At 45.7% G+C, this 72,089-nt stretch overlaps 2 protein-coding genes across 2 annotated transcripts in view; one reads left to right on the top strand and one right to left on the bottom strand.

Moving 5' to 3' along the window:
• The window catches only part of LOC119169670 (cell adhesion molecule Dscam1), a 233,612-nt gene extending 226,199 nt beyond the window's left edge, over positions 1-7,413 (bottom strand). The window contains exons 1-2 of the mRNA XM_075885653.1: positions 6,718-7,413; positions 554-788 (exon numbers count right to left, since the gene is read on the bottom strand). Coding sequence (XP_075741768.1) covers positions 554-695 — 142 coding nt within the window. The 5' untranslated portion in view covers positions 696-788; positions 6,718-7,413. The remainder of the gene's footprint in view (positions 1-553; positions 789-6,717) is intronic.
• A 34,775-nt stretch (positions 7,414-42,188) lies between these two features.
• On the top strand, positions 42,189-44,468 carry LOC119169671 (uncharacterized). Its single transcript, XM_037420702.2, has 2 exons — positions 42,189-42,249; positions 43,933-44,468. The coding sequence occupies exons 1-2, from the start codon at positions 42,189-42,191 to the stop codon at positions 44,466-44,468; spliced, it is 597 nt and encodes a 198-aa protein (XP_037276599.2).
• The last annotated feature ends 27,621 nt before the right edge of the window (positions 44,469-72,089 follow it).

The raw sequence follows: 72,089 nt of genomic DNA, 5'->3' as shown, positions 1-72,089 counted from the left end.
TTTCATGCCATTGTACGGGACAAATTTCACAACCGGCTCAGGTTACAATAGAGAACTTGCCGCATATCTTTCCATCTTCTTAATTCACCATAACATCACAAGGTAGCAAACCAAACATGCGCATCACATTACTTTCTCGGCCATCACTCTCTCTTTCACTCCTATAAATACACACAATAAACGGATGTGTTGTTGAGCTAGAGAACTTTAATGAAAACATTCTGCGCCAACAACAGAAACAACCATTGAGGAGAATATTTCGAACTAGTACCATACGCTAATATTGTTTCTAGTTAAATTGAGCTCACTCAAAACGTTAACACAGACGAATTGTCCATTACAAATGCACAGACGTAGACATCCGATTTAGTTATTAAGAATACGCTTAGTTTTTGGTCGTATGAAAACAACAATGGCGAGGCAATAGCACGGGGGTAATAAGGAAGAGTTTAAAAGACCGACATCAATCGTTTGTTCTTTTCACATATAACGGGCACGGATAAGTTGCGACAGATCGCACAAATGTTCGCAAAGGCAACGTTCTTCAGCCTACCTGAAGGAAAAGCAAGGGCAGTGCATGCTGCAAAGAGGACGGAGAGCGGGAGCCCCAGTCGTCGCGGGCTTGGCCTTTGGCGTCGGCGGTCACTGCACTTAGCCGTGCGACTGGCATCAAGGTACACTCGGTATTCATTCATTGTGAACGGTTGATTCCTTTTCGGATACTCGGCGTGCCAGCGGCCCTTGTTCACACAACTGCGATGGTACACGGGCTCGATGCGTGAAGACACCTGTGAAAACGCAGTAGAGAGAACAAAGAAAATCGCTGCTGTAGTTCTATAAGAGCTGTTCGTACCCTTTCTGCACACTATTTCCAGATGAATTTGTCCCCTGTCGGTCAGCATGGTTGAGTTACGGTACATCATTGACAATCGCGTGGTGATTGGCACATGGCTATTTGTTTTATGTCTATTTAGGAGCACCTTGAATCAATGAAAGAAGAAATTTTTGAGGGCTTATTTCTCTGTTTAACTCAACGTTAACAAAAGCGAGCAGATAATACGTCCAAAGCAGGTATACGGAACGTTAGACCTTATTTGACCTGTTTGAAGTGTATCGTAATAATTGTGTTAAAGATATGAAAATGTAAAGTGGACAGAAAGAGAACTCGCCGCCGGCAGTTAACCTGCAACTTTCGGATAGCAAATTTCAGACCTCGAATTAGATTCCCAACTTCTGCTTTGACACCATTTATCTAGAGAAAGTTCTGTTCCGTGTCCCTAAACAGTTAGTGGATCGAGAGTTCTATACTATTTATGCTCAGAAAACTAAGCGTTCGGACTTCTACGTATTTGACAGTTAATAGGTCGTAGTCAATTATATTCAATTCATTTTTTTCCTTTCAAACATACAAACGCAATTCAGAATGTGAAATATGTCCACGTGGGAAGGCCATACCACGAGGTTAGCTTACGCGGTACTAGCTTACCTCATGGTATGGCCTTGAGTTGGCCGTTAATATACAACACCACTCTACGTGTCATTTGTCTTCCCTAGGACATGCCATTATGCAAGAAAGTTATCCCCTTTATTGAATGTACCAATTTTTTCGAAAACCCGCGCAAAGCTGGGGATCAACTATGAATAGGTGTTGTAATGTAAATGAGCCCCAACTTGTCCGATTAACAATTACATTTTCAATTACGAAGCCTTACGCCATCATGTGAATGATTTCACCCCGATTTCACCGGGGTCCATAACAAAAATACTTGTGCGATAAAGGAAGAGAATAACCGCTTGTCACGCAACAAAAATAATAATAAGGGCAGCGTCGCACCAACGGTGTCAACACAAAGTGTGCGCCTGCACAACCCTCTTTTTCTTTCTCCTGACTTTTCTCTTTATTCCTTTGTGTCTTTTTCCCTTTCCCTCTCTCTGGTGTTTTCTGCCTTTTTGTCTCTGTTTACATCTTCATTTTTTTTTCTTTCTCTTTCCCCGCAATCCTTTCTCTCTCTTCTCTTTTTTTCTTATTTTATTGTTTTATTCTCTCTCTCTCAATTTCTTGCTCCATCTTTCTTCTTTCTTCCCTTTCTTTTCCTATGTCTCTATCTCTCGCTTTCTTTACATGCCATGCTTTACTCTCTCCCCACCTCGTTTTCCTCTTTCTCCTCCCACTCGCACCTTTTCTCTTTATAGCCGCTTGGTTATGACGCTCGCCTTGGAATGGGGGGCACGCGTGCGCGGGCCTTGCCTCACCAAGAATTTCTTTTTATCTTTTTTTTCTATCTCTTTATTCCTTCCTTTCTGTTTCTCCCTTCTTTCTTTCAAGGCTCGTTCTCTCACTCATCAGAGCTGCTGCGTCTCGCACCACACAAATCTTGCCGTGCGTGTTGTGGGAGCAAATCAGAAAATGAAGAAGAGTGCGAAGAAGAGGAATCGCTTGAAACTTTAATCATCCGCTCGTGTAGATGATAATAATTCGAAACTGTTAAAAAATACTAAAGCAATCATTGCAGTGTACTTCTCCTAGCTCTTCTCACTGTGACACGACTCATAATCATAATGTGATTTGGGGTCGTTAACCCCAACATATCAATCAGTTAATCTGTTCAAGTAGGCCCTAATGTTCATGAAACGTCATTGTCGTTGCAGTGCCGATTGTTAAACATTGCATATGTACTCTTGTGACACAGCTGTCACGTCGGGTTATTATTGTCAATTGTTGTGAGGTGCATTGCGCTGAAGTTGATCTGTGTAGCTCAGTCCAGGGCTTAGCAACCTTGCGAACACCAGCGCTTCATATCAGCTTATCACTTCTGGTGTTGCTAATGCTTATGTTCCTGTTGACATTGTTGCGCAAGTGCAACTGGTTATATAAATATCTGCATCTGTTAAACACAAGTTTGTGCGTAACACATTTGTACATATATGTTGTCTCATTTCATAACATGTCGCTCAATTGTAAATTACAACATGGTCACCTTCCCTCCGCATACTTCGCATAACGTCGACTTCTATGGTACGTGGGATCCGTCATTTTTTTTCTTTTTTGTGAGCGCTGCGTTTCTGTTCTTCCTGCTACGCACTGCTGCAGTGTGATTGCATTAATTCTTTTTTTCATGCACGCCGGTCTTTGATACGAACAAGAGAGAGAGAAAGAGACGGACCTAAATTCTATACTCTTTGTGATGAGCTAATATAACCCCGACTAAATATTGCATACTTTTCTCATTCAGTTCTCCATGAAATGAACGTAGGACAGTTGATACATTCATTCAGGAGAGCGACGTAGCTGACAGTGTTTCAGCGCGATTGTTCTTATTGCAACAACAGTATAAAAAAGAAGCATTTTAGCCTCTGGCTTTCCTCAATTCGCTGTCTGCACGACACTGATGCAACAAAACTTCAGTTGCTTGATCAGCCAAAAGTTTGTTTGCTTTTTCGAGTGAATTATAACCGCTCCTTCCATCAGAATATTATAGTGCCTCAAAATTCCTCAACACAATCTAAAAAAAAGGCGTTCTGCGTGAAATTACAGGATCTAAATGTAACGTAAAACGTGTAGATTAATTTTATCCGTGTAATATTCTTTAAGGTGAACCAAAATTTAGGCTTGCAGGTGCGTGTGTGTATAAATTTTGCTCAATGTTAAAATTGCGCACGGTGACCCAAGTTTAGTCACATTCGTGACCATTCCATTTTCTGTTACTTTTAAGGGAACAATTTAGGTACTGAAAGGTCAAAGTTCATTATATTGAAATATTTCGCTGTAGTATAGTACCAGAACCGTACGATGAAAGGTTGTTTCGAGCACAATTAAAGCTCAACGCTACCAATAAGCAACTGCATTGCTTTTGAACACTTAACAACAAAGCTAAACTTCGTTCATTACTGAGTTGCTACAGCCATGCATTTACAGAATATTTATTATTCCTCGAATTTGTGGCTATACCATGCATGTACACTGCACGATGTCCTTCAACTTAAAAGTCGCACCAGCACTGAAATGACCCTGGCCAATGCAGGGTATACGACGACAATCCACAGTACTCTGAGCAAGTGCCCGAACTGATCTTATGTCAGTGAATATACAACCGAGCAAGGTCAAATATATTTACATAAAAAAATCAACGATGATGATTATGATGATATGTGGGGTTTAACTACCCAAAATTATAATAATATTATGAGAGACGCCATAGTCGAGGGCTCCGACCACCTATAGGGTTCTTTAACTTGCACCCAAATCTGAGCCCACAGGCCTAAAGCATTTTCGCCTGTATTGAAAATGCAGCCACCGTAGCCCGGGTTTGAATTCGTGACCTGTGGGTAAGCGGCCGAGTACCTTAGCCAATAGACCACCGCGGTGGGGCATAAAAAATCAACGATGTCACTGTATAAATAACGTCGCTTCACCATATATGGCAGCACCATAACTTCTTGTAACAAGGTGAGGGCCTAGTAGTTCTGCGTGAGTTCGAAGCGTTTTACCCGCTTTTGCTCTCACTTGGAGAAACACTGCTGTGGTCTCTATAGTACAGGCGTTGCTTTCACGATTGCATACGCACTCCAGAAATAGTCGGTTGCCACAAACATGACATAAGAGAAAGGCTAAAAACAGCTTCTGTTCGATGGGGCTTCAGCAAGCATTAGGGAAGTAACGTGCATCAGGAGTTTTTGCGCAAAGATCTTAGATGGCTTCCCGGCCCCGCGCGTCTGGCGATGAGTCTGACAAGTGTGCAGCGGCTATCTTGACGAGCGCGAAAGATACGGTGCTACCGCAGACGCTGCACGACTTTGCCACGCTTTTTGAATGCAACCTAATATATGAAGAACCTTAACAGAGGACGGCATCTTTGCAGAGACTCTGCTTGCCATATCCTATAACATATCCCACATAATTGTCGTGAAATCGCAGCTCCAACGCACACATGCCAGGTATATAACGCAGTTGGCACAGTTTGGCACATTTCTGAAGTTTTTCTCTGTGCCGTATTTCTTAAAGCGTGATTCCTAAAACCTGGTCAGCACATGTAGGCGGAGAATTCTGTGTATCAGGGCGTACAGTGTTCGAGATAAAGCGCAGGTTTTCACCGAGTTAACTGTATAACTAAATCAGATCCCGTGTAAATACACTGTTTTGCTGAAAGATATGAACATTAACGGTATACAAAGATATAGCAATACACTGAACATGAAACCCGTCAAGCCGATTCAGGTTCTCCCTGTTAGGTTTCAGGGTCCACATAACACGCATCGCGCAAATGCCAATGCTAATTAACTCCGCGCTTCATTATGAAGGAAGTACTAATGATATGTTTAATGGTGACCAGCCTGATGTGAGTCATTTCTTACGTATATATAAAGCATGAGAGGCTATGTCTTAAAGTTCCTCGCATTTTTTTTTTCGTGTATGTCCGGACTGTTTAAATATGATTCAAAACGTGGCATTTGATGATTCGTTGTGATTCTCTTTCCCTGACGGTCTCCTACTCGTTCAAAACCATTCCACTCACTTCGATCTACCTGACGCTAAAAGCAAGGCACCCTAATGGCGCTGCTGACCTCCTTTTGCATCTATTAAAATCTCCCAAACGTGTCTCGCTTACTTCCTTCTCTCCGCGAAAGGTTTCTTTTCGTCCATCGTGATATCGTTCGTGTTTTACAACTCCTCCGAGCCCGCGTTATAAGACAGATCAGGGTTGTCTGGATAACTTGGTCAAGCCATGCTATCGGTGCTAAACGTAAACCTAAGAAGATTCCCCCGAAACGCCATCATTTATTCTCGGAGGTTTATGCTGCATGCCGCGATCTCCCGCGGGTAAACGTCAGTCTGACTACCATAACCACTTGGGCAGAATTTTATTCGTTCCCCCGCCTCACACACTGGCCTGAAGAGGAATCACTCGCTCTGCAAGCGCTATGCCGCTTAAATTATTCATTCTATCGGGACGCCGTGGTCGCAGGCTTCGTGTTAGTCTTGATCGTGAGTGGTGCTTTAACATGCCCCTCAAACTATAAAACAAAGCGTTATTTATTGTTACTTACATTATATATGTACCTTATTGTGGACGTTGAGCGTGGGACTCGAACCTGCAACCTCTCCTTCTCAAGTAGAATGCTATTGACCATAAGGAATTCAATTGAGTTTGCCAGCTGAGAAACAGATTGGTATTTGGGATATGGAGACAATTTTCATGAAGTGTCAACGTCCAAAAAAGGTACCCTTCAATAACAAAAGATTATGTGAAGTTCTGCATGCCGAAAACCTAAACATGAGAGAGAGAGAGAGAGAGAGAGAGAGAGAAGTAATCTAGGAAAGGTAGGGAGGTTAACAAGACCACGTCTGATTTGCTACCCAAACACGACATGATTATGAGACATGCCTTCTCGGAAGGGCTCCGGAAATTTCGAGTGTTCTTTAATGGGCGCTTGCATGGTTCGTACGCAGGCCTCTGGAATTTCGCCTCAAGCCTAACGAGACCACCGCGGCGTAGTCCAACTCGCGACGTTTGGGTCAGCATGCTGAGTGCCGGAAGAACTGTCCCACCGTATTGAACAATTACATTATCTCACTATTTGAATAGACACATAAATGCAAATAACAGTGTTTCTTTTCTTCGCGAAAAATTGTAAAAACATTGCTAATAGAAGATGCAATAAAAATATCATTACATGTCGCGCACGTGATAAACAAGAAATGCGAGATACAGAACTTACCAATGTGTATGTAGGGGGGACAACACGACTTGGTCTGCGCCCCCCGGGCACTTGCCTTGTGCAGTCGAAAATACAACTTTCGTAAGTGTTCACAGTTTTCTCGCGCGAAAATGTCAGCGAACTCCGAGGTGACACTGCCTTTTCTTTTCTTTTTTTTCTTTCAGACGCGACCGTTTGTGCTGACGTTCGTAGCACCTCCTTTTGCAGACACGGACACCACGACTGTATTTGCGTTCTTCTAGCTCGGAATGACAGGAACTGAGTGAAGAAGCAGAATAAGAAGCACGATGTCCTCTGAAGAAATGTTGGCGTAGTTAGTTTAGGCAGGCAAAACCCCCAAAAAAAACTTTCAACAAAGTTAGACACTGCGGTCGTCTAAAGAGCAGTGAAAACTATACAATCACTCGTCACACGCCGAGGTGATGTCACTTCTGTCGCCAACGCACATTGCTTGGCTCGCTGACAGGTCTCTCAGCGTTGCGCTAGCAGACGACGTTTGTAGAACCAGACATCGTTGTTGACTTCGCTAAAGCTTCCTGACACGTGTCTTCAGCGTTGGCTGTTGGCTCTCTAAAGCTTTATAAAGCTTAGTTTGTAGGAGTGACGGCACTACACTATCACCAGTCCTCTCGTGTGCGGTAAGCGCGGCGCGAGTTCAGGTGCTGCTGACGGCTCTCGTCTGCGCGTCTGCTTCGTAGCGCGGTTGCCGAATGAACGCTGGCAGTCCGGAGAATCGAAGAACCTCCGCTCGAGCGCCCCGCGTTCTATCGCCGAAGCTGGCACCCAGGGGGCGCCCGAGGTGCAAGCGCGAATACACGCGCGCGCATTTGGCCTTCGCATTTGCTCGCTTGCGCTGTATCAGCACGGGCCGCGGCTCGTGTGCTTGACACGTTGGTCGGTGACACCGCCGCTTCTCTTTCTGCCGAGCTCCTAACGCGCGTGGCTCGCTCCTTTCTCCTCGATGTCATTGCTTCTCTCTCTATACGCGATGGCTTAACACTCCTTCTCGCTGACACGCTTACGCGTCTGGGGCAGTGCTCTACCGGCTTACTGCATTTGCTGGCATGCTAGAAGCACTGGTTAGCGCTAGCTGATTACCAGCTCGGGCTTAACAACGACGGTAAGCGATGACTAGTATCGTCAGCAGCCGTTATAGTTGTCACGTCTTCTTCATTTACGATGAGTTCAGCGATGCAGTTTTTGCCGGTAGTATACGTTTGTTTGTTGGATGAAACATTAATTCAGAGCCATACCGCATCTCTGTGGAAGCCTCATCCCGAGGCTTTCTTTCTAAACGCATAGGAACAAAGAAATACATGAATAAACTGTTTTATTTTACATCCAGGTAATTAAAGGAGCCCTGAAACACTTTTTCAAGTAACCATGGAATGGATTCCCTAAACGAGCTTATTGCCTCACAAATTCAATGCCGCGAAAGTTTTAAGAATCCATCCAGTACGAGCAAAGTTACAAAGATTTGTCGCACGCTTCAATAGCAGTCTTCCTTGTCTCGCCCCGGCAAAAGCGCTGGAAGCTAAGCGGAGGAGGGGGGGGGGGGGAGGAGGTGGCATGGGCGAAATGAATGCGTCACGTGCGCGTCGTGACGTTGAGCCCTTTTTTTCTTTGTGTTTTCTTCGAATACGTGACTCTTTCAGTGTGGACAAGTCCGGGGAATCCCATGGTGATCTCTGTAACAACCAAGTGCGCCATGTTCAAATCAGCCAATAGCTGACAAATGACCTTCTACGAGTGATTTCTCAGCTTCCTCCATCACTTGTCGGGAGAAGAGAAAGCAAGCTTAGCTGACTTTGATAACTTATTGTGAATTGCAGGCCACGTTCTACGCTATAATAATTGGTTCGCGTGTTTTCGGGAGCGTCAACTACAGATTGGTAGCGTTTGCTGATCCTGCTAATTAAGTGTTGCAGGGCCCTTTAATGTTGGTGAATTTCACTATAATTTGAGGGAATAAACGTTATTTTACTTTTGAAGCTATAGAGTTCATTTCGTTACTCGGTTTGTTTCGATGGACTGCTTTTCACTTTTGAGCAATTTCTCCCCACAAAACTAAACGCGAGTATGAGTTCTACAACTTCGGAAGTCAGCAACATAAAAAAAATTATTTGAAGAAAACGGTTACCTACGTTTACATTGTTCAGATGTGCACAGAGTTGAAACTTCCTTTTTTGTTTATAATCATATACCATAAATTAAATTTTACATACACACCCGTGCATATAGCAATGTTTCATTTTGGCCGTAACTCAAATTTGCTAGTTTCACATTACGGGATTAATTTTTCAGAACTCCGGTATCTGTTTTAGAACGGAGGTATACAGCTAACAACTACAAGCTGCGGGTTTTTATCCTCGGCGTTTTTTTTTTCGAAACTAGGAGAACTTCAGAATTTATCAGGTACAGGCAAAATTTTAAATGTAGCTTTTACAGTCCAAGTTCTTTAAAACCAAGTTAGTTGTCCTGAGGTACAATAGTTTCGTACAAATTTACGAAGTGGGTGCTCATCAGGGGCCTATAATATTTCCTGGTGGTCATCAAGAAAAAAGTCTCAGTCGGGCCCTAAGTCAATGTCACTCTTTAACGCAGTGTGAAACGAAAAGTTTAAATGAGAACGCCCCCTAAATTTTAGCTGAAACTGAAACCATTTTACTGAAAGGACGTGGGGGACATAACGGACATAACGAAAACGATGCGAAACAAGGCATAGGGCAAGAAGTTAGTTTAAAGCTAACTGAGTCGTGTGTTTAATTTGTGAATACGTTGCACTATTACTGAGCTAATGCACGTTATGCATGTGCGCTGCATCCCAAGCTAATTCACATACATCACCGGACCATTAGGTTGACTCAGTCCCTCACTTTGTTCAATCAGTTACTGGACTATTTTACTTGTAAGCTTTTTCTTCCTCTCCCTCTTTCTCTTTCGATCATTCGTACCTTCCAGTATGGCTGCCTAATCACAGCCAATATATGCATTCTCCAATTTGCAGAATGATATCATCCATAATGCGCTGGCAGGCTCAACAATCGAATGCGCTTTACAGTGAAATGTACTTACTTTAACAGAACTGTATTGCCTCCGTTCATGTCAGCCTACTATTTTATTCATTTTATTCTCGCGTTCCTGCCTAATTTATTCTCACGTTTATTCTCGCATTCCTGCCTAATAGCTGGGGATACCCATCATCTTTTTCTCAGCAAGATAGCTTCCTCGTAGTACTAGCCTACCCTACAGGCAAAGCACGCTTTACAGTAAAACAAAGACATTCTTTTATTAGGGGCTTTTAGCTTGTATGTATACTTCTTAACGTTACTGTGTTACCGGATATCGGAAGAAATCTACGCAAGAGCGAGCCTTTACGTAACGTACACTTTTTACGCAACGTAAACGACTATCTGAATAGGTATTACGTTTGCGACTCTACCTCGCAATTCCACCTTCGTTTGTGGCTACGCGTGATATTTGCTATATGAGGACTCCTGTCCCAGAGTCGAAATAAATCGATTGTAGATTACGCTCACTTTATTTCAGCCTTCCTATCGAAGTTAAAGGGACCTGGAATATCAAAGCCGTAAACGTAAGAAGCCTAGAGTCCCCAACAGGCTGCGCAGGTGACTTCATTTAGCTGGGTCAACGTTAAACAGGCAAGCACAAAGCGTTACTGCAGAAACATTGTGCATTGTACTTGTTGCGTAGAATGTCCTGCAATAAAGTATTTATGAATTAGCTGATTTTTTATTGTTTTCTCTCTCAAACAGTAGGCAGATTACAAATGTGCTCATGACTTGGGTTCAACGAATCGTCACAAGACGTCGACACCATCGCCTATTAGCCCGATGCCTTTGCACCTCTTTTCGTATACTGAAGTACCTCCTACGCTAAAAATCGCTCCTATTATTTTGGCGCAGTGATGATGACCTTATCTGAATTTATTATAGCTTAAATGCGGTAATCATCACCGTCTGGTCGTTCACGCAAACACAAAAGTGTACGTTTACGTACGTGCGTAAACGTTTACGTACGGGGAGCTAAAACTTTTCTAAAGCATGCGTTCCGGTAACGCGTTAAACGCAATTTGGTGTTCAGGTAACGTGGTAACGTAAAAATGTATGTAGAAGCTAAATGTCCCTATTGAACGGCACCTCACCATGTCGTAGGGTGTTGGGCTGACGAGTGCAATGCAAACACTGGACGTTCTCGATTACGTGTGCCAATAATTATAACGTTGTGTGCCGCGAAAATCGATCCGATTTCAAGCTTAACGACGCTTGCCTTTGATCTTACGGGCACACGACCCAAGAGGAAAGGGATGACCTACCATATGCAATGCCTGGCGTAGTTATGAGCGCTTTGATTTGCCTCCCCTACACAAATAATTGCGCTCTGACGTCACCCACTGCAGCACATGACCCTTCAAAAATTATTGGAGATGACATGTGTACTTTGGGGGATCTTTTACTCGCACCGAATTATGAAACTTTAAAGAAATCATAAAACACACAAGTGGTATTTGTTGGTGTTTGCATCGGTATATTTTTTTTTACTTTCAAACACCGTGAAGACTAATCTGCGTCTGTTTCACGTGCGTTCTTCTTCTCGCCGTTCCCGCGTGATGCACCCTGGCAACGCTTGACACATTTTCGGTACATGGTCTCTAACAGCAGTTTCAGTCATGCATGCAACGTGCTGTGTCACGGTAATTACCCGTAATCTATGTCACCTCTCTTAACACGCACACACCCAGGGAGTGATCTTGAAGGAAAAGGAAATCAACCACAAAGAACACCGACAGAACACCGCACCATTCGCCTGCTCATGGGCTTGGGTCAGTTCGGGCAAGGCCTTGCGCACGTCTGGCGTGTCTATACACTTGCATTGTGTGATCCTCCGGCCCCGATGCCTCAGTGGACAGGGAAGAAATTTAGCTTGCGAATGTTACACGGGGCAAAAGACAAGGTTTTCAAGCTCACCTCCTCGCATGATGGTTTCGCACCGCTTCTAAATATTGGTTTTATCAGCTCCTAACGAAAGGACTGAAAAAACTTCAGTGGCGTAACGTTATTCATTGGGCACACAGCATCTAGCGTCTGGCTAAGGAGGAAGAAATATGAAGTGAAAGGACAGGGAGGCTAGCCAGTCTTTATTTAGAAGCGTCAGACTAAAACATCTTAATGGTGAAGGGGCTCTTTCAAAGGACCCTGCGACGCTTTTACGAGTAATCATCGAATAGCTTCATTAAAGGAGACTATTGTCTAACAAGTCGAATGCCACAAAACCTTTTGGAATATGTCACGTACGAGTGAAATTACAGGGATTTGACGGTACGCATTAAGCACTTTCTTCAGCAAATGCACTGAACTTTATGTGGGGGGGGGGGGGTATGCTTGACTTTCGCGGCTTGACGTCGCATCGGCGCACAAAATAATTTCGGCTCGGATCAACGCTCCCCTAAGTGCACCTGAAGCGGGACGAGGCGGACGTCATACGAAGAACCCTTGGAAGCTGTCACTGCACCTCTTCAAAACCTTTTATATATATATATATATATATATATATATATATATATATATATATATATATATATATATATATATATATATATATATATATATATATATATATATATATATATATATATATATATCAGCTCAGTGGTAGAGTATCAAAAACGTTATGCGGAGGTCGCAGGTTCGGTTCCTGCCCACGGCATGTTATCTTTTCACCCAATTTTTTTCTTCACATTTGCATTACAATTCGGTCTAAAAACTTCCCTTATACTTTCCTTGGCATCATTGTCTGCTAGATCTTTGTGATATTGTGTCACACACGGAAAAAACAAGCCCTTGAATATGCGGTGTGTGTGTGTGTGTGTGTGTGTGTGTGTGTGTGTGTGTGTGTGTGTGTGTGTGTGTGTGTGTGTGTGTGTGTGTGTGTGTGTGTGTGTGTGTGTGTGTGTGTGTGTGTGTGTGTGTGTGTGTGTGTGTGTGTGTGTGTGTGTGTGTGTGTGTGTGTGTGTGTGTGTGTGTGTGTGTGTGTGTGTGTGTGTGTGTGTGTGTGTGTGTGTGTAATTGTTTACTTGGGCCGCCTTAGTCAATTTTCGAAGGAACGAATGTGGATTAAAAATTCAAATCATAACGTAGTAGATCGGTTTTCTAAATGCCCAATTAGACATTTTCGAACTTTGTATCTGTTAATATTATTGTTTTCCTGCTAACTACAAATGCCCGCGCAATAGGAAAGAATACCACGGGAAAAACCCACTGGTATGCCAACGCGTGCCGTAATTGTGGTGCTCCCTAACTTTCGTCGTCCAAACCATACGCTTCCGCTCGTCTCTGGGGAATGTGCACACTGTGATCATTTGGTTGCGGATACTTTCCACATGGTGTGGGCATGCCCATTTAATCTGGCGGTCTCTTTAATCACTTTCCCTTCACCCCCTACCCGATAGAGCTAGGAGGATTCCCTGCTCGGCTTTGGAGGCTGTAAGAGACCTCGTGGCCAAAGCGCGTGCTGCGGCGGAAGCCACAGAGGTCCCAGTCGGGATTCGATGCCGCTACCTGTGGGTCCGCAGGTTGCGGTATCACTTATATATTGTTGTATAGTATAGCTTATATATCGTTGCATAGCATATTTTGCCAGTAAGATATGCAGGAAGTTCCAAAAGAGTACTGTTGTTTCATTGTAGAAAAAAATTTTCTCATCTGAACTAGCCCGAGGTAGGACGAAGCTTACCTTTGCCTTGTCTTCACTGCATAGCCTGTCAGCGGGGGGTCCCAGCGCGGGCTTTTCCGGCACCGAATAATGAATTTAACACAACTGCTTGTCACTTGTTTTAGTAATACTGTTGTACATAATGCCGAAAAGGGACAATACTTCTTATTCTATGGAATGGTGAGTTCATTCTTGAAGCATCAAGGGCAGGTTATATAGAACCGCTTCTTAGTCCCAAGGGGCAGAATTTTTATGCAGTTCATGGCCTGCAAGAAAGTATTAGGGCAGTGTGTTTGGGTACGGATAATTAATGCGCATGGTCTTAGGAAAAAAAAAAGAATAGACGTAATTTAAGTGTAGTTTACTTAAGGCCTATTTACGATGTTTCAGGTACAGATCGATGCGCGATTGTTTACCACTGGTGTATGATGTATCCTATACACGTGAGAAATTATTCTATTTTGTGCCTATAAATGACACTTGCTCCACGCTGACGTGGTATGCCTTGCGCTTACGTGCAATGCAAGGAAGGTGAGGCAAAGGCAAGCTTCAAAGGCAAGCCTCAGTGTCTCAAATAGAACTTTTTTTCTCAGTTAAAACAAAAACTACTCTTTTCACACTTCCCAAATTCATTACTGACAAAGCATACTATAAAACGCTTTGAAAGCCATATTTTTACTTGGACTGCTACATTGAAATATTAAGCCACAATAGGAGTCAAAACGCTGCTTTTCGCTACTTTGTAACATTATTTCGGCAATGTTTTTGCTTCAATCGCTCCCGGAGTACATTATTCATTTAATACAGAACCATGGCAAACATAAAGTTTAAATGTATTATTAGCGAAAAATGTTTTGCTTTTTCATTTAAAAAACTGTGCTAAACTTGAAGCGCATTAAAAGTTTCTGCCAAATCGAAAAAGAAAGAACAAAATGAACCAACTATCATATCCATGAAAGGTAATCACAATACTTCATGGCTTTTAGCTTCCTAAAACCGCCATATGATTCTGAGAGACGCCGTAGTGGAGTCAATTACGTGGGGTTCTCTAACGTCCACGTCAACCTAAGCACGCGGGCTTCAAGCATTTTCGCCTAATTATTCATAAAAGAGTAGCGCATGGAGATTAAGGGAAAATTGTTTTCTAGTAATCGCTCAAACTAGGAATAATATGTAAACTTTATTGCGCAACCAAGTATCACTTAGGTGCCAAACATTCGAAGTACTGTCTAGGCAATCCCCTCTTTTTTCTGCGAAAAATAACGTAACGCATCAATAACTACAGTTCCCATTCACATACACCTGTATTATTTTTTCGGCATGATAGAAATAAAAGGTGGCCGAAAATTGACCGGGTACACTTGATATGGGATACCTCATACAGGTAAATTATGTATATATATATATATATATATATATATATATATATATATATATATATATATATATATATATATATATATATATATATATATATATATATATATATATATATATATATATATATATATATATATATATATATATAAAGGATGACACACATCAAGTAAACAGTCTCTTGAAAACAGTAATCGAATGCATAGTTCATTTGTTCTTGTTTTTTCAGAGATTTTACTTGACTTAAGGCAGTCTTGCCACTCCGTGAAAGTGGGGACAACCGAAGACAGCGTGTGCCTCCAGTGTTACCGCTACTGATGGCGCTCAGGTTTCACGGCGCTGGCAAAATCCAAACAGTCACCGGGAATCTCGTACGCATTCATGGTAAATAGTGTGCCGTGCAGACGGAAAAGTTACGCTACTTATCGCAAAGCACCTATACACGATGCTGATGCGCTTTCCGCAGCCGGTGGCTCTTCCTAAAGTTATGCGGGACCTTTAATAAGTGGCTGAGTTCTCTTGCGTTAAAGGATGTGTCGACTGCACAAACGTGCGTATTAATAGCCCTGGTGGTGACGACGCGGAAGTGCTGTGTAACTGCATGGGCTATTTATGTTTTTAGGGGCGAACATCCTTATAGCGGCACCCGTTTGTTCCTCGTAGCCATTGTAGTGTGTAACAAGTATAACATTTTGACCTCTAAGATGGTGCCGGTGAGATATTTCTTCTGTGCGTTGTTGAACAATAAAAAATAGTGCTCAATGTACATGCCAATGGCTGCTAATGGGGAATGAGAGACAGGAGCATTCGGCATTTAGTTAACGCGCACGCTGCGATCCCCATTAGCTGCCATTGGCATGTACATTGAGCACTATCTGACAAAAAAGGGTTGCTACGTTATATTCGCTTGATGTAACCTCCTTATTTTTAGAAAGGTTTAGCGAGCGTTGGGCCGCAATGCCATGAATACAGTGAACTAGTATATACCATGAACTCGAGGTGGTTAAAGGTGGGAAGTAGACCCGAAGCGCAAGCCTTTAGAAAGTAAAAGCCAAATTCTCCTGTCTCTCATTCCCTATTAGCAGCCATTGGCATGTACATTGAGCACTATGTGACAGGAAAAGGTTGCTACGTTATACTCGATGGGCATAACCTCCTTGGTTTCAGAAAGGTTTAGCGAGCGTTGGGCCGCAGTGTCATGAATACAGTGAACTATATTATATACCTTGGTATATACCATGAACTCGAGGTGGTTAAAGGTTAAAAGTAGACCCGAAGCGCAAGCCGTAAGAAATTGTGCGTGTGCCACCTCTCGTTTAGTCCTTGGAATGCCCGCTGGATGGCGGTGCTTCTATATGGGGAATAGGGAGCCTTCATTTGCGCGCGTCTCCGTGTTTTAGGGTGGTGTCAGCCTTTTACCCACCACTTGCCGCTACCCGCTAAAACATAATGTTGCCAGTCCCGGTTTTCGTGGCAAAAGGGCCATGTTGGTTCTTGCGGCCAGGCGTTCCTGCTCCGTCGCACTGCACCAGCTGCATGTTGGCACGAGTGTGCAAGCTGCGGTATGAGCTGCGTTCGATCACCCCATAGACGTAGCTTCCGCTACGATACCATCCTCGTGCTAACCACACATAAAAGAACTTCGAAGTCTATATGCCAGGGTGCTGCGTGCCACAATGCAAAACAATCTGGAGACCTTCCCGCTTCCCGACTTGCTCTAGCCAACGGAAACGCTGGGCTACACAAGTGAAGGGAGACTGCTTGGAGGCGACTACTTCTCGCCGTGTTTGTGAGGTGAGTACCCGTTGTATTGCGAGTGTGTTGAGTATATCACTGCACATTTCGTGAAATGGCTGACTTAGCCATGCAACGAAAAGCAGTTTGAGCAAAGTAAGCACGACAACGTGCACAGTATAACAATGAATTAGGCTTCGTTCGGCTACGCTGTGCGAGCGGAAGATGGTTGAGTATGCTTGTTTATCCTTGTAGTCGAAGCGCAGTTCCTCAATGGAATGATATGACTAGTCGAATGTGTGGTCCTGCATGCATTCACTATCTGCACTTTGTCCGTTTCCGAAGCCATCGCTGCATTCGTCGCGGAAAACGCCTGGCCAGTAAACCACCTACAGACGCTCCCGTCTGCTTCTTCCTTTTTTGCCAGATGTTCGCATTCCTGCAATTTTACCTCGGTTGCTGAGGAAGGGCATTTGGAGAGGTAGACAGACGAGCCGATGAACGCGTTCCCTGTAGGCGCTTGTCTTGCACAGTTGCAACGCAACTAACTTTTTGTGTGGCTTGCCATGGGGTATTCGTTCTTCGATTCAAAAAAACGCGCAACCACACCGAAACTCACTCAATCATTGCAAACAGGACTTCTCTTTAATGACATAGAACACGACAGATTTACTGTTCGTGGCCATTCATCCATCTGTATATCTGTCGGTCCTGAACGGAGCAGTATATGTGCACTAAGCAAGCCGGTTGTCAGCCCATAACTCAAATATACCTGCCCTATGTGCTGCATCGTTATTTGTGTCGCCCTTTTGTTTCATAACCAGACACACAGATGATTTCATATCGTAAACTCCGCTTTTATTTAGTGCTTGTAGAGAAAATGTGTATGGACTCCGTATATGTGGTCGGAGCCGTGTATGATTTTTTGTCTTATTGCTTTACTCTAGGCCCACTGCGAGGACACAAGCTTACAGCAAAGGAGGCCGGATGGTTTGAAGACACAAGGCCAGATGCCGTTTGAATGCTGTTTGCAATAAAATCTGACCTGGAAAAACTTGATTTGTTCCTCGTTGCTCCCCTTTGCTTTTCTTCTAGCCTAATATACAGGCTTGTGGGCATAGGGGGAGGGCGGTGTGATGTGATTGAATGCCCTACTTTTTCGGGCAATGCTTACAGCTTGTAAGGTTTTCAAGCAGTCATTGTACAGATTTGTTCGCAAGAACTAAACTTGCCGTAGGAAATTATATTACGGAGAAACGCAATGTTTAGGGTATGAGAAACACGCTAGCTGAGCTATTCAGTTTACAGAGAACATCGCGAGCTACCCGGTTGTTTGTTGTGCCTTCCCTGTCGTTACGAGTTCCATCATATAAACAGCATGGTTTCGAGCCTGGCACTAAGAGACCTTTGAGGTATTTGCAGTGCTAATGTGAATATTCTCCATGAATGACGCGCAGACATTGAAGTCCATTCATAGTGACATTGAGGTTCTCCCCCTCGCAAATATAGGCTCCCTAAATAACCTCACTCCGCCAACGCGGTGGGTCTACCAAGTGGGAGAAACGAACTGTTTTAACAATATTCTATACAAACTCGAGTCACGAACATGTCTTTCCTGTTCTACCAAACCACGGCTAACTTCAGAAAAAAACCCTTCAGCCTTCAGCACTTGCTATACAACAAAAAAAACCCCTGTTCTCGTTGAAACCCACGCTGCTGTCAATGTAAATGAGTGACCACTCAGAACCAACATGGCGGCCCGTCATGTATGGGGGCCGTTTTAGCCAGTTGTAAGCAACCATGAACGGAGTTGTCACCACTCTAAAACACGGAGACGCGCACACATGAAGGCTCCCTACTGGGGAATATATGATGAAAGGTGCGAGATGGTGGTACTTGGAGTGTTGAATAGATGGACGAACGGACACACAGACAGATGCATGGATGAACGCATGAACGGACGCAGGGGCGGATGCATGGACGAACGCAGGGATGAACGCACGAACAGACGCACGCACGGACGGCCGGATGGACGCATGGATGGTCACACAGACGGACGCCTAGACGGACGAAAGCAAGAACGACTGGACGGACTAATGCTTCGCCACACTCTCCATCATTCACTACATGTATATGCTGCCAATTGTTTTTTTTTTAGAAAATACGGGGACATTTTTCGTCGTTTCCGTTTCTTTCAGTACGACGTTAACGCAGCGCTGTGTCTGTGTGTCTGGTCTATTTTTTAGTCCCATTTAGAAAGCTGTTTCTCGCTCAAACAGGCATCGTTTGCAGTTTGAAACACGACGCTACAAAAAATTCCACAAAATTCCCCTATCACTGGTTTCCGAATTATGCGTCTCCCCCGTCAGTATCATGCAGCGAGACATTGCTGCACTCCGCGAGACAAAATTCCGCCGAGGACATTGTCCTGAGCTCAGCTTTTTCTCTTTTTTACCAAGCTCAACAAAAGCATACGAATCACTTCTGTTCCCAGAATTTGTTTTTTTTTTCATTATTATTTTTTTTTCATTTTCAGCCTGCTACAAACATGTTCACCAGCGAATAGAAAGTAGAATACTTTGAAAATTGCGTTACCTCGTGAGCCAGGCCAGCACAAGTACATGCCACGGCGTTCGATTAAAAAAAAAACGACGAAAGAACCCAATGCGATGCTTGCTTCGCCTCCCAACAAGCAAGCGTGGAGAAACCCGCTGCATTTGGTTGGCCACTAAAACCAGCGGTCAACGGACGCTTTACAGAAGCAATCTGCGCATCGCTGCGGCGACGGGCACCACGTGCCACTCGTTAGCCGTAAAATAGAAAAAAATATGCTTGTGGAACTTTGTTTCTATAGTTATTATGAAATGTACGATCTTTTTTTTTTTTGCTGCAACACGTGCCTCATGCTAACAACTTCATTATTGAACTCGTTACCAGGCGATCAACGTGTTTCTGCTTTGAAGCACGTTCTTGCTTGACCACGCAAGACAGCCTGAGCATATATATGAAACGCGAAGGCCGAATTTGGCGTTTTGACCTCCGCTGCTTGCTTCACGCCGACTTACTCAAGTCAAGTCGAAGACGCTTGCCAAGTGACATTTCTGCATTCGGGGGTTAGAGAACTGCCAATGAGATTCCTTGTGGACTTTCTATTTTATTTTCCCGCTACCAACCAGCCTTCGTGAACAGCCACAATGCTTTATTTTCATGGTTCGCTTTTCTTTCTTTTTTTTTTTTGCCTCTGCCATTTTTCCAACATTTATTATTTTGCCACCCAATCGCGGGGCAGCAAATTCGATTCGTATATATGCCTCATCTCACAGATTAACATTTCATTTTCTATCTTGGTCCTCCATTTTTTCAAACACCATCTGGTTAGCGCGTAACATGGTGGTTCAGCGAATTCTCGCGAGAACGTGAATTTTACGAGAAACCGTCACGAGATCATTCAAAATTGTTACTTTCTTTTTCATCTGCTCAAAATTTGAATAAATGTCACGCGCAAGTAACGAAGCGTCCTCAGATTCCGGAATTCCTTTTTTTTTTTTTGGTGATCAGTAGCTGTATGAAGTGTATTCCGTGGTCAATATTATTGAAAAACCTGGCGAAGAATCTGCATCACAAGACAAGTCATGGATGTAACTTAAAGCAAGAGTTGACGCTAAATGTTTGAAGGTCCTGGAGCCAGGCATACAGGAAAGACGGTTTTATGCTCTCCCATAGTGGAGTTCCAAGTACTCTAAGTCGTTGAACATTCTAAATTCGAAGTATTTCTGAGCGAACTTCAGAGACTTTCAGCGTATCTAGCCGCCTACGACTTTCAGCTCTTCTCGCCGTTTCGTCAATGTTCTTGCTACCACAATTGGTATGGCATACCATGACTGCATCACGGGCATAAGTGTCTAGTCATAACATGAAAATAATGACATGTATGTCATGAATGTCATGATTTACATTTCATGGTCTTGCTGCTCTTGGGTGGTTTCGTTCACATGACATGTTGCAAAACCGGTATGGTATGGCATGACTACATGGCGAAGACAAGTGATAGACCATAACACGAAAATCATGACACGCATGTCATGTAAGCCATAACTCGTGGCTACACGCCACGCTCATGATGCGCTCGTCGCCATTTCGCTAGCTTCGCATATACCGAATTTGGTGTTACTGGGCTTGAATTACATCGGCGACATCGAACATTTCACTTGGTGGTACCCGTAGTTTGACAGAGAAAGAACAGAGATGGTATACGCAGCTTGCAGAAAGATTGTCACGAGCACGGGACATAGGAAGATGTTTTTTTTTTTTCTGACAAACCCACAGCGACGAGGAGGAGCGTACTATGGATCCTGATGGCTTTCGTGCAAGACACTGGGCTGAGTGACATTTGGTAATTGACCCCTACAATTCAAGAGATGCTCAGACAGAACAATTGCCAGCAGTTTAGGTCAGGCCAACCCTACCTTTGCAACATCATTTCTTTCCTTAGTCATAACTTAAATTGCTTACGCATATTTCCTGGACCAACAAGGAGTTTTTCGCCCGCAGTGTGATATATGAGGTGCCGACAATAAAGCTTATTATGTGGTTATATAAGGGAAAGGAAGAGATAAATGAGCCCCGTAACTGTCTGCATCTGGTGCGCCACCTCAACAGTAGCTCACAAGAAATGGGGGTAAGGAGGGATAAAAAGGATAGGATTAAAGGTATATATATATATATATATATATATATATATATATATATATATATATATATATATATATATATATATATATATATATATATATATATATATATATATATATATATAACTATATAATGCCACGTTCCATTTCCCAAGCTTTTGTTATCGTCCCAAAACACCACACGATTCTCAGCGCAAACCGCGCCTGCAGTTTTCGAGAGGGTTGCGGACTGTAGTAGATCATTTCGATAAGATCACGCCCATACCTCTACGGCAGGCCCTTCAAAGTTGTGAGCGACCACCACGCCTTGTGTTGGCTAGCCACCTTGAAGGACCCCTCAGGTCGCCTCGCACGATGGAGCCTGAGACATCAAGAATATGACATTACTGTCATTTACAAGTCCGGCAAAAAACACTCCGACGCCGACTGTCTCTCTCGTGCGCCTGTCGACCAACCGCTACCCGACGACTCGGATGACGACTACTTCTTGGGAACGATAACTACCGACGACTTCGCTGAACGACCGCGGGCCGACCCGGAACTTAAAGCCCTAATAGAATACCTCAAAGGCAGGACCGCCGAAGTCCCGAAGGTATTCAAGCGCGCACTTGCGTCGTTTTTTCTACGAAACGGTCTTCTACAAAAGAAAAACTTTTCACCGCTTCGGGCTAAGTACCTCCTTGTGGTGCCTTCAGCTCTGCGACCAGAACTCCTGCAGGCCCTGCACGACGATCCGACGGCAGGGCACCTCGGTGTTTCTCGCACGCTCGCGAGGATACAAGAAAGGTACTACTGGCCACGTCTTACCACCGACGTCACTCGTTATGGGAGGACATGCCGGGACTGTCAGCGACGCAAGACACCGCCGACAAGGCCAGCGGGACTTCTGCAGCCAATTGATCCACCTTGCCGACCTTTCCAGCAGATTGGTATGGACCTACTAGGGCCGTTCCCGACGTCGGCTTTCGGAAACAAGTGGATCGTGGTAGCTACCGACTACCTCACCCGCTACGCCGAGACAAAAGCCCTGCCAAAAGGCAGTGCATCCGAAGTAGCTAAATTCTTCGTCGAAAATATCGTCCTACGTCATGGCGCCCCAGAGGTCCTTATCACCGACAGAGGAACGGCATTCACTGCCGACTTAACTCAAGCAATCTTGGCATACAGCCAAACAAACCACCGCCGTACGACAGCGTACCACCCACAGACCAACGGCCTCACCGAGCGGCTTAACAAGACGATCGCCGACATGCTGTCAATGTACGTCGATGTCGAACACAAGACGTGGGACGCCATTCTTCCGTATGTGACCTTCGCATACAACACGGCAGGGCAGGAGACGACGCAGATATCTCCATACAAATTGGTCTACGGGAGGAGCCCGACAACGACGCTCGATGCCATGTTACCCAACGTCACCGACGAAGAAAACCTCGATGTGAGCGAGTACCTTCATCGCGCCGAAGAAGCCCGACAACTTGCGCGGCTCCGTATCAAGAATCAACAGACGACCGACAGCCACCGTTACAACCTTCGACGACGCTTCGTGGAATACCAGCCCGGTGAACGTGTTTGGGTGTGGACGCCGATACGCCGACGTGGACTAAGTGAAAAGCTTCTGCGACGGTACTTCGGACCAGACAGGGTGGTTCGACGTCTCGGCCCACTTGATTACGAGGTTGTCCCCGACGGCATCACGAACTCTCAACGACGCCGATCGCGACCTGAAGTCGTCCATGTCGCACGCCTAAAGCCGTTTCATGCGCGTTAACAAACTGAAACAGTGCTTTTTTTGTATTATTGTTGTATTGTAATTTATTCATTGTACTTTCTTGCATTATTATTGTACCTTCATCTTTAGTTAAAGCATCGAGACGATGCCTTTTTCAGAGGGGGGCAATGCCACGTTCCATATCCCAAGATTTTGTTATCGTCCCAAAACACCACACGATTCTCAGCGCAAACCGCGCCTGCAGTTTTCGAGAGGGTTCCGGACTGTAGTAGATCATTTCGATAAGATCACGCCCACTGTGCGAATGGTACAGATTGTTCTGGAACGTACGCCGCCGCCAGCGGTAGCGCTAGAACATTCGACGGCGGGAGTATAAATGCCGACGCGCTTCGCCGCTTGTCAGTAGTTGATCGAAGGCCGACGCTCCGTTCGTCGCTATCAGTCTGAGACTGCTATCTGTGCGAAACTGCTGCTGTAATTGGACTTTCTGTTTACCGGGCACAGGTTCGCCCAAATAAACAGTTAAATCCCAACAAGAAGTCTCCTGTCTTCGGCCACGTCACGACCCCGTGACAATATATATTATTAATCGAAGGTCGCAGGTTTGGATCCTGCCCACAGCAAGTTATCTTTTCACCCACTTTTCTTTCTTCTCATTTACATTACAATTGGCCTAATAACTTCCCCTACACCTTCCTTGGCAATATTATCTGTTAGATCTCATTAATAATGTGTAAAAACACGAAAAACTAGCCCTTAAGTATACACATGTTTCCCTTATTCATTAATCAGGGTCTCGTACTGGCAGACTTGGTGCCTTTAGGTTGTATACGAGGGACTATTGGTCAGCTGCCAGTTAGTAATAAGTTCACGTGCTACGTGACGCCAAACAGGTTCATAAAGAGTGTGCCACACTCGCCGCCATGGCTACTTGTGGCACTGAATGACACTCCCACGTTTAGAATGGACATAGATACCCAATAAAGTGGCTGGGTGGATAGCTGTCGTGGTAGCTCAAGTGGTAGAGCATCGAACGCGTTATTCGAAGGTCGCAGGTTCGGATCCTGCCCACGGGAAGTTATCTTTTCGCCCACTTTTCTTTCTTCTCATTTACATTACAATTAGCCTAATAACTTCCCCTATACCTTCCTTGGCATTACTGTCTGTTAGATCTCATTAATAATGTGTAAAAACATGAAAAACGAGCCCTTAAGTATACACTCGTTTCCCTCATATATATATATATGATTGATTGATTGATATGTGGGGTTGAATGTCCCAAAACCACCATATATGATTATGAGAAACGCCGTAGTGGAGGGCTCCGGAAATGTCGACCACCTGGGGTTCTTTAACGTGCACCCAAATCTGAGCACACGGGCCTACAACATTTCCGCCTCCATCGGAAATGCAGCCGCCGCAGCCGGGATTCGAACCCGCGACCTGCGGATATATATATATATATATATATATATATATATATATATATATATATATATATATATATATATATATATATATATATATATATATATATATATATATATATATATATATATATATATATATATATATATATATATAGAGAGAGAGAGAGAGAGAGAGAGAGAGAGAGAGAGAGAGAGAGAGAGAGATGCACAGGGACAGTGAGCGACGACGGAAGTAAAGAGAAGATAGGAAAGATGAAACACGATCACAGTAGTCCGAGGACGGGGCACCACTTGCGAGAGCTGTTGTCGGCAACAGGAGATGGCCTAGGGCTAATCCAGTCGGCCAGAGCTGCGCTTTTGTCGTCGTAGGAGACCGGTGGCAGGAGGTGTCGGAGGACCAACCCAGTCGGCCAGAGCTGCGCTGTCGTCGGAGATCGCGAGGGCACAACCGGTCGGCACGGAATCCAGCGAGCGAGGCGTTAAAGCTTCCACGAATTTTAGTTAGCTGCTGAGGACATTCAGTGCTTCTTTGAAAGCAATTCACCCACGTTCGTCAGACGTGGCATTCGATATGAAGTGTGTTCGTCGTCTCGGCATCCTTCTATGAAAAGCAAAGTTCGTTACAATACTTGCTTTCAGGAAAGTTACAAATGCTCCGTGCATGGAGAGCTGCCTGCTGTTTATCCATCTGTTCACGTCACATGATTTACTGTGAGGACACTGGGAACATGGATCGCGCTATTCATGTGAAGTATCTTAACGCACCCTTGCACGGAACGCGTAAAAAAATGAAGGAAAAACAAAAGGACACGTTCGCCAGACATTAACGTACGACGAGTTTAATCGTCAATTGAATTGATGACGACGCGCATTCTCTTCGTAATGGAGTGGGCATATATTTGATTATTGACTGGAGAGGTGGCCCCTTTTGGATATAGGAAGCGGATAATTCAATTGCTTTGGTGCGCACGCGTCATAGAGAGCGAAAGAGAGAAGCATCCCCTCCGTGTGGAGTTTATGGAGCCCCGCAGCGATGCGCGTTGAGTTAAAACAGAACAGACTTCGACCATTAATCGAAGCGGCTGCGTAACTTTATTATGCAAACCGGATTTACCGAGGTCATACTGGGCGGGCGTTCTCGAGCTGAGAGGTCAGCGCTTGCACGGTGCAGCAATGCGTGCCTATTGTTAAGTTCCAAGCGTTGCAAGCCCAGCGCTGGAAGATAACTTGCTTATATTCTCGTCGGTTTGTGAAATACATCGAGAGGCAAGGTATTGCAATGTGCCAACGCCCGTGAGCTCAGGTGTGAGCACTTATAATATGCACGACCCAGCTCGGATTCGTTCCCCGGTATGCGGTCCGGCACATTTTTTTCAGCCTACTTTGCCATGCAGCAAAACGGAGCGCTGCAGAACCGACGTTCTGCAAGTTACATTTTCAGCAGTTTGTTCAACTGGACGAGGTATTCTTGATATATTACTACCACTATTACGTATTATTATTATTATTGATAATATTATTATTATTATCGATATTATTATTATTATTATTATTATTATTATTATTATTATTATTAATATTATTATTATTATTATTATTATTATTATTATTATTATTATTATTATTATTATTATTATTATTATTATTATTATTATTATTATTATTATTATTATTATTATTATTATTATTATTATTATTATTATTATTATTATTATGAAAATTTTACGTCCCAAACCCCCATGAGACCATGACAGACGCCATATTGGAGGACTTCTTTTGACCACCTGTGGTTCTTTTATGTGCACCTAAAATCCGGGACGTGAGTGTCTGGCAGTTTACTTCTATTGAGATGAGACCAATGCGGCCCGAATTCAAACCCGCGATCTTTGTGTCCGCAGTCAAGCATCATAATAGAGAGTTTTAGTGCTGGGTACCCAAGCGGCTTGCGTACCCAGAAGGTTGCGTACCCAGAAGATCGCTGGGGCGATGGGGCCATGCGACCGTGCGGCCATAAACAACGCTGTCACCACTGGCCTCCTAGCGCAGATAAGCTGCCCTGGCGCATCATGTTGCCCATGACGTCACCCACCTTAACGGTGAGCATAGCCGAGACTGGCCAGAGCCACCACACTGACTTTCAAGTTTTAAGCACAATCATTATCTTGGCTAGCCACTATACAAATATCATGGCACAAATGCGCAAAATCTCGGACAGCATGAATCGGCCTTTGGTCCTTTGCCGGAACTCACGGTATCCGCACTGCGGATAGTCGAGCCGTCGACTTAAAATAAGCCAAAGTGTGAGCACCAATAGCGATTACATTGTTTCAGCCAGATTACCAGAGCTAGAACGGCCTGGAACATAGAAACTAACCGCCGAATGCAGAGATGTTACTTGACTCGTTCTTGACTCAAGACAGTCTTGCCGGTCGCCATAAATCGTTCTCGAACTTGCGGATGACTTGAAGGCGACTTGGCTCGGTCGAAGTCAGGACAAGTTTCAAGTCAGCTGCGGGGCTAGCTTGAAAGCGACTTCACGCGTTATTCCAACATGGCCACCTCTCGAATGGACGTCGCGTGAAAGGTGGCCGCTTTTGAGTTTGCTTGCCTTGCCATAAGCGTAGCATTTTTTGAGGCGCACTGCCTGCCGAAGATTCTTGGAACCGCTTTACGTGACCAAGGAAATCCGATGAAGTTGTACGACGAGCAACAATTCCACGCTAGGTATAGATTCATGAAGAACGCCGTGGGGCAGCTGCTCGTTATGTTGCCGCTCCGTGAAAGTGGGGACAACCGAAGACAGCCCGTGCATCCAGTGTTACAGCTACTGATGGCTCTCAGGTTTTACAGCGCTGGCACATTCCGACCAGTTACCGGAAATTTCGTCCGCATTCCGCAGTCGACAGTGTGTCGTGAAGTCGGAAAAGTTACGCTACTTATCGCAAAGCACCTGTACACGATGCTGGTGCGCTTTCCGCAGCCGGCGGACTGTTATGATGTGGCTGAGTTCCCTTGCGTTACAGGTTGTGTCGACTACACACGCGTGCGTATTAATAGCCCCGGTGTCGACAACGCCGAAGTGTTCCGTAACCGCAAAGGCTATTTCTGTTTTTCTATAACACGACGACATTTTCCGTCTCTTTCGGTAAAAAAAATTGACTCGGTGCTGTGTCCGTGTGCCTCGTCTATCCTTTCGTCCCGTCTAGGGCGCTGTTTCTCGCTCAGAAAGGCATCGCTTGTAGCACAACGCTACGTAAAATTACACACACATAAAAAAGAGGTGCCTCTATCACGGGTTTATCCGTGTCACCATCATGCAGCGATACATTGCTGCACTCCACGAGACAGAATTCTGCTGAGGGCAATGTCCTGACCCCCGTTTTTTCTCTTGTTTACCAAGCTCAACAAAAGGATACGAATCACATTTGTTCCCAAAACTTTTTTTTCATAATAATTGCGACCTAGCCCATTACAGGCATGCACACAGGCGAACAGAAAGGCAAATACCGTGAAAATCGCGTCACCTCGTGAGCCAGGTCAGCACAAATACATGCCATGGCGTTCGATTGAAAAAAAAAAACGACGGAAGAACTCAACACGATGCTTGTTTCGCTTCCAAACAAGCAACCGTGGAGAAACGCCCCGCATTTGGGTGGCCACTAAAACCAGCGGGCAACGAACGCTTTACAGAAGCAACACTGCGCATCGCTGTGGCGGCAGGCACCACGTGCCGCTCGTTAGCCGTAAAATGGCAAGAATATGCTTGTGGCCCTTCTTTTTTATAGTTATTTTAAAACGTATGGTTTTTTTTTATGTAATGCATGCCTTACGCGAACAACTTCATTATTACCCTCGTTAGCAGGCGTGCAGCGTGTTTCTGCTTTGAAGCTCGTTCTTGACTTGACCAAGCACGACAGCCTGAGCATCTATGAAACGCGAAGGCTAACTTGGGCGTTTTGAAGTCCGCTGCTTGCTTCGCGCCGACTTGCTCAAGTTAAGTTGAAGTGCTAGCCAAGTAACATCTCTGCATTTGGGGGTTAATATATGCCAGCCCCCACGACCAGCTGAACAGGTGGCGCCATCTAGCGCGGCCATAGTGAACCAGATATTCACAACATCGTGATTGCAGAAACATGGTGCATTGTACGTCTGGTGCAAAAACCGCACAGCGGCGTTATTACAAATTAGTAACCTTTTTATTCATTTTCACCTCAAAAACATTAGGTGTAAGCCAACATGTTCATGACTGTGGTTGCACGAAGTGTCACAAGATGTCGACACTATCGTTACAGCAACCTTGTATTTTTCACTTTTTTTGCGATGAAAAAAGTCTCGTGATTTTGTCGCAACGGTGATTCATTCCTATGCAAGTTAAAGGCAGTTTAAATGCAGTTAGCATCACCATTTATGGCTTGCGAAAACGTAAAGGCATACATGTTTACGTATGATGAGCTCGAAACGATGGAAAAGGCACGTTCCGGTAGGACGGTAAACGCAAACTGGTATCCGGTAACACTATAACGAAAAGAAGTATACGTACAAGCTAAAAGTTACACATAGTTACCCGTTACACCGCTGCTCTGTCGTCGCGCTTGTCGGACTACGACCGGCCGTCTGGATTGCTTGGCATCAACGATGCCAGCTTCAGTAGCAAGTGTGACACATACGAAAAAGTTTTTTTGTGTGTTGATAACTGTCATTATTTAAAAATGATTTATTGAAAAAACTTTACTTCATGTCACTATACAAGTTTAATTTAACATTTTAAATCGTCGACAGATTTAACTAATACTTACGCGACAATCAAAACGCTATGGCGCTGCGAGCGCGTGTGACCTTCGTGTGGCTTGCGTGCGTGCCTCTTTAAGGCATTCCAGTTGGGTATGGGTTGGGTACGCAACGCCGCGCGCCCCCAAGCCCGCAACGCCCCAAGAGCTTGCGTACTTAGCACTAAAATTCTCTAATGTCTTGCCCAGGGATCAACAAAGTGCAACCCACAAGGCGGTGAAATGCGACGCCTGGAACGACTTCCGAGGACTCGCCGTCCTCTTCGCACCTCTTACCTGAAAGCCAACATTGCAGTTCTGACCTGAAACGCTGAAATGAAGGCGCCTAGCTGTGTCCCAGATAAGAGAGATGGAAAGAAGTACCTTCTATGTACTCTCCTCTGAGGAATAGCAACTAATATATTGAATGGGTGAAAAGAAACATCGTTTATATATTTCAATTTCACTTTTTACAGTTTTCTCAATTCGGCGAATGCTTTTTCCCTTTGCCTGCAAACCATCACCGTGCCAGCTTGAAGCAACTCGGCGAGCCGCGATTATGAGATAGTGAACGCAAGAAGCGCAACCTCCCATTTGCACCTCAGGAATGAGAGCCCGAGCAGCGTTTAGAATGCTATTACTCAACCAATGCGTCGCAACACTCGCCAATGTTGGTCGTCACTGAGCTGTTCATAGCCCACATTCGTCATAATACCAACACTATATAGACCAGGTGGTATGATTAAGTGAACAGGGACGAATGGGTCCGATTGCGTGCGGGGGCGGGAGGGGGGGGGGGGGGGTTGCGGGACAACTTCGGGGCAGAACAAGATTCGCAAATGATTCCACACAATTTCGCTAATTATGAAGAAATCTTGTAGACCAAACAATCGAGCGCTCGTCTGGTGGGCTCGGTAGCTGTGCGAACGCGCAGCCTAATCCGTTTGCCTTCATCATGCAGGTACTCACCAGGCCTTCAAAGTTGTTTTTTATTATTCATTCATGTTAGCCTACAGGCCCCAGAGGAGCATTAAGTAGGAGGGGTTACAGAAAAATCCCAATACATTAAGCATAAAAATAAATATATCAAAGAAAACAAAGAAACTTGCACAAAGGAAGGGAGAAGAACAAACACTATAAGCAAATGCAGCAAAATACAAGATGAAAAAAAAATAAAGCATGTTTATACAAAATCAAGAGAACATATCAATTTGCAGTAGCTCATGAAATTTGGCCGGATCTCTCAAAGGAACAATTTCATCCGGAAGGCTATTCCAAACTGCGATGGCGCGTGGCAATGCAGAATTATTGAATGACTGTGTGTTGCCGAAGATGCGTCGGAAACTGAGATGATTATGAAGTCGACTATATGTACGCGAAGGAATGTCAAGCGATAGACGACTGGTCCACGAGTTGAAGTAGTACTTATGGAGGAGGCATAGACGGGTGACAGAGCGGCGGGAATCCAAGTTAGTAAGGGCAAAATCGCGTTTGATTTAGATGATGCTGGAGTGGTGATTATACATTGAAGTGATGAAGCGGGCTGCACGATTTTGGATGGATTCCACTTTATCTATTAGGTATTGTTGATGCGGAGACCAGATCGATGAAGCGAATTCCAGCTGAGGACGTACAAACGTTTGGTAGGCCTGCTGCCGAATGGTAGATGGGGAATGATGCAGATTCCGGCGCGAGAATCCCAGAGTTCTGTTTGCTTTCGCGCATATCTTGTCGATGTGAGTACATCAGGCAAGATTAGTACAAAGATGGACACCAAGGTATTTGTATGTAGATAAACGGGGAATTACAGCAGAATTAAGAACAGATAGAGTAAGAAAAGTTAAAAACCGATTTCTTACGGGTGAAAGAAAGTACGCAGCACTTAGATGTGTTAAGCGTCATTTGCCAACGGTCACACCACTGATTTATTAAGTCGAGGTCCTTTTGTAAATGTACGTGGTCTTCATTAGAGTTAATAGTTCTGTACACTACGCAGTCATCCGCGAAAAGACGAATTGAGGAAGAAATGTTACAAGGCAAATCATTAATATAAATCAGAAAAAGAAGAGGGCCTCCTTCTGTTTCTCATGTCTGGCTTCATCGGACCGTCAACAATTTCCGCCCCCTTCCACAACGGCACTTCAAACTTAAATCCCGCTACTATCACACCGGATCCAGCAACAGCACCGCCACTGCTAACCTTGACCCTCGACCACACGTGGACTACCCCATCAAGACAGACATCATCTGCAGCCACGACTACAAAACCACCGCCCCTGTCCGCGCCGCATTGTGGGCTCGGTAGCTGTGCAACGCGCAGCCTAATTCGTTTGCCTTCATCGTGCAGGTACTCACCAGGCCTTCAAAGTTGTTCCTGCTGTTTCTCATAACTGGCTTCATCGGACCGTCAACAATTCCCGCCCCCTTCCACAACGGCACTTCCAACTTAAATCCCGCTACTATCACACCGGATCCAGCAACAGCACCGCCACTGCTAACCTTGACCCTCGACCACACGTGGACTACCCCATCAAGACAGACATCATCTGCAGCCACGACTACAAAACAACCGCCCCTGTCCGCGCCGCATTGTGGGCTCGGTAGCTGTGCAACGCGCAGCCTAATTCGTTTGCCTTCATCATGCAGGTACTCACCAGGCCTTCAAAGTTGTTCCTGCTGTTTCTCATACCTGGCTTCATCGGACCGTCAACAATTCCCGCCCCCTTCCACAACGGCACTTCCAACTTAAATCCCGCTACTATCACACCGGATCCAGCAACAGCACCGCCACTGCTAACCTTGACCCTCGACCACACGTGGACTACCCCATCAAGACAGACATCATCTGCAGCCACGACTACAAAACAACCGCCCCTGTCCGCGCCGCATTGTGGGCTCGGTAGCTGTGCAACGCGCAGCCTAATTCGTTTGCCTTCATCATGCAGGTACTCACCAGGCCTTCAAAGTTGTTCCTGCTGTTTCTCATACCTGGCTTCATCGGACCGTCAACAATTCCCGCCCCCTTCCACAACGGCACTTCAAACTTAAATCCCGCTACTATCACACCGGATCCAGCAACAGCACCACCACTGCTAACCTTGACCCTCGACCACACGTGGACTACCCCATCAAGACAGACATCATCTGCAGCCACGACTACAAAACAACCGCCCCTGTCCGCGCCGCATTGTGGGCTCGGTAGCTGTGCAACGCGCAACCTAATCCGTTTGCCTTCATCATGCAGGTACTCACCAGGCCTTCAAAGTTGTTCCTGCTGTTTCTCATACCTGGCTTCATCGGACCGTCAACAATTCCCGCCCCCTTCCACAACGGCACTTCCAACTTAAATCCCGCTACTATCACACCGGATCCAGCAACAGCACCGCCACTGCTAACCTTGACCCTCGACCACACGTGGACTACCCCATCAAGACAGACATCATCTGCAGCCACGACTACAAAACAACCGCCCCTGTCCGCGCCGCATTGTGGGCTCGGTAGCTGTGCAACGCGCAGCCTAATTCGTTTGCCTTCATCGTGCAGGTCAGTAACAGAAGTGCTTTTCTTGCTGAGAAATCGAGTAATTATTTTTTAGTTCAGCTGCCGAGCCCACGGTGCTGTGTGGTAATTATTATTGAGTGTGCGCAGGCCGTACGCTCTTTTTTGCTTTTGGTGAGGGATGTCGAAACTAACCCTGCGCCTCCCAATGGTGAAGACTTGCTTACTGAATTGCAGAAGCTATTCGCTAAACAGAATAAGCTTATTTCCGACATGCAGGAAATTAAAAACCAACTAAAAACGACAGACGTAACGATAACAGATTTTTGCAAACGCATCACTGACCTTGAAAAACATTGCACTGCCCTTTTATTCATGCGCACAGAGCTGGTTGACCCAAAAACACTCACCAACGAAATGACTCACAAGATCTGTAATCTCGACTCCCGTGTAGACGACAGTGAGAGCCATTCGAGAGGAAACAATCTTATATTTTATCGCTTTCCAGATACTACTAAAATTGAAACGTATTCGGACTCCGAAGAAATAATCGTCCGTCATTGCAGTGACACACTCCAACTAACAATTCCTCCCTGAGAAATTGAGCGTGCGCACTGCCTCGGGCGCTTCTCAGAAATCCGCATTCGACCCATAATTGCAAAGTTTCAATCATCCAAGACAAAAGAACTTTTCTTTCCAACGGCCGCAAATTCAAGGACACAGGCTTCAGCATGGGCGAGGACTTCTCCCCTGCCGTACGTCATGCGCGCAAACATCTAATTGCTTTTGCGAGAACTAAGTCAACAGCTTTCACTGTGCGCTTCAAAACCCCCTTTCTCGAAACTAAACGCTACGTCTTTGACGAGACATCGCAGTCTGTGAAAGAATTAAAGTAGCAATCATCCCGTCCACGACCAAAGACAACCTCTCCCCAAATTGTCCCCAAATCAGCTTTTTCGTTTTCCGTGATCTTTACTAACATTAAAAGTATCATTTCGAAGCGCGAAAATATTTCAAATCTGGCTTTGTCATCGAACCGCGACTTTCTTATATTAACCGAAACATGGTTAAATGACAGCGTCTCTGATCAAGAGGTTTTGGCCGACTTGCCTAATTTTCAACTATTTCGAAAGGATCGAAAAGACAAGAAGGGAGGAGGAGTTCTTATTGTCATAAACCAAAAAAATATCCTGCTCATTAGTTAACCTGTCATCTGACCTTAAAATAACTTGGATTCTCTGTTCTGCTAAGCCCCAGTCAGTATTACTTGGCGTCTGCTACAGGTCCCTGAATAGCTTTCCCGACTTTTCTGATAACCTTAACGACGCCTTAAACGAAGATACAAAAAAGTATCCCAACGCCCCCGTAGTTTTGTTCGGTGATTTTAATTTTCCGGGTATTAACTGGCAACCAAACCATGCCGTCACAGGCACAAGGCGAAGCCGGGGCTTTCCTGGACGTTTGTTTAAATTTTACGCTTTCACAAATGCTAACTGCACCAACAGGCGTGTAACACAAGAGTGTGAAAATTTTTCGGACCTAATACTAACCAGTCACCCAGAAAAAGTGACCATAAGGTCATCCATACCGAATTTGCATTTAAACCGTTAATTTGTTGAAACACCCAGAAAACCATTCGGTTGTACGACAGGGGGAATTCTGAAGCAATAAATTTGGCGCCTAACACATTTTTATTCAGTTTAAAAACTACTTTCTTTTCCTGGTCCGTCAAAGAAAACTGGACTCTGTTTAAGGATAAGGTCAATGAATTGACTGACAGGTTTATTCCGAAATCCCACTTCCGCGCAAACTGCCAAAACCCATGGTTCTCTAAAACTCTGAAAAGATTAGAAAACAAGAAAAAACACCTGTTTAGATTAGCAAAAAGACTAAAAGACCTGCAAAAGTGTCAGAAATACTACGCAGCTGAAAAAGCTCACTTGTGCGCAGTCCAAGACGCAAAAATTTTTTTTTTTCAACGTTGACTTACCAAGCATGCTGACTAACAACCAAAAAAAAATTGGCAGGTTTTGAACCCCACGCATACTGCTCCAACTACTCTTACCAGTGAATCAGGTGACGTATTCACCGATGATCAATGCGCTGACATCTTCAACGCCGCCTTCTCATCCGTGTTTACCAAAGAAAGTAATGTGTCATTCACAATACCATCCACTAATACAGAATGTGCTATGCCACCGGTATCGTTCGCTGCTAATGTAATTATGTGCTTAATCGACAAATTAAAAGTTTCCTACTCTTCTGGTATTGACAAAATCAACTCCGAATTCCTTAAGAATACAAAATACTTTTGTGCATCTTTTCTATGCTTGATTTTCTCCCAGTTCCTTTCGACAGAACGTCTACCAGATGACTGGAAGAACGGGAAGGTCATTCCAATTTTCAAATCGGGTAACGAAAACTCGCCATTAAACTATCGTCCCATATCTTTAAGCAGCGTACCCTGTAAAATCATGGAACACGTCATCTACACGCATATCATAGACTTTATTGATACAAACAGCTTTTTTCATCCAGCACAACATGGGTTCCGCAGAAGTTTCTCTTGTGAAACGCAACTGGCCTTATTTGTTCATGATTTGCATGTTAACCTCGACGGTAACTTACAAACCAATGCCGCATTCCTAAATTTTTCCAAAGTGTCCGACAAAGTACCCCATTCTCGTCTGTTACTAAAACTTTCCTAGTAAAATTTTCACCCGAACATACTAAATTGGAGCAGAGAATTCCTTACGAACCGCTACCAGTCTGTTAATATCAACAAGCGTACCTCCAATCCACTTTTAGTAACGTCCGGAGTACTCCAGTGTTCGGTTCTTGGTCCCCTTTTATTCCTTATATACATAAATGACTTGCCTTCAAATCTAACCTGTAAAACCCGCCTGCTTGCTGATGACTGCGTTATATATGACTCTGTCACTGACATTTCAAAACAGTAATCCTTACAAGCCAACCTAAACTGCCTCCAAAAATGGTGCGAGCGCTGGCTCATGGAACTTAACCCGTGTAAATGTAAAGTCGTTTCATTTCATAGCCGCCGCATGCCGCTTGTGTATCCGTACACAGTTGATGCCATTACCCTAGAAAATGTTCCTTTATACAAGTATCTGGGCGTCACTCTTTGTAGCGATCTTTCATGGAACATACACGTCACTAATATCATTTCATCTGCAAATAAAACACTGGGTTTCCTTAAACGCCATTTACGCCTTGCTCCACAACACGTAAAATTACTAGCATACAAATCCATCGTTCGACCTAAACTAGAATACGCATCGCCAACTTGGGACCCTCGACAATCTTATCTTACACCTGCCATCAAATCGCTTCAAAACCGGGCCGCTAGATTTATTCACTGTTCATACTCTTCCACTGTCAGCGTATCTGGATTGAAAGCAGAATCTGGTTTACCAGATCTAGATCTTCGCCGTCGTATTGCCAGCCTGTCATTGTTCCACAAAATTTTTCATAGTCCCTTGCATGCCCCACCTTATAACGTTCCCGCAACACGCATATCTCGCCGCACGAGCCATTTGCTTCAAGTTGCTCGGCCACGTTCCCGGACTTCTACCTTTTCTGTCTCATTTTTTCCACGTACCGCACCAGACTGGAACGGCCTTCCCAGTGAAATTGCAACCATTCCCTGCCCATCATCGTTCACGGAAAATATCAATAAGCACTTTCTATGTTAAATCTTTGGCTTCTATGTTTTGTATATATATACCCACCGCTTATGTAATACCCCCTCGCGGGTCTTTAAGGAAATGAAATTAAATGAAAGCCTTCCTGCTGTTTTCGGAGCGTAAAACAAATAGTTAAAAAGCCAGATAAAGAAGACAAAAAAAGAAAGCAGTAACCTGTTAGGTACCCCCCCCCCCCCACACACACACACACGCAAGCAGGCACCTGCACACTTACCACACCCACACGTGCTAAAACGCACGGGGTCAAGCTGCTAAAGAATGTCACCTGCAGGTAGGGAATAGACTCCTTGGAAAAAGGTTATTATATGGAGCGCCACGTCCGCACGGCAAGCATTTCTGTCTCCAAGTATTAGTTTTTTTTTTCTGTCTTCTTTTTTTTCAGAATGGGGAGGGGGTAGCTGCAAGGCTTTGCTCGAACTAGGCGTTCTAAAGTCGTGAATCATTTTGTGGTTTACAAGATTGTACAGCGGCCCCTCCGGCAGCAGCCTAAAACGTAACCTTAACTCTTGGTCGTTCCAAAAAGAGATTTTGTGAATGGTGGTGGTGGTGGTGGTAGTTAGAAAAGAAAGAAAGTGCCCAATTTCTGCAGCCCTGTAGTACAGTGTCTAGTACCGGTAGGGAGCACGGCGCAGCACCTGCGTCTGCGCAGCACCTGAGACCCTTCCAAGGGGGAATGGGTGAAGAAGAGGAGGGGAAGGTGCTTCGTCATCGCTTTCATAAAAAACGCCCGGCCTGCGCGGTAGGCGCAGCACAGTCACAGCGAAAGCTAGAAGAGCGGCCTTTCAGAGCTTTCTCAAAACACTGATTAGGTAACTACTGCAAGCACACTTCCTTGGTACCCACTAGGTACATTAACAATAAACTTTGGCATTCGCTATGTTATTTTTCGTCATGAAAGCGTGGTATCCGCTCAACACTTGCAAGGAATTTTGTGCCAATCGCCCATGCAGTGGCTGATGATGATGAGGAATTATGACTGAAGTAGGTGTGCGCCACAGTTAATAGGGGAACAAGAGCAAGCTTTTGTGATAGTTTGGAGCATTGGACGGCCCACTCGTTACACTATTCACATTGTGCGACAACTAGTTGTTCCTTCGCTGTCGTAAAACGCTTTATCAGTCGTATTAAAGAGATTGATTTCCCGACATCAAGCCTGGCTAAGGCAAGTTTGACAACAAGTCTCAAGCGCAGGTTTAGCTCAGTATGCTATCGTACAGACACTGTGATGTGAGAGTTCTATCCGTTAATGAGTGTTTCGTGGAAGCTGTTATAAAAGTGCGAGATGTGTATAAGACTACCGACTGTGTTGAAGATGCAATATCTTTGTTTGACGCGTTATCACGCATGAAACACGTGTGATAGTGATTGTCATATTAGCTTGACCTGTAAGTCAAGAAGGCAATAACGAGAAAAAAAAGCCAGTTTGGCTCAGTGGTAGAATACTGAGCTGGCACCCAGTGGACCCGGGTTCGAGCCTTACTGTGCCATTGGTGCTAGGGCATGCCTGCCTAAGGCAAGTTTAATTACAAGTTACCAGCACCGTCGTAACTCAGTCGTAGAATAATCGGCTGGCACCCAGCCTACTCGGCCTCACTGTGTCACTGGTGCAAGTTTTTTTTTTTTTGCTCTATTTTCGCGCGATGCGGTTACGGACACCGGCGGCGGCGGCGGCGGACAACAACTGCGCGTGACCGCAAAAGTGATCTCATAACAGCTTTCGCTGTAAAATTTGTTGCTAGATAATATGAGTTGGTTTCTACTTCAGGGTAAACTGGTGTACGCGAATAAAGATGGGGACTCGGAAAGAACCAGAAGTGACGGGTGCTTTCAAATACACGGAAAGAAAAGAATAACACGAAGGAACACTTAGCCGAGTGCGAACTCACATTGGATTCGGGTACAACACCAGAACCGCCCCACAGCCGCCCATCACCGTCGGTTTTACGTGACGTGAGCGCTCATTTATTGCTCGCGATATTATCCGTCGCTCGCGCGGGTGATTTGCTATCGGCCCCGTGCACGCTGTCATTGCACGTTGTGTGATGAGTAAACCATCCCTTTCAAGAATGAATGCAGCAGCCACGAAGGCGCGTAAAAAAACCTGAAGTTACTCTGCATGCGGAAAAGAGCGACAACAGGAATGCAGAAGCTGTAATATAATAATATCTGACCTTTAACTTCCCTAAACCACGGTGCTATTCTGAGACACGCCGTAGGGGAGGTCTCGGGAAATTTCAACCACCTGATTTTCGTGCGCCTAAATTTAAGCACACGGGCCTCGAACATTTTTGCCTGCATCGAAAATGCAGCCGCCGCAGTCAGGATTTGAGCCCGCAACCTTGTAGTTAGCAAACGAGTGCTATAACTACTAGACCACCGCGGCATCCCGTGAATTCGACGTGCCGGAGACCTGCGATCGTGGCGAGTGAAAGCTGAAAAAGCCCGACGTTCGAGCGCAACGCCGACACGGTGCTCAAGCAGCAACATTTGCAGATCTCGAAGTGGGAGTAGGCATAATTTCTTTGTGGAGGATGAAGAGGGAGAGCACCCCTGAAGACAGGGTATTTTTCTTACACCCTGTATGAAGTGGAGGTTTGCGGGCAGGAAGAGTGTCATTTTACGCACAGTATGTCAGAGCAATCACGAATTTAGGGGGAGGGGCGGGGGGGGGGGGGGGGGCGAGCCCGCTGTGCCACTCCCTTGCTATGATCTGCGCATGTTTGAAAACGTCATCTTCTCATGGGAAAGCATTTGTAGACGAGGCTTACGCCACCCTTATAGAAATTGGCAACGCACTTTGCTTCAGCTATTTCTTACATAACGCGCGATTACAGTAACGCATTTCAACTTCGGGGAGTGGTATTAGTACTGTATTATATATAATAAAGTACTCGTGTTAAATCACAATAAAATCATGAAGCATATGGCAGTGTAGGGCGGCCGAAATTTCGACCACATGGTGTTTTCTGCCCATCAGGTAGTCCACCTGGTGGTGCTGACGTCGACGTGGAGCATCACTTAATGGACATTTTACAATAATCTGCAAGGCGGCCTTCCTGTAAGGTTTTTTTTTTTTTTAACCAAAAACTCGCGTTCACAGACCGGTTTTCTCGCTCTTTGTGCTTTTGCCTTTCCGAATTCAGTCAAGGCACGCGAGTACAACAAAATGCCTTTTTCCCCTACGACTACTATCGTGGTGTTCTCCCGCTTCGTACGTACACGGTATGGTAGACGGCATAGAACCTGTCGTTCGCGAGAAAAAGAGGAAAGGCAAAAAACACAATGAGCTAAAAAAGCTGTCTGTGAACCAGAGTATTTGGTTGGAAAACAAGCTTTACAGGAAAGCCGCCTTGCAGATGATTGCAAACTGTCCATTGTTGTCTTAACAACATTTTTTCGACAAAGATGGCGCTTCTATACACGGAAAAAGAATGACGTACTATGCCGAGTTAAGAAGTTCGGCGTAGTTCTGCGCTCGTTCGCGTCGTCACGTTTTGTGCTTGTCTGTTTTTAGCGCTGCAAAAATTTGAAAGGATGTACCACAACGCCAAACTCGCCCCTTTTCTAGAAGCAGCCGAAGGTCGATGAGCAACCATTTCGTTTCGGAGAAGATGAAAGCTACGTGTCGCGCCAAGGTTCGTAAAGGCACAGCACCATCATTCATTGTTAGCGGTCTCGTAGTTGGCTGATTTATTTCGATAGGTGCAGTTTCATGTGCTCGCGATCTCTCTCTTCCTTTAGTACATGTTTGACCTGAATGGCGTGGCTGAAGATGGTGGCGAACCACGTGAAAGTTGAATATTCTGTGGGACTGCCCAGAACAAACCCGACTTGCACTCTGTAAATGAAAAAAAAAAGAAATGGCCGCTGGCATAGAAAGTACCTGCTCTTCCAGATAATACGTTAATTGAAGGCAGTATACGTTCTTTCCCTACACCAAAGAAAATTAAGGTTGAAGTTTAAATTTTACGCCGAAATATTCACATGTAGCGTAAAAATTTTCAAAATGTATTTTCAGTATTTTAATGGCATTGCACCGACGAACTTTTTTTGAAACTTCGTGTGAGATGTCTAAGGCACCTAAAAATTACAATGTACTTCATTTTTGTCGTTCAGGAGGTACGTAGGACCAAGTACAAGCCTTCAAAATTTCTTACGTCATGGTCCTTGGTACGGGAATCTAAAATTGACGTCACCACCCACGTTTTTTTTTTTCGCGCGTTTCATTGTTTACAAACCGTCGTGTTGCAGTAAGAGTGGTGTTTTTGGGATTGTGAAAGTGTACTTCACTAATGCGCGCAAAATGGTTTTGCTCTTTGGTGTCCCTTTCAATCGGTAATGTAGTTTAGAAACCAAACGGAAACTTGATAGAGTGCCACGTTTTTGTGCGGCGTCGCTGAGGACGCAATCGGCGAAGGCGTGCATCGCATGTTGGCCTCGCCGGTTCGAGAACGAAAGCAGCGGAGGCTTCAACCGATTCGCGTTCATGCCGTATCATGGAACCATGTGACGACATACAGATCACTAACTATCATCAAACGTTTATTTCCTTGTGCAGGTAACCTGGGTACACCGCACAGGTCCCAACAGGATTGTACATCAAGGCGCCTGTCGCCCGTGCGCTGTATAAAAGTTGTGTGGTCGAACAAATGAACTGTCGTTGTTAGTTGGCGCTCTGTCATTGACTCTTGTTCTGGTGCCAGTCGTGTATTAATGACACTTAGTATCATGAACTAGCATGTCCAATAGTCAGCCAGTTGGATACGTTACCGCTTCGTACATTTTTCGGCCTAATATTGTTTCTTTCTCTTAACATCATTTTTTTTCTGGTGCCTTCGTTTTCTCTATTTCTGTCTACTTTCCATTTTTTCTCTCTCTCTTTCCTGTGTTCGTCTTTGCTGACACGCTCGAGGTTATACTCGGTAGCCTGGTCACACCTGGACTTGTGAGACGATGCAGAAGTTGCCGAATGGAGGAAGCCGGTGAAGTAAGCTAAGTTTGACTTGTCGGATTCTTTTACTCTGTGTCCGTGTCTGCATGCCTTGCATTCCTCTATGATGGGAGACCACGTCTCGGGTGAGCGCTCAGATGTCTCACCTGTTTTTTTTTTTTTTTCCAAAAGTCGACTGAAACGTTCTGCCGAAAACAACCTTTTTTTCTACAATACTCCCTTCTAGACTACTTTTTTTTTCTCTCTTTACTACGGGCGCTTGGAATTTCCATCGCACTCGGAACGAATGAGGCGGCCATTCACGTGACTCTACGAACCCCGCCATTTTTCTACCGCCCTCACTTCTTACGCTCCTTAGCCCTGGCTAGTTTGCAGTAGCCCATTCATCGTAGCCAAACGTGTCAACAGCCAGAGGCACAGCCACGGGTAGTCAATCTGGGATGTCGAAATCTTAGTTCATGCACGATAACATCATACCGGCATCCCTCTCTCTCTCAAACTGGGAGGGAGAATGAGGTGCGGGGCATCCCCGCGTTTCTCGCCTCCACACCTCTCCGAAGCGTGCTTTTTTGGTTGGGCGTTCGAGTCCAAAACGAATGGCTCGCCTTTGTACATTTTGCCTTTCGCAACAATCCTGCGTGACCTCGCAAACCAAAGCCTTGCTCTATCCTGCGCTGCAAGAATGCGAGTCTGATCCTCCCTTACGTCCCCCACATAGAAATCATAGACGACCAGAGGAACTGGTCTGGCCAGGAAGTAACAACAGGAGCTGCGGCGACCGTTGACGGGCATTTTGACCGACCTCAGTATCACGTAGAGCACGTCACCCACCATCATGCACCTCCTAGCACTGGCGATCCTCATCGGCCTGGTACCCCAGCTGGCTGTCGTCGATGGCAAGTGTCCATATTTTGTATCCTAATCAAACACGTCGAAGCGCATTTCTCGAACGCGCAATAAGTGAAGAGCTTTTATGTGCGTTTGTGCATCGTCCGCCACGTTGGTGTAGTGGGTAAGGTGCTCAGCTGTGTACCCGTAGGTCGCGGGTTCGAGCCCGGTCGCGGCGATTGCATTACGGTGGAAGAGGAAGTGATTGAGGCTCGTGAACTGTGCAATGTCGGCGGCGTTAAAGAACATATCGTGGTTTGGGAACATTAAACGCCAGATATTTCAGTGTTTTCTTATCGTGGGGATGTCGGTTCGAGGCTACTCATTCTTTTTTTTTTTTTTTACGGATTGTCAATAAGTACGTTGGGTACTCTCGTGGATAAATACACTTTTGAGGAGAGGTTCTCGAATGGATTCACTTTACCACGAAGTGAGATCCTATCAACCCCCACCCACAATCATAAAAAAAATGCGCCAATTTAGAAAACATGCGATACAGTCCCGACCAGTGACGTAGCTACAACGGAGTTGCTAAGCGGCCGTGGCCGAACTATAGCTCGAGCTCCACATAAACGTTGTGGCCCGATGAAGTTCTCCGTGTAACAACCCTGTGCACAGGTGACCCCATTTCATTGAACCTTTCAGATTAGATTGCACTGACCGGCAGCCAGCATGCATATGTGCCGTCGGTACCAAAGGAGTCCCGAGTAGCGGCAAGCACTAGGAATGATATAGGGTGCTCTTTACAGTGATCGCCATGAAAATGAGCAGTGCTGAAATAAAAATAATAAAATCAGTTCTGCGTGTGCCAGTGGTTATGACTGAGCCAGTCGTCATGAAGCACCACTCTGATACACATAGTGTTCTCGGATTTAAAGTCGAAATCGAATGTTGGTGGTTGTGCAACTACTTGTGATAACAGTGGCGTGTCGTCACAAGTACAGACTGATGTAAATGCCATATCGGTATTGACATATACGAATGCCAGTGTTAATACAGCAAGACCAGCATTTGTTTACCCAATACCAGTGATGTGTCACAGTACACTCTGTGAGTGCTGTGCGTGAAGTGTCTGGCGCTGGTGTTTGGAATGTGACAGCGCAATAATGAAGAAACAAGGCCACCAGCTTCTCACGATACTTACTATTCCATGAGATGTAGAAGAAAAAAAAGTCCCTTGGATAATTTTTTCCGTATTTGTGACACCAATAAGGCGAAAATTTCAGCTGAGTTTTCATCTTTATTCACAATTCAATTTATGCCGCAGTTATTTTTTAATCATATGGCCTACCCTTCCTTATTTATGTCCTCCCAAGATCCAAGAGTTTTTTTTTTTTTCTGTCTTTGTCAAGCAAGCTGCGCGTGAAAGTTATCCAATGCAAATATTTTTGTGAAATACTTGAAAAATTAAAGCGTTGGGTGTCTTGAACGTTACTAAATATCATACAATAAAATCACATCAACGAGTAATGCTTCCGTACAATTGCTTTCCTTTGGTGCCATGAAGCTGTGTGCGGTATTTTGAAATGTTACCGTGTGACATGACATGCCGCTCTTCACCCTTGAAAAGCTATGATGATGTCTTCAATATCCGTGAATATATACGCCCGATTATTTGACTCTGCAAACCCTTAGAAACCTCCCGACGCAAGTAACTGACGGCGGTCTTTTTTGTTTCTCTGCCATCTCAGGTTACGTGCGTTTCTCCGTCGCCTCCGATGTGTCCAACGAAATCCACCCAACGAGCCGTTCCAATCCCATCGCCATGCTGCCCGTGGTCCTGGCGCTGGCCACTCCGGCCATCGTCGTGGCTCTCGGGACGCTGAGGCCCGTACTCCTCGCCCTGGGTCTCATCTACATCATGCTGTTCGGGCTCACTCAGATGCCCGTCGTTGGAGACCTGATGCAGACCGCGTTTCGCGTCATGGGTTCTGCCCTGAGCGACTCCGTGCCTCCCAACGTGGGCCGAGACTTGCTTCGCGTCGTGGGCCTGGACAGCGAGGCCTGCCGCACGCGCGCCGTCTGCGAGATCACCGAGGACGCGGTTCGCAAGTACCCGGCGGCCTCCGCCATGCTGTGGTCCCTGACGGGCGCCTTCCAGGCGCATAGCAGCGCCGAGAGCATCCTGAAGGGACTGCTCGGCGGACTGTCCGGCCTAGGCTGCGAGTCCCTCTACTCGACGTGCAGCAAGTCTCCGCTCGAGAAGATCCTCAAATCTAGGAAGTAGTTTTCAACGCGCGATGTTGTATGTCGCCAATCAACGGCGTTTCCTCACAACTACGTCATCGCTCGGCGGTTTTTTTTTTCCTCTCGAATCTAAGTCATAGATTTTTTTTGTATTAGAAGTAGCGGTAATTAATGCATTTTCCAATAAACTAACTTATTTCTCACTGCGTGTGTGTTATATGCTTCGAGACGCTGGGTTGAATGATTTTTCAACCTTGCTCCTAGTGCCCCAGCGTCAGTTGCTTCTCGCCGACACAGCACACCAACATGACCAATAGTATTTTTTTTTTCTTCAAGGTGACCTTGCGCAAACAGGGTATTCATCTGAGCTGCAACAAAGTTGCCTCGATAAGACTGATTGCCCCGCCGCGGTGGTCTAGTGGCTAAGGTACTCGGCTGCTGACCCGCAGGGCGCGGGTTCGAATCCCGGCGGCGGCGGCTGCATTTCCGATGGAGGCGGAAATGTTGTAGGCCCGTGTGCTCAGATTTGGGTGCACGTTAAAGAACCCCAGGTGGTCTAAATTTCCGGAGCCCTCCACTACGGCGTCTCTCATAATCATATAGTGGTTTTGGGACGTTAAACCCCACATATCAATCAATCAATCGATAAGACTGATTCAGCGGTCAAACAATTCCTTCATCCATGACTTGCAGACTCATCTTGACCGGAACATCCAAACTTACGCTATATTTCTTGACTTTGAAAAGGCTTTTGATGAAATTCCTCACCACGGCCTTGTGACCACACTTTATTTGCTTAATTTTGACCCGTTCGTCTTGTCCTGGATCAATAACTTTCTCACTGACAGAAAACAGTTCGTCCTCATAAATACAGCTAGGTCTAAATATCCCCCGTCCTCTCCGGTGTTCCCCAGGAAACAGAACTTGGCCCCCTGCTTTTCCTGATTTTCATCAACGACCTTCCACACTGTATCACTAACAACATAAGATTATTCACCGACGATCGCGTTATTTACGCAACAATCGCTAGTCATGAAGATCAAATAGCTTTACAAGCAGACCTAACAGCCATTCAAAAGTGGTGCCACAAGTGGCAGATGAATTTAAACATTTCAAAATGTAGATCAGTGTCTTTTCACAGACGGACTACTCTGTTAAAGTACAACTACGCTCTACATAAGTTTTCTACAGCCAACTAGCTCGTATAAATACCTTGAAGTACATATATAAAGTGATTTTGTATGGACACTTCACATTAATCACGTCATTTCAACAGCTAGTAGATCTTTAGGTTATATCCAAAAAACCCTGAAGTTTGCTCCCAGCCACTTAAAATTTTATATTAGCTTTAACCACAATAATACGCCCCAAATTGGAGTATGCCGCAGCAATTAGGGACCCACACCAGCGTTATCTCATCCAACACCTAGAAGCCATCCATACCCGTGCTGCCAAATTCGCTTTTTCTGATTTCTGGTCGTTCACCAGTGTAACAGACTTAAAGAAACGTGCCGCATTCATTCCACTTAGTCACCGCCGAAAAACTGCGCGGCTCGTATTATTCCACAAATTTTATCACCCATCCCCATCCAGCATTTACGTCACCCAATGCCCCTATTTCTCTGCTCGTTGTTGCAACACTATGCAAGTACATTACCCTCGTCCCAAAACTACCACATTTGCCGAATATTTCTTCATTCGAACAGCTAAGGAATGGAATGCCCTACCGGCTATTGTTAGCATTCAGGATGCAGAAGTCTTTAAAAATTCCCTGTCAACCATCACGGAAATGTAATAATTTTTTTCTGTGACTTACCATGCTGATTCTTGTGTAATGGTTTCTAGTGTAATCTTCCTAGTATGGCGTGTATGTATATTTTGTGTACTTGACAATGTTTTCTACCTTATAAGTGGTATCTTTTGTCGCTGCAAAATGTTTTTCTTTAGAGTCCACAAACAAATGTACCTGTTACCCCCCCCCCCTCTTCTCTCTTTTGTTTTGTTTGTGCACCGCTTCAGCTATGTCCTAAAATTTGTTTTTTTTATTGCACATCTAACTTTGCCTTTCCCCATTTTTGTATGCCCACCCCTCATGTAATGATCCTTCTGTTAGGGACCATTGAGGACAATAAAATAAATAAATAAATAAATTAGCTCTATCGGCCACAATTAAGCGGAAGCGATGTGACTGAAACTCCCGTGTACTAATAATTCGGTCACTGTTGGTAAAAACTGCGGTTGTTAATGTTTATTCGGAGCCTTCAAGTATGCGGCGTGCCTCGCAATCACCGCCACATGTCATCGTATAGAAGCCACCTCCGGATGGCAGTAGGAGATAATGTTTGCGCACTGGTTCCGCAATTGACGTGGATTCCTGACCGTCCTTAATTTCGCCCTTTGCATTAATCGTGCATCTTCGCTAACAGTTTTCGGCAATCGCTATCACCACTTTCGAGCAAACCGAAAGTTCACGTGCTTGCCGGAGCAAGGCAGTTAACATTCATTTGCACAGAACACGTATGCACGTCAGCGGGGATAGCCTATGCACGATTTCATGTGGCCATATACCTCAGATTTTCCGACTTTGTCCACAACTTCTGATGACCTCATCTGAGTGCGCATAGAAAGGCAAAAAAGTACACCAATCCTCAAGTTGGATTATACAATTTGAAAGAATGGTCCTCTGTGTTTCTTGAACTTGAAATGATGATGTGAACATCCACCAGAAACCTTACAAGTGGGCGTGATTTATTCTACTATTGGGACTCTTATTATATATTTCACTCGTAGAGTATTTGGCGAGCAAGAGAAGAGACAATCACAATCGTCGTTCAATGATAAAATGTCATTTTTTGCAAGTCCCATGAGTATCGTGATGCCAATATGACGTGCTGCTCTATTGTCAACACGGACGTTTTGAATGGGCTTTCTCACGTGCCAATGGGCCTTTTTCGGCAAGGTAGTCCACGCACGCACGCTGGCGTTGACGAGGCACACACCAATATTATTTTCGGGGGCTGAAACGCAGCAACAGGTCCACAGATAATAAATTCACCGAAATTTGTAGATTATTCAGTGCACAATTGAGGGCCGCAGCTCAGATTGAAAATTTGCAGCGTGAAACATTATACGGCGTAACCATCTTCATGGGAGTTCTTAAAATCGCGCGTAATTCGGTACATTTACGATTGGCAGTCGGGTCAATAACTTTGTCAAAACCAAGCTCGCTGGCGCACAGAGCCGCTCTCTTGCGTCACAGTGAGACTTGTTGTATTTTTAAGTGACGTAAAAAAAAACAAGTAAATTGTTTGTTTATTTGAATTTCCGTGAATCTGAAAACTTGGTTCTACACCGTTTCTGGAGCACGGCGCATATTTGTGCAGGACGAGGAAAGGGAGGGCACTTGTTTGTTTGGGCTGTCGGGGTATGAGTGTCTATTGTCATTCTGTACCAGTTAGATAAAAGAAGAATAAACGACGCGGACGCCACGAGAAAACGAGGCAATAGAGAGTTTTAGTACTGCGGAATGGTGCTACGTACGCATCATGCAAGCGCCTTGCGTTACGTGGCGTCGTTTGCCACTAATCGGCTTTTAGTACGCTGTAGTACCCGTGTACGTAACGAGCGTGTTGCGCCATCTGGTAGATCAAAATAGAAGCACGTGTTGTTGACAGCCAATCCAAGTGTTATAGCCAGATTGTGGCCATATTTTAAGCCACAGAGCCGGTCGGTGCTTGCCTTCGATGCCGCCATTTCGCAAAACGAAATCTCGCGCTGTCGCGAACTTGTTCGAGAGCGCCGCGATCAGCTCATACGTACGCACGCACGCATCTCATGCGTGCGTACGTAGCGGCTGCGTACGTAACGCGATACGTGCGCGTTGCGGTCTGCGCATGCGCACTACGCAGAACGTGGCGTCCTTACGTACGCAACGCCGCCACGTACGCAGCGTATGCAGTACTAAAACTCTCTAATGTGACATGCGAGTACGTAGAGAAAATTTAGCAACGCCATCAGTAGTACAAGAACGTACTCAACCAATCAAAAAACCTTGATCCTGAAGTCATCGAAGCGGAAAGGAACAACGGGCTTTTTTTTTTTTTCCTCTTGAGGTCCACTTTGCTTGCTCTGCAGTAGCATGGTGGTATTGATTTAAAAAAAGGAAATGCGTTATTTCTACAACAATTGACGGAGAACGGTGCAGCGCCTCGGGTTTCCTGGGAGGCGCGTTCAACAGCGTTTCTCGGCAGCGGTGGTCGCGAAGGGGAACGAACGGCGGCCCCTCTTCTCTTACTCCGCGGAAGAACCGGTTGCTGGCCGAGTTGGTACTTGCTAAAACAGGCGTATTCTTCAGCTCTCCCAACAATGCTACGGCGTTGTGCCTCCTCTTCCCAAACCATTGCCGCGGCGGCTGGTCCAGCAGCTGTTCCTCGGGCCCTGCACGCCTAAATTTATAACCCTTCCTCTTTTCATTAAAGAATTACCCCCCCCCCCCTCCTTAACACTGTTCCCACAGTTGTAGGGGACAAGTGAGTTGAAGTCCGGGGAGGAGGTGGAGCGAAAAAAAGAGAAGCCTAAAGCCTGTTTCACATGCGAGGGAACGAGCGGCGGCGGTCGCAGCGATAAGCGGCGGGAGGACGCGCGTTCGTTTCACATGCGCCGCTGCTGTTGCGCAACGCCCGCCGCTCTAGCGGGCGGTGTTGTCCGCAGAAGGCGCCGGTCAACCGCTGTTTTCCGTAGTATCTGAAAGCCGTGCTCTCCTCCAAGTGTGCTTCATTTGGCGCCCCTGTGCTACGAGGTTCTTCATCAATAGCCGCTCGACTTTTACGTCGAGCGGCTATAACATGTGTCTTACACATGTTATATGTGTAAGACACATATGTGTAAGACACATGTGTCTTACACATGTCATGTGTCTTACACATGCTATAACATGTGTCTTACAACAAATGAGCAACGTTTGCAGTTGCTTTTTGTTTTGTCCTGGCTTTTTCACGTATGATTCTTGTTGCGTGCTCATATAACTGATATAACTGACCATGGGGAAGCAAAAAAAAAAAGAGTTTGCTTGTATGGTTTTATTATACAGCTGTTCCAGCTATAGGTGAATGCTTAAGAGCTGCGAGCGCGTTTTGCGCAGCACTTCCCATGTTTCTCCGATTCAAAGCTTTTGCTTTCAGCGATTTAATATTTAGGACACTGAACGAGGTTTCCGTCAGCCCAGTATACACAACTCGCAAAATTTATACCTAAATTTTTGTGGCTGTTTGCTCAAGTCAAAATAAGAGTTTTTTATAAAAACTCTAAGTAGTAAGCTTCGGCAGTGTTTGCGGTCACCCTTTGGCTCGTGCGAACACATCCTACATTGGGGTTTTCTGAATGGTCTACATCTCTTCTGGCGCTAGAATTCGTATGCTTCCACCCTAAAGAGTAAGCCTCTTAGATTTTTCAATAATTCAGTAAAGCACTCCAGGATGAAGAGTTTCATCAACGGCAGGTAGCATAATATACGTGATACGCTCGTTGTCCCGGTTCTTTGACTGCTGTATATACACTTGTGCACGGCGCAGGTAAGGGACTACGCAGCAATTCTTGCTTTAGCTTGCATTTGCGTCCATAAATGCTGCGGTGGTGAGCAGGAAAGCCGAAGTATCACATCATTTCACACAACACACCTTTGCCGTCGGGACATAGTGACATTCAATAGGTAGCATTCGACCATGTAATTTAGATGCATGTTTCTAGGCATGTGTTGCTGCCCTGGTGCCTGAAATCAACAGCTGTTCTTCGTTATCTACGCACTGTATGTTGTGCTCGCGACCGAACATCTATTTTCGCCTAGCCAGCCGCCCATTCCTGCACTGAATGTCACGGAGAGTAGCTGGCCAGTGTGGCAGGACCTGTCGACAGCCTGCAAACTTGAGCGCTCTGCGGTGCAATTGCTCATTGCGAGAAAAGCGTCGCAGAGGACGCGGACAAGTCAGCCAGTGTATTAGTGAGAAATCGAGGTGTTGTTGAAGGGGAGAACAAAAATAAAGGCCCCTGATGAGTGCCTTATTTCCCCCGAACCTTGACAGGAAGCTTCGCGTCCCTTCTTTGTTGAGTCACATCACGAAATTCCTTTTCAGTGACCTGTGTGGAATGCTACTTCTCAAGTCCACTACCGTAGAAGCCGTCCTTGCTCTCTGGTTCGTGTGAAGCCTTTCATCTTTGCACCGCGACACCAAATGTAATCATTTGTTAAACCAGCAACAATTGCTGCGACATAGAAGTACGGCATGCCATGCGGCTCCTCTACGTGGGAATAACTTTCGATGAAAACGCAAAAACAAAAAAAGAAAGTTAGTAATAATGTTATTGAAATAAAAAAGGCACCGCATGCGATTGTCACTGCGGCGAAAGCATCGTCGAGAGCAACGAAAGGAAAACAGCTGCACTTCGACTTCACCAGTGAACATGGCCAGTTCAAGCCGCAACGTTTACTTCATGGAAGTATGCGACTTCGGCCATTTCTTCCCCAAAAAAAAATGCTCTTCTTATGGTTCTTGCGGAAAGCCTCCATCTTGACGTCCCAAAGAAGAGATCGTTTCTACACTTCTATCAGCGACTTGTTGAAAGCAGTGCGAAATATTTGTGAGCCGGGGAGAGAACGGATGTCGTCTGCTACTCAGTCGGAGCGAGTTGTTATGTGGAACCAGTTCCTCACCGCGCGCGCGTCAACTTCTCGACTCCACCCAACACCCTTGCTCCACCCCCGTCATCACGTGTCAAACGACGTCACTGGTCGCTCTGCCGCTTGTGCCGCTAGCGAATTTTTCCAACTCTGGCGAATTTCACAAGGGCGTCTAGTCGCCGCGGTAAAAACCTGTTTTGGCCTGGCGCGGCGGCTGCCGCTCCGCTCTTGGAGCAAAATCGCTCGCATGTGAAACAGGCTTAACTGTAATGATTGGAATTCCTTGCCTGCCTTGTTGACAAGCATCACTCACTCCATTCGTTTTAAAGATATCCTTAAAACACTCGCTACCTAATTATTAATTGTTTATTTCATACTGCCAGCTTCTATTACAAGCCATAGGCAGGAGTGGAATGTACGAAAAATTTCATTTGAATAATACCTGAACATAATAAAAGTAAAGCTGTGAAGTCTTACTAATAACAGTGTTCAACAATCTTGACACTATGCAAAAACACAGGAGGCAATGACACCCAGAAAAATGCACGATAATGCGCATGAAAAACATTGGCAAAAGAATACAGATATCGCAACAAGATATTGAACGTTTAAGGCAAATAAATATTACGACAAAAAAAGGGGGGGGGGAATGACAAGATAGTGCAAAATGACAGATTGTGCCCTCTTTTATGCTTTATCCACCAATTATTTTTCCTCTTACTGCCCTAAATTTAGTAAAAAAAATCACGACAGTGTTTATCAACCACATTTTTATCATGCTATTGAGTCATTCCATGCCAAACGTCACAGTAATTTTAACAACCATCTCAAATGTATTTGGAGAAATTGTGCTCACTTAATTCATTGAAAGCAGAAAACTGCTAGAATATTTCGGAGAGTAAAAGATTTTTTGCTCATGTGGCTCTTCTAAACTTCCCGGAATGTCGTCTGGGTGTTGTTTGTGAAAAAACTATTTCAAATGTACCGCTTCTTCTATATATTCCAAATTTGGTCTACATGTTCAGTAACTGGCTTATGTGGGATAATTGAGGCTAAGTAACATTAATGCAATTTTTCTGCCACATATGCCTCAAAAAAGTCACTGATAATGTAGGAAGTTTGCATTTTTTATTGCAATAATGCACTTTGTATGAATATCTGAACAGCGAATAAATACTTTTAAAAGGTATAACTTGAGCAAAAAATGTATTTAGACCTATCAAGCTCCTAAATTTAAAAAGAAAAATTTTAAAAATTCACAAAATTGTCATTTTTGTTCTTATTTAGACGCAATTTGCACCATTTGGTGGTGCAATAAAAAATCTCCTTTATACTTAAATTGAAAACAAATAAACAGTTCTTCATATGGCAAGTTATATCATTACAAGTTTTGTTTTAAGACAGAAAGTAATTTTTGAAGTTTCCCATTGAAGGCAATCTTCCCATTTGACCATACGACAGCTGCCGCATTGAAATTCCCCGTTGCCGTCAGTAGAGAAAGTTCAAAAAAACTTTTCTTCTTCAAAAGAAAATGGTAATGACAAGATTTGTCATATAAACAGAGCTGTTTATTTGCTTTCAATTTGGGTTTAAATTGCGTCACAATATGAACAAATATGACGATTTTGTGAAATTTATGATTGTTCTCGTAAATTTTAGCAGCTTGAGAAGTCTAATTTTTTTTTTTTCCTTAAAGTATGCCTTTTGTGAGGTATTCACTGTTCAGATATTTATACGAAGTCAGTATTGCAATCGAAAAATGCAAACATACACACTCTGGGTAAATTCTTTGAGGCGTATGTGGCAGAAAAATTGCACTAATATTACTTAGCTCCAAACACCTTACAGAAACGCATTTACTGAACATGTAGACCAAATTTGGAATATTAAGAAGGAGCCGTACTGTTAAAATATTTTTTTTTCACACAAGCAACATCTAGATGACATTCTTTGAACTTCAGAAAGCAGCCACGCGACCAAAGAAAAATCTTTTTTTTTTCCAGAAAGATTCCAGCAGTTCAGTGATTTAAATGCAGTAGGTCAGCACACTTTTTGTTTCAAGTACAATTGAAATGGTCGCCATAAAAGACTGGGACGTGTGCCATGGAATGACCCTATATGAATTAGTTTATTAGCATTCATTTTCGTGCCTCATTCAGTTGCTATACTTGAGTGACTTGTGCTTTCTCTTCGTTGTTTTTGTTGTTATGCATAGCCTTTCACCCTCTGAAATGTATTCTGTAGGCTTGGGTAATATAAATTGATGAATAAATAAAACTGTCGCAACTCAACACACTGGCCACTCTGTGTCATCTGTGATTAGAAAAAGACGAAAGAAAAATTTTTGCGCGTGCTTTCAAATTAATGCATCTTCACAATTCTGAGGACACTACTCTTGCCATGAGACAACCCTTTCTAAGTGAGGAAACCGCGCGAAAAGCAAATACAGCTGTAGGCGCCACCTCGGAATTCCCACTCCAGTCGCCGTGTCGGGGCCGTAGATTAAACATATCCAAGGTGCAGAAAAGTTCATTGAGGCAATGTCTCCACAATGCGGCATATACACTTTGAAATCTATGATACCACGAGACGCGACTTCAGCGCGATATTTAAAAATAAAACCTTAACTTTGATTTTTTACCTCTAGTAATGAACGTATCATGGTGGCATTAACGACATTGGATTTATCAGAGTGCAGCTGATCAATCTAAACCAAGGCGCGAGCTCCCATAGAGCATACATTGTTATTTTGAGAGGCCCTAGCGTGCCCATATTTGGCCAGATTTACACAGTGTTTTCGGCACTGCATTTTTTTCTAGTGTATGGAGAAAATGCTATGGACGGAAATTTCCTCCGGGGTTTCATTTTTCTTTACAAACCAGACACAAGTATCTAGAAATGTAGCACTTTTTGAAGGTCTCCCTCTATTTGTTGTCTTCTGAAAAACATATTTTAGTTATCCGAATTTCATCGACATTTTTTTTCCTCGTTTTCTTCCGCCTTTTTATAGTATAATTGTCATGCATGTCAGGCCACTGTTTTCCATCTGACAGGCTTCGAGAGCGTTGTGTTTACTTTAAGCCTGAATTTAAAACTCGCTTCCAACTTCAGACACGCAAGGTGGCTCCACCTGGTATCAGTTATATTCCCTGATCGTACACTCTGCCACTAACCTCTCACATGGCTGTATTCGACCGCAGCAGAGAAAAGTAAGGAACGTAACCTTGAACAAGCTTAGACTTTTTTTCTTTTTTTTGGGGGGGGGGGGGGACGAGAAGGCGGGGGCTGTGTTGATTCCCATCGCTGCCTCTTATTACAGTGTATCCTTATGTACACTTTACTCATGCTCCCGAGCGTGTTCCCGGTGACAATGAAGTGGAATGTGAGGCTAACGCCGTTGTACCACACCACGACCGAACGTGCGCCTGCCTCTCCTCTTGTTTGGCCATGGCGGCACAAGCACAACGCAATGTTTCTTCGGCATCGCGACAGCGTTCCGACTACCAGCAGAGTGTCTAGAGGCCCGTGTTGTGCAGGATACTACCATAGCTAATCGTTCTATTCGGCGCTCACAGGAAGTTACTGCGGTTGCAAGGACGACAGCCGCGGCTTCTGCATAGGAAACGAGTGACTCGTGTGCTTTCCCTCAGTTCTGTCGGGTCAGGAGGAATACGCAGAAGTGCGACGTCGTGGCTGTTTAGAAACGTCATAGAGATGCAGGCGAATCAGGATTTCAGGAAGTAATGTCGCGATCGGCTACGCGAACAGGTTCTTCAAGGCATCAAATGCGGGTGCATGGATTGGTGGATTGTAAAATCTGTTCTCTGGATACAAAACAGTATTTGATGTGGAGCGCGCACTTTCAAGCGTATGAGTCGACACGTGCCTTTCACAACGTGGCAACTGAGGGTGCTGGGTACGCCAACTCACCCCGGTCGGCACGCTCGACCGTAGATGTAATTTTAAAACAGGTCTATACTTCGTTTTGTATCCGTACATTCTTGGTAAATCTTAGTATATATACACGGCTCCCCTGTTTCTACGACGCGGCACCCCTCGCGGCACCCCTCTTTCTACGACGAAATGTCGACGGGGCCCTGAGTAGTTAAAGGCTTAAACTTCTTAAAAAGCTTTTTGCCCCACACCAAACCGCCAGAGTCAGGAAGCACTGTCTGTTCGGGAAGAATGCGTTAGTGAAAGAAAGCATACACAGACCTCAGATATCTCAAAGGTGAAAAGGAGAAAAGGGAGAGAGATAGATGGAAGTGGAAGGAAGAGTGGAAAGGGGGCGCCTGGGGGGAGTCCACCTTATATTCTTTTTCTTTTTTTTCTTTTCTTCTTTTTTTCTGTCTTCTTTCCCTGTTTCTCTCTCCCCCCTCTGATTTGAAATTGTATAAAGCTGAGCACCAACAAATTGTACCATCTATCCTGGTGAAGGCCAGACTCTAGGCCGAAACGTCGAAATAAACAACGTTGTGACCGCTCACGGAGGATCTACTTGACTATATGCAACGCTACGGCCACTCAGCCACCATGCCTGCCTACACAAGACCGGCCACAGGCGCACCTCCAGTCGAGCAGGTCTCACGGAAGTTCCCTAAACATGCACCAACATCAGCCATCATCGGAAACTCGCAAACAAGGTATTTGCACCGGAATTTCAACCCGCATGAGAAGGCGACACCTGCGATCATTTCCATCCGCGGAGCCTCAGCATTCGACATCGAGAAAGAGCTGGCTGGCATACCGCGATCTGTGACCACCCTCGTTTTTCACGTCGGCACGAGCGAGCTGGCGTCGTACGGACTAGAGGAATCGCTACGCCACCTTCGTCGCCTAGTGAAACCCACGCTTCGGACTCGCCAGGAACTCGAAAGGCTCGTTGTTTCATGCGTGCTGCCCCGTTATCTCAACCTACACCTGGAACGATCGAACGAACAATTCGTGCACCGCTTCAACCGGGACGCTCGTCAATTCAACGAGACAGTCAAGGCCTACTGCCGAAGACCCAGCAAGGTGTCATACATCGACTACCAATTCGAGCAGTTGCCACCAAGACGCTTTTTTGCTGCAGATGGGCTTCATCTGAGTTTTATGGGTATCGCGTTTATTGCCGAAACCCTCAAGAGTGCACTCGGTCGCGGAGACCTCGAAGCTACCACGGGCTGGTCGACTCGATCAGCAGCTCCCGTCAATATCCGTTCAACACAACAAGACACCCAGGACAAGAACTCTGCATATCAACATACTCCAGGAGCCCCACACCCATCCAACATCACAGACGAGTTCCCGACGATCGGCGAAACTGTGACTACCGCGAGCCACAAGCACCCCCTCACCATCATCAACAGCGCACCACTACTAGGGGGGAAGTCTGCTGAACAGCCAACACGCGTCCCTCCATATCGGATGTCGAGACCAAAAGCACTACACGAGAGCACCACTACACCACTCCTCAAAGGGAAGCCTGCCGAACTACGAAACCGCGTCCCTCTATTGCTGACCCCGGAACTGCCTACGAACACGTTCGCCGGTAGCCCAACGCCGAAATTCTCCCTACAACGATGAAGGCCTGCCGGACATAACTACAAGGTGCGCACTTCATCAGTGCCATCCCCGCACCCAAAAAAAAGATTGACTTCTGAAATGTAAGTCCAGCTCATCGCTTCTCAGTTGCAGTGCCACCTTCCTTAAAGTACGAAAACTTGCTGACCAACTAATTAGACATGAAATGCATAAATCAACATTGCAAGTACCTTCGTGCTATAGTAGCCCCCAAGGGTGTGACACTCTCCCTCACACCAGCCGCTACAAACCTAAATGAACACGACCAAATAACATGCAAAAATGTCCTACTTGAGGCATCTCTTAAATTAAAAGAAATCGCTCTTAATCACAGTGATAAGCAGGTAAAGAAACTGGTCGCTATGACCAACACCATTCTCCGCCACAACACTTTATCGAACGAAGAAATCACCTGATTAAAAGAATTTGAACAGAATAAATACCAAGCCATCACACAAAAATTCATAAACACAAAAGAGACCATGTACCCAACCCGGCGTTCCCTGATATAGTTCCTTATCACTACAACACCACCACCCAGAAAAGCACTAACGGTACAAACGAGCACCCATCTATGAACACACCCTGTGACACTGTGGTTGTAAACCTATCTGACACGAGCTTGTCACCTGACGAAGAAAAACTGCTATCTAAAGGACTAAGCTTCTGCCCGACCACAAAATTTTTCGATGAATTCCACTTGCTCCGAGACCTCGACAACTTCGCTAGAAGCTTAAGGTTGCGCGAATATTTCTTGGACAGGCCTTCTAACCACGGAACAATTCACCGTCGTAAAAGAAATGATTGGACACCGAACAGTAATCGAGACAAGTGCCTGGATCTTTATATCACCACAGTACAGAAAGATATAGTACACGATTACCACAGACAGAAAGAAAATCGAGAAAATTTGACAAAATCTGGAAAAATGAGTATGATTCTGGCATCTAGGACAGACATAACAATAAAACCCGCCGACAAAGGAGGAGCAATTGTAGTCCTTAATACAACCAACTACTTAGAAGAAGCATACCGCCAACTAGACGACTCAAGATTTTATGAACGCCTCCCAGGTGATCCGATAGACGAATACAAACGTATCGTATCAGCAGAACTAAAGAAACTGTTGGATGCAGAAAAGATAACCAACACTGACCACAAACTGATGCGAGCAGCATACCCTCGTCCAGGTCGCTTCTACATCCTCCCAAAAATTCATAAACCCGGTAACCCAGGTCGACCAATCATATCAGGCATCGGTGCAATAACTGAACCCATATCCGGGTACGTGGACAACTTAATAAGCCACATTCCATGCACTCTCGCGTCATACATAAAAGACACCACACATTTTGTTCGAGACATTGCAGGTCTGTGCGTGCCGAAAAACTTGTACTTGGTTACTCTTGATGTGTCTTCATTGTGTACAAATATTCCTCACGATGACGGCATAGCTGCATTACAGAACATGTACACAAACCATAGATAATCTAACACCCCAGATTTCTCTGCCATCGCAACTTTGACGGATGGTCCTCGAATTAAATTCGTTCGAGTTTAACCAAGAGTATTTTCGACAAATCAGCGGGACTGCTATGGGCACCAAAATGGCACCCAATTATGCCAACATACTTTTGGGAAAGCTAGAATCGGAATTTCTTGCACAAAGTTCCTTGAAACCACTTTTATACAGAAGATACATAGACGACATCTTCCTTATTTGAACACACAGCGAGGACGAACTTCTCAGCTTTATCGACACTTACAAAGCTGTGCATCCGAGCATACACTTCACACACACATACTCGCAAGTAACCGTAAACTTTCTTGATGTCACCATAACAATAGAAGAGGACAAGCTCTCTACAACCCTATATCGCAAACCAACGGATTGACAACAATACCTCCATTACCAAAGCGATCACCCGCGCCACTGTAAAAACAGTATTCCATACAGCCAGGCTCACCGGTTTAAGCGAATCTGCTCAGGAGACGCTAATTTTGACACGAGCTCACAGAGGCCAAAACTTATGCTCGAGAAACGAAAATACCCCCCACATGTAGTTGATGAAGCTGTTCAAAAAGCGAGAAAACTAAAGCGTGATGACTTACTTATGAAGTGACCACCGCAATAAGACCCACAACGAACAAACCTCTGCTTGACTTACAGCACAAACTTCCCCAATGTAAACGAAATCCTTAAACGACATTACAACATTCCGGAACAAAGTGAACGTCTGAAACGCACATTCACCACGCAACCTCAAAGACACACTTGTCCACTCTCAAATCAATACCTCACCCCCAATAATTCATGGCGACCTTGTTTAAAGTCACGATGTCTTGTATGTAAGGCGATGCGAGAAACACACAAAGCAACCAGCACACAATCCAAGTTTTTGATTAACATACGAGGAAACTTAACATGCGATTCCTTTAATGTGGTATACCTACTCGGATGCAACGTGTGCAGTATACAGTACATTGGACAAACAGAAACACCATTCAGGATTCGCTTCAATAATCACAGAGCCCATGCGAAATCAGCCCCGAATCTACCCCTATCAAAACATCTTAATCTTTCCGACCATGCATTCGACAAACTGTCAGTAATGCTCTTAGAGACGGGATTTAAATCAAACCGAGAACGTGAACAACGAGAGTCATACCTTATCCACCGATTTAACACCCTCGATAGAGGAATAAATGAGAATCCTGGTACGCTTGCAGCAATTCAAGCATTAGAAAACAATAACGGCAATAATGAAAATAGTAACTGAGTTCACGGCACTGCAGCTGCGAAGGGCACTGGACAACTCAAAACAATGCCAAGTGTAACTACTCTTTCTAAGTATAGCTGCCGTTTGTTTTATGTTTTTACTTTAATACCCAATCAATTGTGCCAAACATGACATGCCCAACAGCAACCCTGTGCACAGTCGGGAGGCCCCTACTAGTAGCACGCGTAATCCAGAAGCGGGCAAGGAATTCGCGTTGCGTCCGCTTACCAGCCTCTGCCGCAATACGCGGCACCCTTCTTTCTACGACGAAATGTCGACGGGGCGCTGAGTAGTTAAAGGCTTAAACTTCTTAAGTTCTTTTTGCCCCACACCGAACCGCCAGAGCCAGGAGGCACCGTCTGGTCGGGAAGAATGCGTTAGTGAAAGGAAGCATACACAGACCTCAGACATCATAGAAAAGGAGAAAAGGGAGAGAGATGGAAGTGGAAGGAAGAGTGGAAGGGGGGCGCCCGAGGGGAGTCCACCTTATATATTTTTTCTCTTTTTTTTCTTTTTTTCTTTGTTTTCTGTCTTTTTTTTCTCTTTCTCTCTCCCCCCTCTGATTTGAAATTATATAAAACTGAGCACCAACAAACTGTACCTTCAATCCTGATGAAGGCCAGACTCTAGGCCGAAACGTCGAAATAAACCACGTTGTGACCGCTCACGGAGAATCTACTTGACTATATATATATATATATATATATATATATATATATATATATATATATATATATATATATATATATATATATATATATATATATATATATATATATATATATATATATATATATATATATATATATATATATATATATATATGTGTGTGTGTGTGTGTGTGTGTGTGTGTGAGAGAGAGAGAGAGATCTAACAGGCTGATTTATTTTTTTTTCAAGTATAAAACAAAGAAGTATGCGTGTGTTTGAAAACGTGGTTATTGACTTCGAGTACTTAGTACTCGACTATGGGAGAGCCTAAAGCCATCCCGTTTCGACAGCACAACAGGGCTCACAGATTTTTCATTTCCTTTGCAGCGACGTCGGTGTACCCGCTGTTCGCCGCATTGTACGCTAGAACTTTTGGGTGAGCCCGACTTCGTGCACTTCTCTTGAGACAAAGTGAAAGAACGAAGCGATCAAAATGCATGCGCTGTGATCGGTAACGGGAAGTAACTTATACGCACAGTGGGAAATTTTATGAAAATTGTCACCTAGGTGTGCCTTTGCGTCTCATCTTTCCCAAACTGGCTGCTGAAAATGTTCGATAGTCTCTCACAATAAGCAGCAGGCAACGGTGAAGGGATGTATGTTGTCGCCAATTGTTTGGGTTACTACAAGAGCCTTTTGACAAAGCACAAGTTGGAGGAAACGGCTATCCCTGTGCCACCACTGAACTCCATTTATTTCACTTCAGAATTCAACTCCATAACGGAGCTTTACGAGGATAGAGTTGCGGCCATGCAACACGGCTTTGTGCAGGTTTTTGACAGTAGCCACACGGGACAGAAACTGCGCTTGTAGTCGCCTTTATATCCACGTGCACGGTAAATATAATATCAGGACTAACCTTTACAAGGCCCGTGGCGTGTTGCGAGCTTCGAGGCCACAGCGTGAGGAGTCGCCACCATCGAAACGACGGCAGCGCACCTGGCCGCGTAGGTAAACGAAACCGAACGAGGCCTTTTTTTCGCCAATTTCATTTGTAAGACTTCGAAATTGTAAGCACAAAAAAACCGTTCCTCATTTATTTCAGTCATTCAGAAGCATGCAAATTGCGAACGCGTAGAAAATTGGAAAGTGACGCACTTTAGTTGGCAGTGCGGACCAGGAAACAAACAGTCTCGCCGCACTGCTCGTGAAAGGCACGCAATTATGTTGATACCATTTACAGAAAGTTTACCGAACACTGTCAACGAGTTGTTGCGAAATCTGGAGCTACACAAGTGCAGGGACGTTAGCGGTATGCCTTTACTTACTGCAGCGATGGTTTCGGGCAGTGCAATGGATATATCAGCTTGTGCTGGACAGCTTCTGTGGTTCGGGCATCTGCGTTGGGGCTATGCGTAGTACATATAGCTTTTTTGCACACGAACGCTGATGCATGCATATTGTTCACTGCTGTAGGTGCTAAAACGTTACTTACGTGGCCTTTATTTTGTGTAAACATCGATCGATTGACTTGCAATAAAACGATTTATTATTGCAAGCTTGTGTGACCAGCGTTGTCATTTCGATCGGCCTGTATGCGGTATCACAACTTACTAAGGTAAGTATGCAAGATACTTATGAGCTTTTGTTGCGCAGTTTACTGCACTGTACTACTATGTGGAAACGATAGAAATTGAAAAAGGGGGCTGCTACAACGAGCGCGGGTCAGCCATGACGCAGAAGCAGACGACGACGATGTCTGCTATGCGGAAGGCCAGCCGCCATATCGAAACACCCTGGTGCTTTTGAAATCTATTTAATTTTATACGCAATTATAAATTATGCAAACAATATCATTTGTTATATTTGGTTAATAAATATATTTATATGTAGAAGGTAACAAAACTTTTTTCACTTATTAGTAAAATAGTCATTTTGCAATGTTTTCACGATTCCCTACAACACCCAGACGGCGCTACCATCGCTTCCGAATTGCCGTCCCCATTGGCTCTATAGACATGCCACTCCACTGCCTTTACTTTCGAACACTTCGGATGCTTTCGCAGGCGATCATTTAGACATTTACCGGGTATACAGACGCAGCAACCCCTACAGTTCCAAGGGATCGCACACACGACGCCCGGTACACAACCCACAAATCTGTCGCGGTGCTTCACGCAGCGTTGTTCAGTCGTCTAACGTTGCGCTCCAGCTTAGTAGTGATACCAATTCACTCCAGCTGTTCACCTATTAACACGACAGTGTTAGAGAGCTCGTGTCGCAGAAATTCCGCCGTCGGCGTCGACACCGTGGGTTGTGAGTGAAAAATCGTTCACGAGCGAAAAAGCTCGTTACTGAGAACGCCGCGGGAGACCGCTACTTGTCCACGCGTGCATGCGCGATCACACTGAGAAAGCCGCGCATTCGAAGAAAAAAAAATGGCAGCATATCCACGGTGTGAATGATGGAGAGTGGGGCGAAGAATTCGTCCGTCCATTCGTTCTTGCTTCCGTCCATCCATGCGTCCGTCAGTGTGACCGTCCATGCGTCCATCAGCCCGTCCGTGCATGCGTCTGTTCGTGCGTCCGTCCCTGCGTTCGTCCATGCAGCCGCCCCTGCGTTCGTCCATGCAGCCGCCCCTGCGTCCGTTCATGCGTCCATCCATGCATCTGTCTATGTGTCCATTCGTCCATCTATTCAACACTCCAAGTACCACCATCTCGCATCTTTTCATTATATATTCCCCATATAGAAGCACCGCCATGCAGCGGATATTCCAAGGACTAAACGACAGGTGGCACACGCACACTTTCTTACGGCTTGCGCTTCGGGTCCACTTCCCACCTTTAACCACCTCGAGTTCATAGTATATACTAGTTCACTCTATTCATGGTACTACGGCCGAACGCTCGCTAAACCTTTCGAAAACCAAGGAGGTTACGCCCAGCGAGTATGACGTAGCAAACTTTTAGGGGCGAAGCTCCTTATGGCGTGGCTTGTGCGTTTCTCGTAGTACGGAACCACCAGTGGCACATACCCGAAATACCGGTCCTCACGATTTTGACCTCCAAGGTGGTTCCGGTGAGAGATTTCTTCTGTGCGTTGTTGAACAATAAAAGATAGTGCTCAATGCACATGTTAATGGCCGCTAAAGGGGAATGAGAGACAGGAGCATTCGGCCTTTAGGTAACGCACACGCTGCGACTTGGAGTGCTGAATAGATGGACGAACGGACACACAGACAGATGCATGGATGGACGCATGAACGGACGCAGGCACGGATGCATGGATGAACGCAGGGAAGGACGCACGAACAGACGCACGCACGGACGGGTGGATGGACGCATGGACGGTTACACAGACGTACGCAGGAACGGACGGAAGCAAGAACGAATGGACGGACGAATGCTTCACCCCACTCTCCATCATTCACTCCATGGATATGCTGCCTTGTTTTTCAGTCAGATAGTGCTCAATGTACATGCCAATGGCTGCTAATGGGAAATGAGAGGCGGAGAATTCGGCTTTTACTTTCTTACGGCTTACGCTTCGTATCTACTTCCCATTTTTAACCACCTCGAGTTCAATCATGGTATATACAAGTTCATTGTATTCATGGCACTGCGGCTCAACGCTCGCTATACCTTTCTAAAGCTAAGGAGGTTACACCCAGCGAGTATAACGTAGCGACCCTTTCTGGTCAGATAGTGCTCAATGTACATGCCAATGGCTGCTAATGATGATTGCAGCCTGCGCGTTAACTAAAAGCCGAATGCTCCTGTCTCTCATTCCCCATTAGCAGCCATTGACATGTACATTGAGGACTATTTTTTATTGTTCAACAACGCACTGAAGAAGTCTCTCACCGGCACCACCTTGGAGGTCAAAATGTTATACCTGTTACATACTACGGGGGATTCGGATCCGGATTCGGTCCGTCGTCTCAATGCACCATTAACGGAGTTTGTTCGACAGGTGTCACGACGAAAACGAGCCCATTCGGCGATTTGTAGGCGCATTCGGAAGGCCTAAAACCACGTCGAAAAAGGCCGGGATAGTGCAGCCGTCGCCGCTAAAAACGCACAGGAACTTTCAAACAATTCTAAAGATGGTCAACCATGGCCATCTAGCCGAAAACATATTGTCGCGACGTGAAGACAGGAGTCGTATTTGAAGACGCTGAGAAAGCAGCAGCGATCGGTCTTTTTATTTACCGCGCGCCAGAGAGTTCCTCATCTTTCTCGTTGTTGCGTTCTTCAAAAAAGCGTGCAGATGCGCGTATGCACTGTCGCCTTCGTCTTTCTCGCGGGACGCACGTGACATTTGCGTGCCTCCAAAAATGGCATCGTCTTGGTGCGTAGCCAAGGCGCTCTACTTATAAAAACGCACTTATGCACCGGCACCCACAAGACAAACGAGAGTTAACTTAACAAGCAGGTTTTCATCCGGATGGCATGCACGATCTTGGGTGAGTGGTTTCGGCGACTGGAGCTGCGATCGCCGCCGAGAATAACTTCGTAGTTGATGTCGTTCAATCGTCGGGTGACTCGATATGGGCCGAAGTATCGTCGTAATAGCTTCTCTGAAAGTCCGCGTCGACGTATTAAGATCCAGACCCATACCTAGTCGCCTGGTGTGTAGGTTACCAATTTATGTCGTAGGTCGTACCGTTTCGCATCTTGGTTGCTGGTGACAAATACGCACGCGGGCTAGCTGTTAGGCTTCTTCGTAACGCTGACCAAATTCTTCGGCATCAGCATGAGTGTCGTCACACTCGTGCGGCAGCGTAGCGTCCAACGTTGTAGTGACTTCGCGCCCGTGTATTAAACTAAACGGCGTCATTCCGGCAGTTTTCTGCCGGGCGGTATTATAGGCGAAGGTCACATAAGGCAACATGTCATCCCAGTTCTTGTGTTCTGTGTCGACATACATGCACAGCACGTCGGCGAGGGTCTTATTAAGCCGCTCGGTTAGTCCATTCGCTTGTGGATGGTAGGCCGTTGTTCTCCGGTGAACTATACCGCTGAGCCTGAGAACCGACTCCAAAAGTTCTGCCATGAATGCAGTTCTTCTATTATGCATGATGAGAAGTGTCGCAGCACCATGCAGAAGGACGACGTTTTTTATGAAGATATGAGCCGCTTCTGCTGCTGTGGCCCTCGGCACGGCTTTAGTTTCTGCGTAGCGAGACAAGTAATCAGTCGCGACAATGATCCGTCTGTTCCCTGTGGTATAGAAGTTGGGAATTGGCCCAGGAAATCCATTCTAATTTGCGCGAATGGCTTTGTTGGTACTTGGACGGAATGTAATAAGCCTGCCGGCCTGCCGGGGGGTGCTTTGCGTCTTTGGCAATCAGCACAGGTTTGGACGTAATGTTTTACAGCAGCAGGTAGTTTCGGCCAGTGGTAACTGTTTTGCAGACGGGACAATGTTCGAGTGTAGCCGAGATGACCGGAGGTGACTTCATCAAGGCAGGCTTCCAGAATTTTTTTCGCAGTGATGCAGGAACGACAAGCAAGTATGGGCTGCTGGTGGGAGAAAAGTTTTTCTTGTATAGGACGTCGTTCCTTAAACAAAAAAATGGCAATCCTCTCGCAAAAACTCGCGGCACGTCTTCACGTCGTCCTTCTAAGAAGTCGATAAGCGGAAGCAGGTCAGGGTCACTGCGCTGCTCTTGTGAAATAGTGGCCGCGTTTATGACTCCCGAGAATGCGGCGTCCATAGACTCCTCATTAATAGCAGCAGGCTCGACGGGTGACCGCAAGACGACCTTGATCGCTGACGACCTTGATGAGCGGCCGTACAGATACGGTCGATATTTGAGAACTGCCCAGACCAAGGCGAGGCACTGTTTCTCGGTAGTCGAGTAGTTCTCTTCCGTGCGAGAGAGAGCTCTACTGGCATAGGCTATCACTTTCTCGGAGTTATCTTGCCATTGTATCAGTACGGCGCCCAGGCCTGCATTGCTTGCGTCGGTGTGAAGTGCTGTTGGCGCTTCCTGGTCAAAGTGCGCAAAAACCGGAGGTGTCTGGAGGCGTTGGCGTAATTCGTTGAAAGCAGTTTGTTCCTTTTCGCCCCAAAGAAAGTGGACATTCTCTCGTGTGAGCCGCGCCAAAGGCACCGCAATAGACGAAACGTTGGCGATGGATCGTCGGTAATAAGCGCAGAGGCCTAAGAAGCGTCTCCCTGCTTTTTTTGTCATGTGGTGTGGGAAACTTTCCGACAGCGTCGATTTCGCCCGGGTCAGGTGAAACACTTTCGTGGCTCACCATGTGGCCTAAGAAGCAAAGTTCGCTAAAAGCAAAATGGCACTTCTCTGGTTTTAAAGTCCGGCCATCCGAACGTATAGCTTGTAGAACTGTGAATAATCGACTTAGGCGTTCTTCGAATGTAGCTGAGAAGACAATAACGTCGTTTAGATAGACCAAGCACGCCTGCCACTTCAGTCCTGATAAGACAGTGTCCATTAAACACTGAAAAGTGGCTGGCGCTGATCATCACCCGAATGGAAGCACTTTAAATTCATAAAGGTCGTCGGGCGTCCCGAAGGAAGTTTTCTCACGGTCTCTCTCGTCGACCTCTATTTGCCAATAGCCACTTTGCAGGTCCATCGATGAGAAATAACGTGCATGCCACAGCCGATCAAGAGAGTCAACTATGCGTGGCAGTGGGTAGACGTCTTTCTTCGTGACTTGGTTTAACTTGCGGTAATATATACAGAAACACAAAGGGGACATTCTCTCGTGTGAGCTGCGTCAAGGGCGCTGCAATAGACGAAAAGTTGGCGATGAATCGTCAGTAATAAGCTTTCTTTCTTTTTAACCAATACCACGGGGGATGCCCAGGTACTTTTGGAAGGCTGTAATACGTCATCTTGGAGCATCTTCAGAACTTTCTTTTGGATCTCCTCGCGTTCTTTCGGAGCCACATGGTATGGGTTTTGGCGGATCGGTCTCGTATTTTTTTCAACGACGATTCGGTGCTGGGTCAGTGGTGTTTGATTGATTTTCGACGTGTACAAAAGAACAGTTTTTGAACTGGTGTATCAGCTGTAGTAGGCGCTGTTTATCCGAGGGTGACAGTGTTGAGCAAATGTTGACAGACTGTGATAAGTGAAGTGCGCGTTTCGTGAAGTGCGCGAGTGCAACCAGTATTCGGTTTAAAATGTGCGCGAGTGCACCGGCATAGGAAAGAAGACGACGACGACCGATGGTGTGGACGCGCGCTTTTGCGATGTATTCGGTGAGGAAGACGATGGGCGGACGAGGCGCGTGAAGTTCGGACTAATGAGAGGCCCCCACGCTGGTTTGGAAGAAAACCGAACGAAGAACGGGGCAGACGTGGCCGGGGCGCGACGGAAGCAAGCAGGCTACCAGGGCGCGGGGGTGGCGGCCGAGTTCCTGAGGCAAGGCTGCTGCGGGCTCCCACCTGGTCGGGCACCCGAGCATCATCTATCGTCTGGCGTTGGCCAGGCCGCTCGTCGTCTGGCGTTGGCCAGGCCGCTCGTCGTCTGGCGTTGGCCAGGCTGCTCGTCGTTTGGCGTTGGCCAGGCTTCTCACCATCTGGCTTGGGCCAGGCTCGTCCCGTTTCCAGGGCTACGTCCCAGCGTCGGAGGACGAACGCTGAGAGGTCACTGACCTTGGTGCGCCCGGAGCTACCTTCAACCCGAGCAACGCTTGGACCTCTGATCTACCTTGTCTGCACCCCATCGCATCAACCCTCGCCGTCTACAAGAGTGCCGCGACCGAACGGTGACAGTCGCTTTTGCTATTGCGGAACTTACGCATCCTTAGCATTTCACGGTCATTAGGTTAATTTCTCCTTGAATTTGTGTGCTTTGTTTGTTTTTCCTCTTATTTCTCTCTCTTTATCTAGTTTATTGAAAATATATTTAGTTGTTTTTCTTGTGTGCATAAACGGTCTCGTGTTCTCTTTACCGATGTGGGTTTTCTCATCGGTTTGTATGCACAAGAACCTACACGAGAGCTTGTGGGTTGACTAGCCTCGTGACAATTGGCATCCGCGACAGGACGCCAATTGTCACAGGACGCCAATTCCTGACCGGTGGCCACATTCTCAAATCTCTTGAGATAAGCATCAAGGTCATCCCGGTTTTCATTAAATCCGGGTATGAAATTGTGCGGGTTAACGTTACACGGTTCTCGCACCTGTCGACCATGGTCCGACGCCGCCCCTGGCCCCTTCCACCTAAGCAAGTTGAAGACGCAGTTGAATCGTCTTCTGGCATTCGGCCTCAAGTTTTCGTTCCAACTCCGCCTGTTCCATCCTCTCCTTTCTTGCCTCTCGCTCAGCTGCCCTTTCTTCGCGAGCTCGTGCCTCACGCTCATCAAGCCATGCCTTCAACTCATCGCCCCCTAGCCCCATGCGTATCGCTAACACCGTTAAATCAGACGTAGTCATTTTCTCTCCTTCTGTAAAAACCTTAATTGCATAAACAATCTTGTCCTGTCGTCGCGGACGCCAATTGTCACGAGGCTAGTCAACCCACAAGCTCTCGTGTAGGTTCTTGTGCATACAAACCGATGAGAAAACCCACATCGGTAAAGAGAACACGAGACCGTTTATGCACACAAGAAAAACAACTAAATATATTTTCAATAAACTAGATAAAGAGAAAGAAATAAGAGGAAAAACAAAGCACACAAATTCGAGGAGAAATTAACCTAATGACAGCAAAATGCTAAGGATGCGTAAGTTCCGCAATAGCAAAAGCGACTGTCACCGTTCGGCCGCGGCACTCTTGTAGACGGCGAGGGTTGATGCGATGGGGTGCAGACAAGGTAGATCAGAGATCCAAGCGTTGCTCGGGTTGAAGGTAGCTCCGGGCGCACCAAGGTCAGTGACCTCTCAGCGTTCGTCCTCCGACGCTGGGACGTAGCCCTGGAAACGGGACGAGCCTGGCCCAAGCCAGATGGTGTGAAGCCTGGCCAACGCCAAACGACGAGCGGCCTGGCCAACGCCAGACGATAGATGATGCTCGGGTGCCCAACCAGGTGGGAGCCCGCAACAGCCTTGCCTCAGGAACTCGGCCGCCACCCCCGCGCCCTGGTAGCCTGCTTGCCTCCGTCGCGTCCCCGCCACGTCTGCCCCGTTCTTCGTTCGGGCTTCTTCCAAACCAGCGTTGGGGCCTCTCATTGGTCCGAACTTCACGCGCCTCGTCTGCCCATCGTCTTCCTCACCGAATACATCGCGAAAGCGCGCGTCCACACCATCGGTCGTCCTCGTCTTCTTTCCTATGCCGGTGCACTCGCGCACATTTTAAACCGAACACTGGTTGCACTCGCGCACTTCACGAAACGCGCACTTCACTTATCACAACATGCCCCTTTTCGAAAAGTTTTTTCCAACGGAAAAAACTGCCGGATGCGTGTTTCACCACACAGGATACGTTCTTGGAGTTCGCATGAACACATGCACACTGGTAACACTGCAACAAGTCTTAAGGAGCACACTTACAGGAAAAAAAAATCCACATATGGTAAACAATATTCCGATGGTTGGTTGAAATGCTTTGCCTCCCATCTTTAGCAACACCTGAATTCGTATCTATGGCCGTAACCTGCTCATGAAGTCGGCACCTGCGTTTTCAGAACCTTTGATATGTTGAATATGAAAAGTGTACTCTTGTAGTACTAGACTCCACCTTAGCAACCTACTGTTCAGGTGTTTTGCCTTCGCTAAGTATTGTAGCGGTTGATGATCTGTCTGTACGATAAACTGTACTCCGTACAAAAAAAATATGAATTTTTTCTACCGCCCATGCTAGCGCTAAGCATTCTCGTTCGATAGTCGAGTAATTCTGCTCCCGAGGCAACAGCTGGCGGCTGGCATACGACATTGGGTGCAACAGCCCCTCGTGTTCTTGCATGAGGACTGCACCGATGCATGTGTCGGATGCGTCTGTACGGAGTGTGAACACACGTTTTGGGTCTAGTGCCTTTACGATCGGCCCAGAGAAGCAAGGGCTTGCTTCAGCGTTTGAAATGCTCCTGTTTCAGGAGTCCAACAAATCTTGTTTTTCTCTATTTTTCTGGTTAGCTGAGTTAAAGGCTGTGCTTTCTCCGCATAGCGAGGTACTAAATCTCGGTAATACCCAGCTAGTCCCAGAAAAGATCGGAGTTGCTTCTTGGTGTCAGGTAGAGGTGCACTGGCTATCTTCAAAACCCTAGTTTCCACAGGTTGAATAGTCCCGCCTCCTAGACGATGTCCCAAGAAGACTATCGACTCCACAGCAATTTCGCACTTCTGAGGCTTGATGGTTAGGCCAGACTCCCGTACTTTCTGCAACAAGCGTATCAAGGTGTCTATGTGCTCTTCCAAGGTTTTCGTGGCTATGAGAACGTCATCGATGTAGTGGACTACATTTTCAAGGTCCTGTAGGAGTGTTCTCATTAGACGCGTAAACACCGCAGAAGCTGTCTTTATGCCAAACGGCATGTATATAAATTAAAAATGACCGGATTCCGTTGAGAATGCCGTTACTGGCCTCGATGTCCGGTCAAGTGGGACTTGCCAATACCCCTTTGTGAGATCAATTTTTGAGAAGTATCTCTTTGTGCCCACCTCTGTAAACATTAGGTCGGTCCTAGGTATGGGTTCAGCGTCGGAAACCAGTATCTCGTTGATGCGACGGAAGTCGACGCATGTGCGATAGGTGTTATCCGGCTTCTTAATAAGTACCAAGGGCGAATCGTAGGTTGAATGGGATCGCTCAATCACACCCAGTCTTAACATGTCCTGAACTTCTTGTTCTACTACTTCCTTCATGGCCAACGGCAAAGTATACTGCGGTGTGTTGATCGGTTCAGAGGTCGTCAATTGAAATCGGCATTCCAACAGATTTGTCTTTCCCGGCATATCAGAGAATACATCTTGGTAGGTGGTTAGAATCTTCCGAAGTTCTGTACATTTGTCTTCTTCTAAGCTACTGCCGATCGGAATAGCTTCTACACCCACAGTCGGCTTAACTGTGCAAGCTGGTAGAGGGGTATCTGTCTCCTCCTCTTCCATAACCACAAAAGATGCTGTTTGTGAAATTGTGTCTGGTTGCCGGTCTTCATATCGTTTTAACATATTAATATGGAAAGTTTGGCGTCATGCCCCAAGTCCAGCCAATAGTCGTAGTCGCCCTTTTTCCCAATGACCGGAAACGGCCCTTTTCATTCCATCAACAACTTATTCGCTATTGTAGGAAGCAAAATAAGAGCTTGGTCTCCAACTTTCAGCTGACGGCTCTTGCTCTTCCGATCATAGTGATATTTTTGAGTCGTTATCGCTCGTATCAGGTTCTCATGGGCTAATTTTAGCGTTCTTTCCAGACAATCCCGGAGATCGAGGACATATCCATAGGTCGTTTTCACCTCCTCTTCGATCTTTTCTCCAGTCCACAGCTCCTTTAACAAGTTGAGTGGTCCTCGGACGTATCTCCCGTAAATGAGTTCGAAAGGAGAGAACCCCATGCTGGCCTGAGGAACTTCTCGATATGCAAATAGAAGTGGTGCAAGCAATCGATCCCATGATTTTGGATCCTCTTGGCATAGCTTGCGCAGCATTTGTTTCAAAGTCCCATGAAATCGCTTTACCAAACCATTGCACATGGGATGATAGGGCGTTGAACTCAGATGTTTGATTGCCAACAGATCGTTTACTTCTCTCATCAGGTCCGACGCGAAGCACGAGGCCTGATCGCACAGGATTTGGCAGGGAAATCCAACGCGGGAAAACATTTCGACCAACCCGTCTGTCACAGTCGCGGAGTCAATCGCCGGCAAAGCAATGGCGTCAGGATAGCGCGTAGCGAAATCGACCATGGTGAGTATGTATCTGTTGCCCCTATTTGAGACCGGCTTTAAGGGTCCAATAATGTCCACGGCCACGCGCTCAAAAGGAGTGTCAATCAGGGGCATTTTCCCAAGAGGAGCCTTTCCTACTTTGTGCTTTGGATACATTCTTTGGCACGTGTCACAGGACCG

The sequence above is a fragment of the Rhipicephalus microplus genome, chromosome 2 (assembly GCF_043290135.1).
Source record: "Rhipicephalus microplus isolate Deutch F79 chromosome 2, USDA_Rmic, whole genome shotgun sequence".
Classification (NCBI taxonomy): Eukaryota; Metazoa; Arthropoda; class Arachnida; order Ixodida; family Ixodidae; genus Rhipicephalus; species Rhipicephalus microplus.
Note: the sequence above shows the minus strand (reverse complement) of the source record. Positions and strands in the feature narration are given on the sequence as shown.

What these genes read in the sequence shown, in the direction of transcription:
- LOC119169671 (XM_037420702.2), top strand. Translation starts at nt 42,189, where the DNA reads ATGCACCTCCTAGCACTGGCGATCCTCATCGGCCTGGTACCCCAGCTG. An exon ending in CCAGCTGGCTGTCGTCGATG is followed by an intron (nt 42,250 to 43,932) that starts GCAAGTGTCCAT and finishes CTGCCATCTCAG; the next exon opens with GTTACGTGCGTTTCTCCGTC.